The following is a 65,999-nucleotide window of genomic DNA, read 5'->3' as shown; positions in this document are numbered from 1 at the left end:
AAGCTATCGCAGTTCGTATCACCATGGACATTGTTTTCACTCTGTGCTCTCTTTACATTCCTCCATCTGCATCTGCATCTCTTCTGCAAACCGATCTTCCTAAACCCTGTATTATAATGGGCGACATGAACGGACATAATCCACTTTGGGATAGTGATCACACAAGCAAGAAAAGGCAAGCTCCTAGACGATTTTATTTCCAACTATACTCTATGCCTTTTTAATGATAATTCTAAAACATATTTACATCCTGGTACAGGCACATACTCTTCTCTTGAATTGTCTGTCACGGATTACAACCTGCTAAATGAATTTGAGTGGTCAGTCTACGATGACCTCTGTGGAAGTGACCAATTTCCAACCATTCTTAATGCTACTACCCCATCTGATGTTCCTCCATCCTGACCAAATACAATGCTTTTCTGATGAGCTCATCAAAATAGCTGAAAAATGTGTTCCAAAGTCCTCTGGAATTCCACACATATGTAAACAATGGTTTACTGATGACTTCAAGCGAGCTCGGAAGGCGAGGAAAAAGGCAGAGCGTTATTTCCGCCGCCATCCTATGGTCCATAATTTAAATAAATTTAAAATTTGAATGCAAAACCATGGCGTACATTTAAAGAAAGTAAACGCCAATCTTGGCGAACTTATGTCTCAAAAATAAATTCAAGAATGCCCATGCCCAAGGTGTGGAACATGATTCAAAGAATCAAAGATAAGGGCACTAAATCCGGTATACATCATCTCAAAAATGGGGACTATTTACTAACTCATCAATCTGATATTACAAATAAACTTGGTGAAACTTTAACTAAACACTCTTCCTCAGCTAACTATGTACCTCAATTCCAAAAGTATCAAAAACAGCAAGAAAAGAAACCTATTAATTTTTATTCAGAAAACGGGAGAGGATTGTAATGAACTATTCTCTATTCATGAACTCCATACTGCCCTTGGACACGCTCACGATACTACTACAGGAGCTGATAACATACAATATCAGCTCCTGAAGCACTTACCGGAATCATCTTTAGAAACACTATTGAATATTTTTTATGTAATTTGGACGTCAGGGAAGTTTCCTCCTTCGTGGCGTGATGCTATAGTTCTCCCGATACCCATACCCGGTCGAGATCATACTGACCCATCAAATTACCGACCAATATCATTGACAAGCTGCGTTTGCAAAACCATGGAACACATGATACATAATCAACTAGTTTGGTACTTAGAAACCAATAATCTCCTTACTAACATACAATGTGGTTTCAGGAAATACAGAAGTACGATCGATCATTTGCTTCGCTTAGAATCATTTGTTAAAAATGCAATAATAAATAAACATCATGCCGTGTCTTTTCCCGATCTCGAAAAATCATATGACACGACATGGAAACATGGTATTTTAAAAGATTTTCGTGAGTTTGGATTGCGAGGCCGTTTGCCTCAATTCATATCCGAGTTTTTAACCGACAGGCAATTTCAAGTCCACGTGGGTTCAACCCTGTCTGATCATTATAATCAGGATCAGGGTGTCCCACAAGGAAGTATTTAGACTGTCACATTATTTAGCATTAAAATCAATGGCTTATCGAAATTATTAAATGATTCAATTGATGGATCACTTTTTGTAGATGATTTCAATATTTCCTGTCGTGGCGAAAAAATATGCATACAATTGAAAGGCACCTGCAACTATGTTTAACAAAATCCAAAAAATATTCTTTGAAAAATGGATTTAAGTTGTCAAAATCTAAAACAAATTGTATTCATTTTTGTAGAAAATATAAACCGCACAAAGATCCAGAACTAATTTTAGATAACACTCCTATTAAGGTTGTAAAAGAAGCCAAGTTCCTGGGTATTATTTGTTATCACCATTTTGAATTATCTGCCTCACATTAAATATTTGAAGAATAAATGTCTGAAAGCCCTTGACTTGCTAAAAGTTGTCTGAAACAATAAGTGGGTAGGAGATCAGAAAGCCCTCCTTCAACGGTACAGAGCACCTATCCGCTCCAAACTAGATTATGTCTCTATCATTTATGGTTGGGCTTGTAAAAGCATTTTAAAAATTCTAGATCCTATTCACCATCAAGGATTTGCCTTGGAACCTTCCGAACTTCCCCGATACTAAGTCTGTATGTGGAGGCTGATGAGCCGTCCCTTCATCAACGTCGCATCAAATCATCTTTGTAATATATATCTAAATTACGTTCTTCGAAATCCAATCCAGCTTATGACTGTGTTTTTAATCCACTTTCTGAAAATCTCTACCAAACGAAATCATCTCTTATTCCACCTCTTGGAATAAGAATACAATCTCACCTTTCTGCTGCAAAATGAAATCTTGAAAACATTGCCCCCACTCAGATTTTCTCTTCTACACCATGGTCGTTAGTACATCCAGAGATGGACCTAACATTAACTAAACTAAAGAAATCTGACACAAAGCAACTAATCAACAACAATATAATAAATTACGAAGCACATATGATACTTACAAATCTATATTTACAGATGGATCCAAAGATGGTGAAGCCGTTGCCAGCGCCACTGTCATTGGATCCAGGACTATCTCATCCCGATTACCAGATAACTGTTCAATTTTTACAGCAGAAGCAAATGCTATTTTAATAGCACTTAAATACATCAACAGCCAATCTAAACATAAACAGTTCATATTTTTTCAGATTCTCTTTCTTGCCTCCAGGCTATTAAAAACATGTCATCCACGCATCCCCTTATAATAGAAATTGTTGAATTGTTGAATGATCTTGCTACTGGCCAATGCGACACCGTTTTCTGTTGGTTACCCAGCCAAGTTGGAATCACTGGGAACACAATGGCCGATGCTGCTGCAAAAGCAGCACTCAGCAAATCTATGACACAACTTTGTATCCCATTCACTGATATGAAACCTCTCATCAGATGTTACATCCGAGATCTGATGCAAAAGAAGTGGGACACCCAGGTAGGTATCAATAAATTACATGAAATTAAACCAAATATCGGTTACACCTACTTGGGCTGTCAGTCCAGATTTGAAGAGTTCATAATGCGACGATGTCGCACTGGCCATAGCAGATATGTACATGATTATTGACTGAAAGGTGAGGATCCTCCATTTTGTATCCCTTGTGATGGGAGATTTCCTGCTTGACTGTATTGATTTTGCCATCACAAGTGATAAATATTTCAAATCATCATCTCTTAAGGATCTTTTTAATAGTAGTAGTTGTCAATTAATTAAAGGATTTTTAAAAGAAATATAACTTATTGATAATTTTTTAACTGTGTAGATTGTTTTTATTATGATAAAATATTGGTAGTGTTTATTCTGTAACTTTTATAATTAGTGGTTGTATCATCAAGGGGGGTTGAAGTAGTGTAAAATTATTGTCCCCCTGAGAGGATACGTAAGACCACATGCCGAAAGTACGTCTATTCGAACCACTTTTTTTAACGTAGTATATTCATTCCTTTTAACTGATGGCTAAATCGCGTACAATCGCCAGCCACTGAAGGGATGGTGTAAATCCTGCTGGGGTCCATGCAGGTAGCAAAGGTACTGTAAGTCCCCATGGGCCCTAGTAGTATGGTGATCTACCTTCAGAGGATTGCGATCTCTAGCCCGTTTTCATCATGTTATTGTTATGTATAGTGCTATTATGTTTCATAATTCCATACTAGTTTTATATCTGTCTCTGTAATAAGTCTAGTTATTTTACTGTCCATTGTTGGCAGGTTTTTATATAAGTTTCAAAATAATTATCATGTATTACCCTTGATAGTCACGATATGGCTGCAATATTGCCGATGTGACTTAAGATTAAACTCTTTCACTCACATTTAACTCAGTCAGTTATTTTCCGGCTTTAAACGAAACATCTGTGACACACACTTCAACCTTTTCAACATGCAATTTACCCTTTTACACCATTTACATTTTTTGTTATAGCATTGCTAGTTATGATTTACATGTTGTTACTTGTATATTTTGTGAATATTGTTAATTTTATGGGCTCTTTACACCCTACTAAAGTTCATTTCACACTCTGTTCACATCCACGTGCTTGGCCATGCACTTACTAAACGCGGATGATTAACCAGGACAAACCAAAGAAAGTAGAGAGTTAAATGAAGCACTGATAAAAGAACGAAAGTGACTTATCCTCACAAGTGGTAGCCCACAATCAGAGAGCCCCCCATGTCGTGTGACAGCCAACACGAGCACAAGAGCACTCAGATTTATTTAGGAATTATCACTGACAGAAAACTTCACAGCATACTAGTGAATAAAGTCGGTCCTCGGTCAAATGAAGATGGGTGGTGTCACAAGTTCTGTTCTTAAGGACACTGTCAGTGACGGGTGGCACTGAAAACAGAACATTTAATATCACAGCGTCAAACCTTGGCGACGTGACCCTTGTGTTTTCCTGTGGCAGAAACAGTCGTCATGTGTCCTGTGTCCTGTGAGGGCGTACAGTGAGTGAGTGAGTGAGTTTGGTTTAACGCCGCTTTTAACAATATTCCAGTTATATCGCGGCGTGTCAGCTTAATGTGGGAGGAAAGCCCGAAGTGATGCAGGTCTCAGACGTTTACCACTTCGGTGAAACCCACGAGCACGGGTATTGTGCTGACAAACCTAGAAACATAATTTGGGCGAACCGGGATTCGAACCCACAATCATAGGTTTCTGGCGTGCCCAAGGGACGCAACTCTGCACAGCGAATCGCGGCGACTTAGACGACTGGGCCACCCGTGCTCCCGAGGGCGTACAGACGCTGAGTAAGATTGGTGACAACACCTTGCCATACAAGAATGAACGTATTACCAACAGTGGCGACTCGAGTTTAACAAATGAAAAATGTGCCTGTTATGGATGCATGTCATCATATCCCACTTGCGGAGTTTGATTCATAGGAAATGGATCCCTGAATTGTCTGGTCTGGACTCGATTATTTACAGACCCCGTGACATAGCTCGAATATTGCTGCGTGCGGTGTTAAATCACAAACAAATAATCATATTATTAGACCATAAGGGATAAGGATTGTTTTTTTTAATTATAACATTTGAATGAGCGGACTTTGTGAACGCGGAAGTCGGAAATATAACTGCTAAATTACGGCCTAAATAATCAAATCTGGGCCAATGCTTGACACGCTGTCAGACTACAATGACACCAGCTTAGCCGGATCAAACATATCACATAACCAGGAAATTCGTAGTGGGAATTTTATCGCATAATGCACACAAGGAAAGAATACAACGGAATACGAACAAATTGTGCAAAGGCGATTATATGTTGAATGAGGCATGTTCAATAAAATTATTATTTGTATTATTAAGGTCGGTTAGATTAGAACGTAACAGGTCAGGTCACACGCACAAAGGAGACTGCTGGTTTATGGTTGAAAAAATGTCATGAAAATCACAGTAATGCATAGCAAAAGACCAGTACACAACACTACTCAACAGATTTATTGTGACGTCTATGCATCCAGAGTTCAAGTTCGCCCTACGTGTCTTGCAAAGCAGGTAAAAGAACAAAAAGAAAAATATAAGAAAAAACTGCTGTGATGTGTAATCATATAAAATAACAATATGAAAACCTATGCAGCACATATTGTCTTGGGTGTTTTGATCCAATTTGATAAGGAAATATGAAAAAAATAACAAGCAATATAATATAATATAATCTATTTCGACCCAACCATGCTAGTCCAGTGGTCATGCATTTTAATGGAGTGAATACTACACGCGTACGTCAAAATGTGAAAAGCGCGCAGCATTATTGCTAACAAACAGCCTTCAATGACACAAAACCCATTCATCGAATTGCCTATGAACGCTCATACCTTTCAACAGAATACTTGTAACTCAGAAATTAATATTAACATACTTTGGATAGTAACTGATGAAAACATTCATTCGACGAAGAAAAATAAATTTTCGAGAGGCATAACTCTTGTACCTTGCCTCGGGACATGTCACTTATTCCTTGAGTTTCATCTACATTAATGTATAGAGGCACTGTGTGTGGTGCCAGCAAACCAATGATCCAAAGTTTAGGACAACAACGATGTCAAGGGACATTATCGATTAAAGATCGGGACGCACACCTGTTACAGAATTGGCTTCACCAGAAATGGGCTTCACACATTGTACCCATACCGGAAATCATACCCGTGTCTTCGGCGTGACGAGCGAACACTTTAACCACTAGACTACCCGACCGCCCCCGTAACAGAAGAGGTGTGTTCGCCACGTCTTAGGTATCACGGTCCTTCAACATGACATCACTAGTACCTTCCTGGTCGGTTTGGATGATAGCGGGCCTTTTCTTTTTCCAACGTACAACGATTACAACGATTACAACGATTACAAGGATTACAGCGATTACAGCGATTACAGCGACAGTAATTAGGATCCAAACTGGAAATACTTCTGTGTCCGGTCCATCTGACGTAGGAGGAACTGTGGACTGTGTGGTTGATGTCTTGATGTCAGTCAGAGCACCTGCAGGGCAGTAAGAGGAAACAAACATCATCGACTCACTTAGGATGAATGTAATTCGTGACGATGTAGCAGCCAGTCAAGATATATGTCACTTGGAATGTCTAGTTAGGATGTAATTATACATAATGTAAGCACATAATGCACTAGGTAAACAATATGGAGCACATGACATTACATTGGAACGATGCATTATGAAACTAACAAAATACGAAAGACAATACAAAGTTGCAGACACTTATCGTTCTTGCCTCGTGTACTATTTCTTCCTACCTTCGACCAGCTGGCGAATTCCCTCACAGGACACGTTCCAACTGCTACTACTACAGGTGTAGATGAGACTGACCACCCCGAAATGTGAGCTTGTTACATTGAACTGTTTGGTCAATACATCATCTGAGATATTAGTAAATGTACGCTTGATGAGAGTGGTGTTGACACCCGTCGTCAACTCAACCAGAGAAGACTCGGAGCAGTAGCTGTTAGAGAGGTTCACTGTCAGTGTTACAGCATCTCCCTCATTGAGTGAGCTGGTGTTTGTGTCGCTGGTGTTTGTGTCGCTGGTAATGCAACACGTTGGTCTCTCTGAAAATACATAGTGAACAACAATGGCAAAATATGAAGTAGTAAAACTACCAACTTGACCTCTTTACTCTTTAATTTTGTCCGTATCTACTAAGTCTCAAAGATGGGTATTTCCTCAGCTATGCCTGAGTGGCTAGTTGGTGATTCATTGGGATGTAACAAATCACAAGTTAAGAACCTGATAATCATTCGTAATTTTAATGTACACGAAGTCTGTATGTGATTTTTTCTGGTATCTGTGATGCTTTGTTTATATACAAGCGAGAGTGGGTACTTTAAGTTTTAATTATTTATTTTGCGCTGGTTATGTATTTGAAGTAATACTTGCGACTGTTCTCTTGCAACTCGGATCAGACAAACTAATGAGCCTGGACTAGGATCATGGTTAAGTTGAGACACCAAAATATAAAATAAACTGTTTATACTTACTAAAAACAGTCACATGACAAGTCTCCTTTTTTGGATCATTTACACATTTCCAATCACCCCCATGAGGCTTTAGTGTCCGATGTATAGTGAGAATACTGGAAGATGTGTTGACGACTGATGCGTTGAAGTTACGAGACGGATAGCACTTTCCATCTATCAGATTACACGTTGCTGCAGTAGTTACACTGGGTGTTACGTAGGAGTGGGCGTTTGATCTACCTTCAATGTAACAGGTAAGGTTGACCGACGAGCCCAATTCAACCATTTCTGGACAGTGAAAACTGGGTGTACCTTTATGAAAAAATGTCCGAATTAGACTCACATTTATTTGAGATATTATATCATGTAATAATCTGATCCGTGCAGCAGGATGTCACTGATTTCATGCAGGCAAAGATGGACTTTCCAAATACAAACTCCATGACCCAATTCAGCTATTTCGAATAATTCATTTTATGGTCTCTACTTTCGTCCCTTAAATAAATGAAAGTATGGATATATAACAAAGGAAGGGACGGATAAAATTTAATCATACGAATATAACCTACAGTATACGGTTACCATCAACAGGATGATAAAGATGGTAGAGTGCAGGTATCCACCAAATCGGTTGCTCTTCTGGAGAACTGTCATCTGTAAACACGTACATGAAGATCATTTTGTTACACATAAAAAGATAAATAGGAACTGACTGTAGAATATGATTCATACATTATTTGTTTGTGCCTGCCGTTGCATTGGCAGAAGTTGTTAAGTTGTCTTCGTGGGAACGTCAGATATTGGGTACTGTTACGATTAATATATATTATTTGTTTGTGCTTGCCTTTGCATTGGCAGAAGTAGTTAAGTTGTCATCGTGGTAATGTCAGATATTGGGTACTGTTACGATTAATATATATTATTTGTTTGTGCTTGCCTTTGCATTGGCTGAAGTTGTTAAGTTGTCTTCGTGGGAACGTCAGATATTGGGTACTGTTACGATTAATATATATTATTTGTTTATGCTTGCAGTTGCATTGGCAGAAGTTGTTAAGTTGTCATCGTGGGAACGTCAGATATGGTTTAGTGGTCTGATTCATACACTATTTGTTACTGCTTGCAATTGCATTGGCAGAAGTAGTTAAGTTGTCATCGTGGGAACGTCAGATATTGGGTACTGTTACGATTAATATATATTATTCGTTTGTGCTTGCAGTTGCATTGGCAGAAGTAGTTTAGTTGTCATCGTGGTAACGGCATGTATGGTGTAGTGGTAGACGTAACTGTTAGTGATATGGTAGTCATATTCATAAAACAACGGCATTGGATGTATGGCTGCGGTGGAAGTCAAACTAGCAATGATAGTAGTAGTTGCAGATTAGTGTAGGCGGTGTTTAGAGACAGTGGGGGTAGTTGTAGAAGGCTGGCGGTACCAATAGAAGAGAGACAAGAACGCGATTCCAGACCTTTTGACCTGACTTGTGTTTATCTAATGATCAAGCGCGGTTTGGATACGTTTGAAATCAACGAATTCCTGCCGACTTCCAACACTTTTCTGGACTCTTTCAAGACATTCAACAGAGACAATATTCAGAACATTTCCTGAGTGCACGCAGCTAACATTAATTCAAGAGCCTGAGACTGTCACGTATTTGACCCATTGCCTTTTTTATTGTAACTGTGTGTTGGAATATAATGGTTTGATTATTTAGAGATCTTGTGTAATGATTTACTGATTTCACTATTTGGTTCCATGGTTCTGGCATTAGCCTCTTCGTCTTAATTTGAAAATAACTTCGTAACAGCAGATTTTGGGAAGTTGTTTTTGCTTATGGTGGTACTTGTAATGGTTGAGATGTTGCGATGGCAGTGGTACTGGTAGTAGCTTGATGACACAGATAGTTGTAGTAACTTGTTTAGTCATATACTATCATAGCTGTTATTGTTGCATAACACCAGTGACAAATGCTCTGATATGGTTGAAGTAGATTTGCCTGCTCGTATCAGTTGTTCAAATTTTCTGCGACATTTGTTGGGGTTACTTCCTGTTGGTATTGTGAAACGTTTCCCTTCAAAATTGCATTTCATTTGAAAGAACTGCATACCAGTATCAACCTTATCAGCTACGATTGTAATGACATGACAAGAGGGTTGTACCGATAATAATCACTGAGTATAATGATTGTTGTAGAAAAAGGCCACAAAGGAATTAGAAACAGCAGCAGTAGTAGTAGTAGTAGTTGTAGCATCAGTAGTTGTAATAGTAGTAGTAGTCGTTGCAGAAGAAGTAAGTAGTAACATGATTAGTAACATGAGTAGAGGAGAAATTAGTAGTAGTAGTAGTAGTAGTTTTAGCATGAGGAGAAGCAGAAGTTGTAGTAGTAGTAGTAGTAGTAGTGGTAGTAGTTAGTGAGTGAGTGAGTTGGGTTTAACGCCGCTTTTTATCAGTATTCCAGGTATATCACGGCGTGTCAGCTTAATGTGGGAGGAAAGCCAAAATTGATGCAGGTCTCAGACGTTTACCACTTCGATGAAACCCACGAGCACGGGTATGGTGCTGACAAACCTAGAAACATAATCGGGGCGAACCGGGATTCGAAAGTAGTAGTAGTAGTAGTAGTAGTAGTAGTAGCAGAAATGGTAGTAGCAGTAGAAGTAGTAAAGGGGGTAGAGGAAGAAGTAACAACAAGTGTAGCAGAAGAAGAATTATTATTATTATTAGTGAGTGAGTGAGTGAATATGGTTTTACGCCACTTTTAGCAACATTCCGGCAATATCACGGCGAGGGTCCCCAGAAATGAGCTTCACACATTGCACCCATGTGGGGATTCGAACCCGGTTCTTCGGCGTGACGAGCGAACGCTTTAGCTGCTAGACTTCCCCACTGCACTTTTTATTATTAATATTCGTCGTCGTCGTCTTCGACGTAGTAGTAGTAGTAGTAGTAGTAGTAGTAGTAGTAGTAGTAGTAGTAGTAGTAGTAAAAAAGAAGTAGAAGACAATGTAGTAAAATTAAGGTCGTAGTAGGGCAGTGAATGAGTGGAGTGAATGTTGATTTACGTTGCAGTCAGCGATATTCCAGCAATATCACGAGGGCGTCAGTCAAGCCAGTAGTTAAACGTAATGTGCGTAGTTCACACGCAAACACAGAAACTCACACAGAAACTCGCCCGAAGTCGATATATGGCAAGAAGAGTTGCTAAAAGTTACAAATACCAGAGACTTGAAATATTTAGGCTTCTATTCTGTTCAGAGTTATTCCGCGTGTAAACAGTAGTCACCGAGGTCTTGAGTTTAAATAATACAGCTAACTTCAGCAGGAGAGAGACGGCTGATGTGTGACGTGATTTCATTTCACCCTTCATACTAGATGCTAAACAGACAGACCACACGACAAGCATAGGCCGTTGCCTGTCTATAATGTCATCAGGAGTACGTGTACAGTCAGTAAATAAAGGAACAGAACAGCTTTAGTATCAATAGTTACACTTGTACATACCACATCAATACTAGATATAACTATTTCAAACTTATCGAAACATATACATACATCAGACTTCAAAGGTGACTCCATCAAGGCTCTTCAGCTGACTGCAAACTTCAGGTACAATTTGAATTGCTACACTTAATCTTTGATCGATAGATCGTGGTAATAGAATATATTTCCTCTTGTGCTGATTTGTATGTTATCAGCAAGCCCAATTGATAGTTTAGCTGAATTCATGGTAGGGGTATCTTGTATTGGTAGTGCTATGTTTTGTCCTTCCAGTTGAGTTGCTGTGGACCTACAGATCTTAAAAATTGTTTATATGTTAATGATTTTTCATATGTCTGGGACTACCAAAATGAGGTTGCTGTGGACCTACTCTATCTGGGAATGCCAACACGTTGCTGTGAACCTAAACTATCTGGGAATCCCACAGATTGCTGTGGACCTACTCTATCTGGGAATCCCACAGATTGCTGTGGACCTACTCTATCTGGGAATCCCCACAGGTTGCTGTGGACCTACTCTATCTGGAAATCCCCAGAGGTTGATGTGGACCTACTCTATCTGGAAATGCACACAGGTTGCTGTGGACCTACTCTATCTGCGAATCCCACATGTTGCTCTGGACCTACTCTATCTGGGAATCCCCACAGGTTGCTGTAGACCTACTCTATCTGGGGATGCCCACAGGTTGCTGTGGACCTACTCTATCTGAAAAATACCCACAGGTTGCTGTGGACCTACTCTATCTGGGAATCCCCACAGGTTGCTGTAGATCTACTCTATCTGGGGATGCCCACAGGTTGCTCTGGACCTACTCTATCTGGGAATCCCCACATGTTGTTGTGGACCTACTCTATCTGGAAATACCCACAGGTTGCTGTGGACCTACTCTATCTGGAAATACCCACAGGTTGCTGTGGACCTACTCTATCTGGGGCTGCCCACAGGTTGCTCTGGACCTACTTTATCTGGAAATACCCACAGGTTGCTGTGGACCTACTCTATCTGGAAATACCCACAGGTTGCTGTGGACCTACTCTATCTGGAAATACCCACAGGTTGCTGTGGACCTACTCTATCTGGAAATACCCACAGGTTGCTGTGGACCTACTCTATCTGGGAATCCCCACAGGTTGCTGTGGACCTACTCTATCTGGAAATCCCCAGAGGTTGATGTGGACCTACTCTATCTGGAAATGCACACAGGTTGCTGTGGACCTACTCTATCTGCGAATCCCACATGTTGCTCTGGACCTACTCTATCTGGGAATCCCCACAGGTTGCTGTAGACCTACTCTATCTGGGGATGCCCACAGGTTGCTGTGGACCTACTCTATCTGAAAAATACCCACAGGTTGCTGTGGACCTACTCTATCTGGGAATCCCCACAGGTTGCTGTAGATCTACTCTATCTGGGGATGCCCACAGGCTGCTCTGGACCTACTCTATCTGGGAATCCCCACATGTTGTTGTGGACCTACTCTATCTGGAAATACCCACAGGTTGCTGTGGACCTACTCTATCTGGAAATACCCACAGGTTGCTGTGGACCTACTCTATCTGGGGCTGCCCACAGGTTGCTCTGGACCTACTTTATCTGGAAATACCCACAGGTTGCTGTGGACCTACTCTATCTGGAAATACCCACAGGTTGCTGTGGACCTACTCTATCTGGAAATACCCACAGGTTGCTGTGGACCTACTCTATCTGGAAATACCCACAGGTTGCTGTGGACCTACTCTATCTGGGAATCCCCACAGGTTGCTGTAGACCTACTCTATCTGGGGATGCCCACAGGTTGCTCTGGACCTACTTTATCTGGGAAACCCAAAAGGTTGCTGTGGATCTACTCTATCTGGGAATCCCCTCAGGCTGCTGTTGGCCTACTCTATCTGGAAATCCCCAGAGGTTGATGTGGACCTACTCTATCTGGAAATGCACACAGGTTGCTGTGGACCTACTCTATCTGGGAATCTCTACAGGTTGATGTGGACCTACTCTATCTGGAAATGCACACAGGTTGCAGTGGACCTACTCTATCTGGGAACCCCACATGTTGCTGTGGACCTACTCTATCTGTGAATCCCCACAGGCTGCTGTGGACCTACTCTATCTAGGAATCCCCACAGGTTGCTGTGGACCTACTCTATCTGGGACTCCCCAAAGGTTGCCGTGGACCTACTCTATCTGGGACTCCCCAAAGGTTGCTGTGGACCTACTCTATCTGGGAATCCCCACAGGTTGCTGTAGACCTACTCTATCTGGGAATCCCCACAGGTTGCTGTGGACCTACTCTATCTGGGAATCCCCACAGGTTGCTGTGGACCTACTCAATCTGGAAATACCCACAGGTTGCTGTGGACCTACTCTATCTGGGAATCCCCACAGGTTGCTGTGGACCTACTCTATCTGGGAATCCCCACAGGTTGCTGTGGACCTACTCTATCTAGGAATCCCACATGTTGCTGTGGACCTTCTCTATCTTGGAATCCCCACAGGTTGCTATGGGCCTACTCTATCTGGGAATCCCCACAGGTTGCTGTGGACCTACTCTATCTGGGAATCCCCACATGTTGCTGTGGACCTACTCTATCTGGGAATCCCCACATGTTGCTGTGGACCTACTCTATCTGGGAATCCCCACAGGTTGCTGTGGACCTACTCCATCTGGAAATCCCCACAGGTTGCTGTGGACCTACTCTATCTGGGAATCCCCACAGGTTGCTGTGGATCTACTCTATCTGGGAATCCCCACAGGTTGCAGTGGACCTACTCTATCTAGGAATCCCACATGTTGCTGTGGACCTACTCTATCTTGGAATCCCCACAGGTTGCTATGGGCCTACTCTATCTGGGAATCCCCACAGGTTGCTGTGGACCTACTCTATCTGGGAATCCCCACAGGTTGCTGTGGACCTACTCTATCTGGGAATCCCCACAGGTTGCAGTGGACCTACTCTATCTAGGAATCCCACATGTTGCTGTGGACCTACTCTATCTTGGAATCCCCACAGGTTGCTATGGGCCTACTCTATCTGGGAATCCCCACAGGTTGCTGTGGACCTACTCTATCTGGGACTCCCCAAAGGTTGCTGTGGACCTACTCTATCTGGGAATCCCCACAGGCTTCGGGGTTAGATTTGGAATCATTGAATTGCAAACAAGGTAAAGTTTAACATTTTTGGATAGGAGGATATGTGACGCACTACATCCAATGACATAATCCTCTTTCGGTTTAGACGAGCCAAATAGAAACATTTCCTTGGGTATTACATTTCCTCTCCCATACATCCCGTTACAATGCCGATTGAATACTGTTTGCATTTGTCTGTTACACTTGTGTCCAACTCTGGTCTGTGGCTCCAGTCGGAAGTATGAATCAATCCGTTGTCTCAACAATGCTGTGGTTTCGGAAGTTTCTGTAAAACTCGAAAAGAGGCGCATGAATTTGTACTTAAATCCAGTAATATCCCGTAAGTTTTGAATAGATGACTTATTGAGTTGAACTGCAAGGCATTTAACATAATTACTTTGTAATATTGATGATTGATATTATGACGTCGGCAATGAATTTGAGGAAAACGTAATTGAGGAAGTTATCATTCCCCGGCTTACAAACTAGCACGCATACATGTTTTTAACCGATAACATTTGTGAAAAAGATTCAAAGCCATTTCACACGGTGAAGGATTTCCTTGAATAAAGCAATAACTCCGTGTAAGGTCAGTCTATACGTTGTTAAAACAGAACGCAGAAATACAACTATGTTTGAATTTATGCAGTATTATATGGATTTAAACAAATATCTGAGAAACGTTATTGAAACAATCTGTTGTTCCCCTGGCCGGGCCTTTGCATTGAAGGAGTCAACAAGGACCGGTCGGCTCGGAGTCAGTGTAGTGTCAGTCTGTGTTGGCCGGGCCTTTGCATTGAAGGGGTCAACAAGGACCGGTCGTCTTGGAGTCAGTACAGTGTCAGTCTGTGTTGGACGGGCCTTTGCATTGAAGGGGTCAACAAGGACCGGTTCGCTCGGAGTCAGTGTAGTGTCAGTCTGTGTTGGCCGGGCCTTTGCATTGAAGGGGTCAACAAGGACCGGTCGGCTCGGAGTCAGTACAGTGTCAGTCTGTGTTGGACGGGCCTTTGCATTGAAGGGGTCAACAAGGACCGGTCGGCTCGGAGTCAGTGTAGTGTCAGTCTGTGTTGGCCGGGCCTTTGCATTGAAGGAGTCAACAAGGACCGGTCGGCTCGGAGTCAGTGTAGTGTCAGTCTGTGTTGGACGGGGTATTTGTGTAATCTGTGGTATGGTATATATGTGGGCAACCAGTATCCAGTCGCTATGTGACGCTCTAGTGACTTCACCACGGAGGCTGAAAACATTTATTATAATACTAGACTACATATACAGTAAACTACGGTTATAACGAACACGCTTATAACGAACTAACGGATATAACGGACTAACTTTTTAGTCCCGACTATATGCTGTAGTTATGCTGTATATATGCTTATAACGAATTACGGTTATAACGAACTAAAATTAGTAGTCCCTTTGAGTTCGTTATAACCGTAGTTTACTGTACTATAATAATAATTAGACCATACCGCCTTTAATCCGTAGCAACTGGCTGTTGTTGTAGTGTTTTGTTTTATCATCAAAGTGCATAAGGCAACGATTTAGGCAGGTGCACGTTCCAATGAAACTATCGCAGTACTATTACAATACTTTAGAATGTATTGTAATAGAATCACAATAACGTTTCCAGTTATCGCAATGCCATTGCAATAGTGAAATGCGCTCACTTGTCACATCGATTTGAAACATATTATAACAGAGATTAACTTCATGATTTTATTGATATGAAAAGAATGATACAATACATGCATAGTGCTGTTGAGTTGAACTGTGGTAAACAGCTTGTGTACATAACACTGCTTCATAGGAATATGTGTATACACAGAATTTCAACGTTTCAGCATTTCAGTTCAGTTCATTTAAGGCCAAGATTATATATAATCCCCAACCACGTCATAGAATATCAACGTTGTCAATGAATGCGTGAACAATAATTGCAATTGATGTCCGATTATCAGTATTTCAGTTCAATTCCTTTAAGGCCAAGATTACATATAATCCTCAACCACGTCATAGAATATCAACGTTGTCAATGAATGCGTGAACAATAATTGCAATTGATGTCCGAGTATCAGTATTTCAGTTCAGTTCCTTTAAGGCCAAGATTACATATAATCCTCAACCACGTCATGGAATATCAGCGTTGTCAATGAATGCGTGAACAATAATTGCAATTGATGTCCGAGTATCAGTATTTCAGTTCAGTTCCTTTAAGGCCAAGATTACATATAATCCTCAACCACGTCATAGAATATCAACGTTGTCAATGAATGCGTGAACAATAATTGCAATTGATGTCCGAGTATCAGTATTTCAGTTCAGTTCCTTTAAGGCCAAGATTACATATAATCCTCAACCACGTCATAGAATATCAACGTTGTCAATGAATGCGTGAACAATAATTGCAATTGATGTCCGAGTATCAGTATTTCAGTTCAATTCCTTTAAGGCCAAGATTACATATAATCCTCAACCACGTCATAGAATATCAGCGTTGTCAATGAATGCGTGAACAATAATTGCAATTGATGTCCGAGTATCAGTATTTCAGTTCAGTTCCTTTAAGGCCAAGATTACATATAATCCTCAACCATGTCATAGAAGGTGGCAGTGTAGTCCTTTCTTCTCTTCAAGGATGCGTAGCCAATTTCTGATGAAAGGTCAGCATGACAGTATACATCATCTAATAAAAAACAAAGCAACTAATGTCCTTATCTGTAATATCATTTGAATAATATTTACTTTTTTGATGTTCTATATTTATGGTCCGAAAGGAATGATGTTTCTCGAACTGTTAATCACAGATAGCACATCTACAACATATTGATATTATGGCAGAATGATCAAGTGCACCACGACATATTAGTATCTCATTTGACAACTTAAGCCCAAGCATGATGGAAATTGTAATTGCAGTCCCGGTATCCGTCAAAGTATTTGGTTTCAGTTTTCAGGCCACGATAATATATAATCCTCAGCCACGTCATAGATGGTGTCAGTGTAGTCCTTTCTTCTCTTTAAGGACGCGTAGCCATTTCCTGATGATAGGACAGCATTACAATACGCATCATCTGATAAAAAAAACAGAAGCAAATAATGTCCTTATCTGTATTTTAAAATCATTTGTATTTTATTATCATTTATGTTGTTGGGGCTTTCGAAAGACAGGGACACCGGTGGCCCAGTCGTCTAAGGCGCCGCGATTCGCTGTGCAGAGTTGCATCTCTTGGGCACGCCAGAATCTCTGATTGTGGATTCGAATCCCGTGCTCGTGGGTTTCACCGAAGTGACAAACGTCTGAGACCTGCATCACTTCGGGCTTTCCTGTCACACATTAAGCTGACACGCCGTGGTAAAACTGGAATACTGTGAAAAGCAGCGTTAAATCCAACTCACGCACTTTCGAAATACATGGTCTGGTCCGAAAGTAATGATGTTTCTTGAACTGCTAATCACAGATAGCACATCTACAACATATTGATATTATGGCAGAATGTTCAAGTGCACCACGACATATACTTATCTCATTTGACAACTTAAACCCAAGCATGATGCAAATATTATTTTCAAAGGCTGTTTTGGATGCTTACCTCCAGGCCCTGAACCAACTGAAGATACTGGTGCTGGTTTATCTGGATCGTCACTACAAGAACATAATAATAAATCATTTCAGTCTGAATAGGATTAAGAAATAACAAAACTTAACATCGGAGAGATTCGTACTGAAGCAGTAATAAAAAGCATGATGCTACTTACATAAGTATTCAAAGAAAATAGTGTACCAACCTTTTGTCATTTTCATTAGTGCGTCCACCTTTAGAATTAATAAAAATACATTGTGTTAAGTATAAACTGCATATGGTATGAAATTAATTTTTTTGATCACTATAAAAGTCACTAGTACTGGTCGTGGCTTTATCGTCTTATTTCACAACACACAGTTGGCCATAAGTAGCTTTCCATTACACTAATAACATCGTGGTAATGTTTCCAGATGTCGTGTATCACACTTCTGAATGTCGCAATCACGGGTCTAGTTTGCAACAAAGCACAGTAACAAAAACAATTTTTAGTGACAATAAAATGTCTCAGAAATTAAATATTTAATGATTATATTTTATTGTGATAAGTTATTCTATTACCAGTACAAGAGGACAATAAAACAATTTAGATTCAGGTGATACCACCACCAGGGTCAATGTCTAGAATCCAGACATATCCGAAAAAAAGATAAGAGTTATGAACTTCATGTAGACATATTTTTGGTTTCATGTTTAAATCAAAAAGTAGAAAATACCAGTACATATGCAGACAAATCGGTAGTACTTTGCAGCAAAAGCATGACAAATTTGTGTATCATTCTCTAAACATGAACACATTTGTCTTGAAAATTAGTATTTGAAAACGAAATCATTAATGATGTCGACCAACATAAACTTCTAGGAGTGAGTGAGTGAGTACGGTTTTACGCCGCTTTTAGCAATATTCCAGCAATATCACGGCGGGGGTCACCAGAAATGGGCTTCACACATTGTACCCATGTCGGGAATCGAACCCGGGTCTTCGGCGTGACGAGCGAACGTTTTAACCACTAGGCTACCCGACCGCCCTAAACTTCTAGGAGTAATGATGTAATGGTAGACAGGCATTTCACATGGAGTATTATTAAAAAAGCTAAAATGATTTCCTTTATGAGAAGATTGAAGTTTATACTGAAAACATGATATTTTGTAAATACGGATCACGTCCCTTTTGTGGCAAGTTTTAATGATAATAATTCTTCTCCTCCATCGAATAAATTAATATGGCGTTAGTACTATATAACATGCACAATACTAAGATATGAGTTGAATATTGATCGAATTACTAAACGGTCGTAGCTGCCTCTTTGTTTACATATCTGAAAGCATCGCGGAATTTTAAAGGATTTCATTTGTTCAAAGCTAGAAGTAACACAAAGCTATAATGTGTAAAGGATGTAGGCATGAATAAACGTATCGTCCAGAAAGCAGTGTTGTATCAGGGTTCGGTTTAACGGGGTTTTGTGTTACAATGGTTCAACTGTCTTTCTGGATTGAACCCTGTACCAATCAACCATTGGTGTTGCTAAACTAGTCATTTTGAGTGAGTGAGTGAGTGAGTGAGTATGGTTGTACGCCGTTTTTAGCAATATTCCAGCAATATCACGGCGGGGGACACCAGAAATGGGCTTCACCCATTGTACCCATGTCGGGAATCGAACCCGGGTCTTCGGCGTGACGAGCGAACGCTTTAACCACTAGGCTACCCGACCGCCCTCAGTCATTTTTAAGTGATACACGGGTAAATGAATGCCATGAGGCAGAGAGCATATATATGTACATGTAGGGACAACAGAATTAATAAGATAACAAAAGGTGGAAAATAACAAAGGGTAGAAACTTACAAGGCTCTCTGCCTCATGACATTCATTCATCTGATGAAGGAGTAAGCATATACTCTGAAACGTTGTGTTCCTCATAATAAAAAAGATGAGATCCATATATTCTCTTCTTTAGTAATACCTTTATTGCAGTTCAGTTGTCCAAGGCAAGGTACCATGCATGTAATATATTGGAAGCTATACAGTTCCACACAGCATTCATTTGGAGGCAGAGATGCTGGTGTATCAGGGTCTGGATTAAAGAAGGGGGATGTTCACTGGTGGAGGTAGAAGGAGTAAACGGTCTACCTGAACTAGGGCAGTATCTGCAGATGCACCAGAAGCCCAGGCAGAGGCTGATGACCATGAACATGGTTCCCATACCGAGGACAAGGGAGGACAACTGGAGGCCGGCTGAGGGACATTCTGCATGTTCTGGAACATCAAGACATGTAGCAATACTGTTCGGGCAGTTCTGATTGAGCGCTTTCAACATAAAGGCCGCCTCCGTGGTCTAGTCTGCCCATAGAGCGGAAGGTCGGTGTTCGATACCCGGCCGCGTCATACCAAGAGACGCTAAAATATGGTACTTGTTGTTACCCTGCCTGGTGCTCGTCATTAAGAGGCTAAAACAAGGACTGGTCGGCTGGGCATAGTGAGTGAGTTTGCACTATTACACACACACACACACACACACACACACACACACACACACACACACACACACACACACACACACAAACAAAAAACCCATTTCACCTAACATTTAGAGATCAGCAGGCATCAGGCCTACACTTGAACCCTTTCCTCAATTAACAAAAATATGCTGGCACATTGCTATTACGGTATCACTAAACTAAACTGGGGCATATTGTGAATTAAAGTAGAGGCTATTAACATACTCACTGCGACCCTGTTGTTGAACACCTTCACATGACAAACTCTGGGTGTGACTGCCACAGGTAAAGAGAAGCTTGGTCTGGGTTCCTGTCGTGTTGAAGGCCCTTTCAGTGATGTCTGCTGTGGTGTGTAGAGGGGGTGTGGAATACGAATCCATCACGGTCAGCAGCTCGAGCTGCATGTCCTCAGAGCAGAAGAAGCCTGTGATGTTCACTTTCAGCTCCCGTCCCACAGTCAGACTGCTGCTTTCCTGGACACTTACCATGTTGAAGGACGGGAACTCTGCGGACAACAACCCAAGCTGTCAGATCATTCAACTACTGAGCGAAGAACAAATGATGTTGGAAATCTGATTTTCCCAAGAATTTAAATTTTATAATAAATTTATTTTTTTAGATACATGTATAATGTATGAACTAAATCTAACCAAATATAACTGCGATTTTTTGTGGGAGTGTCAAATTAATTTAAAACAGTTCCGCTTTTGTAAGACGAAGGGTGTTCCACTACTCGTTGCAAGTTGTGGGGTAGCCCAGTGGTCATAGTGTTCATGCTGAAGATACGGGTTCGATTCGCCCCTTGGGTATAATATGCAGAGACCATTTCTGGTATCCTCGCTGTAGTGTTGTTGCAATATTGCAAACGTGGCGCAAAATCATACTCAATCACCCAACTGCTAATTATTAACTTTTTGCATATTTTATACGCGTAAACGAATTAGATAAAACTCAAATCTCAAATGAACAGTTTGTTCGTTCCTTTTCTCTCAAGCAAACAATATAATGTAAACTCAGTGATAAATAAATACATTCAATAAAGTAATGATAACAACTTCAACATGGACCACCACACTGATAGCTGGGCTAAGACTAAGGTAAGCGTTAGGTTGTCAGGATGCCCGTGTCTATCTGTTCGCGGGGCGGTCGGGTAACCTAGTGGTTAAAGCGTTCGCTTGTCACGCTGAAGACCCGGGTTCGATTTCCGACATTGATACAATGTGTGAAGTCCATTTCTGGTGTCCCCCGCCGTGATAGTGCTGGAGTATTGCTAAAAGTGGCGTAAAATCATACTCACTCACTCACACACTCACTCATCTGTTCGCTCTTACTGGCAACTGTCATGCGACAAGTAGAAGGGCGCGGGTCATCTGCGTCTGCAACACAAGCCCAGTCGCCTCCATGTGACTGCAGCACGCTGGGTATGGTGAGGACACTGCTTGTAGTATTGATGACAGATGCTGTGAAGTCCCCCTGTGATACACATCTTCCATCTGCGAGATCACACGAGGCAGCAGGATTTCCACTGGGTGTTAGGTAGGAATGGACATTTAAGTTGTCTGCTTTATTACAGGTCAGATTGACAGGCATACCCAACTGACTTATTTCAGGGCAAAAGACGTGTTCTGTACCTGTGAAAAAATGTTTTTGTAGCGTTTCAAGACAATACAGACAAGACAAGTGGTGATGAATGTGTTAATGGTATGTTTATAATTCAAATGTGTCAAGATCATTGTACAGCTTGTGTATACCGTATACCATGTTCACCAATTATTATACACTTAATGAATCATTGAGGAAGGCAAATGAGCACACTCAACGATAACACCACCACACTCAGAGAGATGAATGAAAGATTTGTTTGTTTATTGTTGACGGCGGTGTGTAAATAATCGAGTCTGGACCAGAAAACCCAGTGATTGACATCATAAGCATCAATTAATGCAGAAGACCAGACAGAAAAAGATGACCAAGACTGATCCCCATACCGAGGACAAGGGAGCACACCTGGAGGCCGGCTGAGGACCATTCTGGAACACCATGACATGTACCAATATCCAGTGATTGACATCATGAGCATCAATCCAAGCAATTGACATGCATCAACCAAGTCAGCAAGCCTGACCACGTGAGTCGCCTCTTACGACAAGCATAGTCGCTTCAGAGGGCAAGGAAGGGTGTCTGAATACCCATTCTCTATGAATGAATGAATGAATGAATGAATGAATGAATGAATGAATGTGCTTTATGCCAACGTATTCGAAATCAGTGATATCAACAAAAGAATGCACTGTATGACAACACCATCACAATCAGTGAGATGAAAGAAAATACGTACTGTATGACACCACCATCACTAGAAGCATCAGTATCAAGGCGTTGTCGCCATGAGTGTTGCCGCGTCTAGAAACCATCACCTGTAACACATCAGAAGTGTCAGTACTTTGGTTTCTGGTCACCATGTTCACTAATCACATACTACAATACCACCTCCATAGTCTAGTGGTAGAGCGCCCGGAGTGCGGAAGGTCGGAGGTTCGATCCCTGGCCGCGTCATACCAATAGACGTTAAAAGATGGTACTTGTTGTTACCCTGTTGGCACTAAGGGGCTAAAACAAGGAGTGGTCGTCTCGGAGTCAATACACTGTATGGTAGTGAAGTTAGAGAAGTCCATCCATCTAATATTCTCACTGTTTCTAAAGGATAGTTTGGTGCGGTCGGGTAGCCTAGTGGTTAAAGCGTTCGCTCGTCACGCCGAAGACCCGGGTTCGATTCCCGACATAGGTAAAAAGTGTGAAACCCTTTTCTGGTGTCCCCCGCCGTGATATTGCTTGAATATTGCTCAAAGAATATTGGTTTGGGATTAACTAAGATAGAGCAGGGTATTTTCTTGGTATGTTCAAACAGATATGTCATAGATAATTTGGTATATTACTCCGAGTTGTTTTATAATAGAAATATTAACTATGTCAAGTGTATGAAAATCACCTGTCATCTGTGCATGATGATACGCACCGTACATCACTTTGTAAATTTCGAATTGTTCGAATCACAGTTTCATGATTGTTTCAATACTGATAATTTTATTCTGACCTAGGAAAGCACGTTTTACAACCTTGCTACTGTATATTTTCACCAGAAAATGTACATGGTATTCAGTACAAATTAACTGTCTTGCGAAATAATCGTTCTTGAAAATGATTTGCATGCATTACTGAGGTGCTTATTATGATTAATCCGAACTTTAGGCGCTCCAGAATAATATTGCCAGTTACGCATATAATAAAAGACATAAGCACGCACGCACGCACGCACGCACACACGCACGCATCCATGGCCTAATGACTTGAAAAAACTTAATTTGCATTCAAAGCTCTATTCTAGATATTTGTGTTCAAGAAAGCTTACCCTCTGAGCTGGAACCGTTTCGTCAACGATCCTAAAGAGCACACTATAATTATGTGTGATTATCGGCGCTATGTAAATACATATATTGTTAACAGACAGGGTAATTAATTTTAATATTCCTAAGTTAATTTACGTTAGATACATCATATTGCACGTTATTACATTTCTACAAATAATTCTTATAAGTATTACTTTAACATTTGACAGAAACTGAAAACATCAAGGAAAAAAGGAAACTTACTTCTTTGTTCTTTGGATACAGGTGTCAGTTTTGCTGTGGAATACACTCAATTCCTTCGTCGGATGCAACACCTGATAAGATGTTGCTCTCAAGATTGGGGAAACGCAATCGTCGGCTTCAGATTGACAAGACGTTATGCCTGTACGGCGCTATTCATGAATATTTTAACAAGATTACAAGATTGCTTGTCACTAATCAACTCTCTGTTTCCTCATTTGGGAAATTAAAAAGGAAATAATTTTAATATGGCTTAATACGACTTAAGTTCAGTAATCCTTCAGGAATTGAAATTGCGGTCACTTCTATCAGTACCTTTCTACCATGAAATGGGCTTCACACATTGTACATGTGAGGAATCGAACCTGGACTTTCAGCGTGACGAGCGAACTCTTCAACCACAAGACTATCACACCGCCCCTAACTTCATGTGGTGTCCTCATTACTTACATTATGCTTCACTCATATGTAAGGTCAAGCCATTTGTAAAAGTATAATAACTGATAGTCTATTGTCAAATAATCCATGAGCTGTAGGATATTTAGTACTTGATGTATAACATGTAAGTTAAATAAAGCGTTATTCAGAAATCCATTATAAATCAATTCTGGCTTTATGTGACGAAATACATTAATACGTTAAAACATAAGGACATTGATAGTCGAAAGTGAAAACAACCTCGCGGCAATCCTGTATTAATGATAATCCTTGCTTCATCCGGATGACAACAGTTCAACACGCGAATACAAAAAATACAACAAAAATCGTATGATCCTTGGCGTACGATTTAATCTCTCAACATACCAGCATTCGTCAACTTCGCCCAGGGAGTTTCAATGGATAGAGAAGAGTTTCCTTGTAGTTCTTCATCTGTTGAGTCCACGGATGCAGACTCTTCCATACTTGAAAGACTACTCCTTCCAGACCAGTCCGAGTCACCCTCATCAGCCATTGTAAACCTACACATAAACGAGTACTGTAATATTTTCTTGTTTAACGCCGCACGGAGGAATAATTCAAATATTTATATGAAGTTATGTTGATAAGGGTCTTAACCAGACAAGCCAGTGATTGACATTATTAGTGACACTCCACACCATCGCACGATGATGGGCAATCAACCATGTTTTGTTTGTTGTTGTTTAACGCCGCGCTCAGCAATATTCACGCTATATGACAGCGGTCTGTATGAATAATTGAGTCAGGACCAGACAATCCAGTGACTGATGTGACTTCAGCTCTTCTGCGAAGTACACGCCACCCTTACTACAACTCTTCTGCCAAGTACACGTCACCTTTACTACAGCTCTTCTGCCAAGTACACGTCATTTTAACTACAGCTCTTCTGCGAAGTACAGGTTCTCTTTACTACAGCACATCTGCCAAGTACACGTCACCTTTACTCCAACTCTTCTGCCAAGTACGCGTCAACTTTTCTACGGCTCTTCTGCCAAGTACACGTCATCTTAACTACAGCTCTTCTGCGAAGTACAGGTTCTCTTTTCTACAGCACATCTGCCAAGTACACATCACCTTTACTACAGCTCTTCTGCAAAGAACACGCCACCTTTACTACGGCTCTTCTGCCAAGTACACATCACCTTTACTACAGCTCTTCTGCAAAGAACACGCCACCTTTACTACGGCTCTTCTGCCAAGTACACGTCACCTTTACTACAGCTCTTCAGCAAGAACATATACCTTTACTACAGCTCTTCTGCCAAGTACACGTCACCTATACTACAGCTCTTCTACCCAGTACACGTCATCTTTACTTCACCTCTTCTGCCAATTTCACGTCATCTTTACTACAGCTCTTCTGCCAAGAAATGTAATCTTTACTTCAGCTCTTCTGCTAAGTACACGTCACCTTTACTACAGCTCTTCTGCAAAGTACAGATTCTCTTTACTACATTCTTTCTGCCAAGTACACGTCACTTTTACTACAGCTCCTCTGCCAAGTACACGTCACCTTTACTACAGCTCTTCTGCCAAGTACACGTCATCTTAACTACAGCTCTTCTACCAAATACCCGTCACCTTTATTACAGCTCTTCTGCCAAGTATACGACACCTTTACTACAGCTCTTCTACCAAGTACACGTCACCTTTACTACAGCTCTTCTGCCAAGTATACGACACCTTTACTACAGCTCTTCTGTCAAGTTCACATCATCTTTACTGCAGCTCTTCTGCCAAGTACATGTCACCTTTACTGCAGCTCTTCTGCCAAGTGCAGTTAATCTTTACTACAGCTCTTCTGCCAAGTACAGGTTATCTTTACTACAGTTCTTCTGCCCAATACATTATCATCAAAGTAATCAACACAACCTTATTCATTCTTTCCTGCTGCTCAGCACAACAAAACCATAATACACATGCAACGGATAAGAAATTTCACATGAGATGAGTTTTGTCTATGTCATCTGCGCACTGTCCTTAAACAAACATTTGGACAAAAAAGTTGAAATTAATGGTTTCGAAAATGTGTAGGTTTTCAAAGCAGTGTCGGAAAAATAAATTAAACAATACATTTGATGAAGAGAGCCACGCCATTTACTTGGCGCTTCATGATCTGTGATGTTTCGTTACGAATGAACGTGTCTGGAGTGGAGAGTTTCTTATAGAGCCTGTAGCACATGAGGGAGTCAGATTTCAGTTTCAGTTATTTCAGTTATTTCACGACAGGTCGGAGTGATTTTGGAGGAATGCTTCTTGGTCTTGGACGTTCACAACATTGTAGAATTCTGTACGGATTTCTTATTGGAGCATGCAGTATAGTATATAAAACCTTTCCATAAGCACCAGCCAAAGAAAATCCAGTGTGCGATTCAGACTGAATCATGACCATGAATCATTATCAAATTGTGATGATACGAGGTGTTCGCGAAACAAATTGCAAACTTAAGTCAATTGTTTAACTGAAAAATTAGGAATTAGGCACAATTTGGATTCCTACTTCTTTCCCAAATATCTGTCCCCTAACATGTCCATGCATGTTATCAAAGAGGAACAACAGCATTTCACATATTGTTTTCTCAGTAAACTTCAGATGGCTTTTACTATCGTTTTTTGGCAAATTGACCTGAATCTCTGAAGGTAGATATTATGTAACTGTATCTGTACAACGTTTTATAACAAAAGCTCCATGGATCAACGAACAAAGTTCTTCCTTAAGTTTGTCAGGTTGATAGTTGTGTACACAGTAAAATACCTACTGATGCTGTTACATACACTTAAACCTGTTTGTTTTATAATAGTCCGATATATAGAACTGTTAGATAGGCAGCTAAGTTGTAGTTGCTATCTGTTGTAGGGATAGTAATATTTAGGAAAATGTGTACTATCTGGATGACGTCACTATTCATTCTATCATGACATTGATGAATGCTTGATTCTCATTGGTTAAAAAGAGGTTTCCTTTTTGCTACGGAAACCCCTTTCAAATAAATTAAGCCTTTTCGCAAAAAAACGTGCGTATGAATACATAGATAGCCTACATATTGATTCATAGAAAATGGCTGCCGATCTATCACCCCCATATAAACTGTAAAACATATCTATATTTCCTCTAATACACGCTGGGTCTCTAATACCAGCCAGATCTCTAATACACGCCGAGTCAAGGGCTCTCACGAAATTCATAGACGGCGTAGTGTCAAATAGAGGAAATACGGTAGTTTGATATCGTATTGTTGGGGCGTTCTAGGCTACAACCCTGACTGCTTTGATGATGACATTAAAAGATTTAACGAAGGCATATCTTTTGCATACAAATGAAATGTTAATGAAACTGTTAGAGACATTTTCTATGGTGACCAGAATAGGAACAATTTAAGCTATTTCCTCATTGAAACAACCGACAATGAAAGTAAAATAAAACATTATAAAAATTGTTTGAAAAAACTTTATTCATGACAACATGTTGTTTACAAACCTTTTTCTGATCCATATTCGTTGCCATCTCCGTCAACCACCACCGTTAGAATTTGTCAGGAGGGGATTTGAAAACACTCACCTTCGTAAGTCCACGAAAACAATGTCCCAACTGAAATGACAGCTTATCAAACTTGATGAAATTCTTTTCAGAACACGCACAATTAAGAAAATCATACACGATCCACTTTTTCTGGGACACAAATGTCTAAGTTCTGTCACTATTTGGCTTTGGATCCGTGAAAATATATATAAGGTTTATGTGCAGTCGCAGAAGCAGTAACTATTTTTTTATCAGACTAGTGCTCCACGTTGATGATCCAACACCATCTTCTACAGTATTCTTCTTCTGCTGTGATGAATGTGGAGTCATTGGATCGAAATGATCTTGTGTTTTGGCGCCCTTAGATTTGAGGTAATCTGCTATGCTTGTATTTTGGAATCCTAGTGCTTTATCCAGGGGAGTCCTGCCTTTGAATCCTCGGATGTTAATGTCAACACCTCTCTCAAGTAGAAACTCTATTACAGCTGTACTACCTTCACATGCAGAGTGAAGGAGACTGTCACCATTTTCTGATCGGGTGGTGACAGATGCTCCTTGTGCTATCAACAGAGTGATAATGTTTGCTCTGCTTGACTTGCAGGCTTCATGCAAGGATCCAGCATCTACCCGTGCTCCTTTGTCAACCAATTGCTTGACTATTTTGAAATATTGCCATTCACATGCACTGAAGAGAGGTGAATGGCCTGATACGTCCTTTCTGTTCATATCAGAGACAGATGATATAATCTCTTTTGTTGCCTTGGCAAGTCCGTTTTCACAGAAATAGTGTAGAACTGTCCTGCCTAAGAAGTCCGAGGCATTGATGTCTGGCTTTAGAACTAGCAGTTGCATCACAAATGCCTCATGTTTTTTATCAGCAGCAATCATGACTGGGGTTCGGCCGTTTTCGTTCCTGACGTTAATTTCAAATGCAATGCGTTTGTCTACCAAATATTTCAGGGCATCTATGGCTCCGGCGTCGTACATGCCAAATACTATGTCCTTTATAACTGAAAGTGGCACATGTCTCATTTTTATCATAATTAGTTTCAAAACATGGTAGCTTCCATTGCTTGTTGCCAGATAAGGGAACGTTTTTTTCAGGCTGGCATCTTTCAGAGCAACAACAGCTGGCATGTTCGACTTGTTCTTTTTCAAAACAGATTCAATTAGCTGTTTTGCAAAGGGGGCCCATGTGCATGCTGAGTGAGATAGCGCCATATATATATTGCCTTTGCAAATTTCCGATGCAAATCTGATCACAAGATACTTTGAAAGATTTTCTGGGATGAACAGTACCTGCGATGTTGTTTCGGACGTCTGCTGAGACTGCAACCGCAACATCATACGTATGTACACCATGCTGCCGTTCTCAATAACAAACCTTGGATTGTGTTCCCATAAAGTTGAGGCTACAAGGACATACATATGTTGTCCAATGAATGTGCAGACAGTGCCGTTTTTATTCAAACATGTCCCATCTAGTCCTTTGGCTGTGTCAGACAGTGTATAACCGAGATCGCCGGTCTCATTCGATGTATCCCACTCGCCATGGTGCTCAAGAAGCTTCTGGAAGAGATGCCTAATGGGTTGTTGCTTCATAAGAAGTGTAACTGTTTCTATTTCCAGTGAAGTTGGAAGTTGAAATATTGAAGCTGGTTTAGAATCTCGATTGGATTTGTACTGTTTGAAAAACAATTCGCAAAGTTTTGGAAAGCCAGGATATTTCCATTCACAAATTTGCCTTCGCCTCATCTCATCGACATTGATGTCATACTTGGTTTCAAAAGAACCCACAATATTTTCCTTTTCCTGTAGTGTTCTTGTGATTTTTGATATATCAACCGTCACAGCTGTGACGTGTAGACCCTGTATGTAGTCGAACAGTGCTTGAACAACGACTTTGTTACCAACAATAAGGAGTATGCACATTGTAATCTGTGCTAACATTGTGTGCAGGGAAAACTCCCATTTCTTCCACTTTTTCTGTTCAAAGGTGTAATAACCCCATATGCCATCTAACAGGATGACACGCTCACGTCGTGTTGGTGTTATCTTCAGGAGATCGTCAGGTTTGATTATATGGAGCACCTCTTTCCTCTGGTTATGCAAATTGTTCAGAACTCTCTGAGCCACTGTTGACTTCCCATCCCCTGGTTGCCCTGTGATGATTACCACATTCGATCCATTTTCAAAAGCTTGCATCACCTCTGTGACACTTCTAGTTTCCACAGTTGTTTTAACACAGAGCTCCATATCCTGTTCTGTTTTGCCTGAAGAGAATGTATAGGAAAATTTGAGATCGGTTCTGTTGATGAATATTTATACCAATTAGCAAGAACAGGGTCTTCCTTGGTAACGTGAACTTGCAACATGCTCACACACACACACACACACACACACACACACACAGGGAAGGGCAAACTAATGAAAAAGGAATTACAATTGAAGAATATTACACAAACTCTGATATATGTTTAATACATCATGACATAGCGCTTGATTTTTTTATGGTTTTTAACCTGGCCTTAAATATGATGAATATAGCTACGTGTATGTACGTGTTTTACTGACCCGTGAAGATCCGGGGTAGAATAGGTCATGCTTGCCGTAAGAGGCGACTAACGGGATCGGGTGGTCAGGCTCGCTGACCTGGCTGATGCATATCAACGTATCCCAATTGCATGGATCGATGCTCATGATGTTAATTACTTGATTGTCTGGATCAGACTCGATTACTTATAGACCGCCGTCATATGGCTGGAATATTGCTGAGTGCGGGGTTAAACAACAAACAAACAAAACGTGTGTTGCCGATTGTACTAGTTCGGACTTATGCCAGTTTTGTTGTGCTCGACAACTGAGATACCATCCTGCAGTTTTACATGAATACTTTAATTAGACGCTGAGCTGGCCAGTCCTTTCATTATCCTTTAAAAAGTCTATTTGTGATCCAACCAGAGACTTTTCGCTCTGCTAACAGACTAATGTTTGGGAATTGACTCATGAATTAAATATCCTTCAATAGTCTTTGATTATTTCAAGATGGTAAATATGACAATTAAGATTGATAGAAATTGATAATCATGTTGAATGTGAGAAAGAAAGATGACACAGTTGCCTTATGCTTTAAGATGAATTAACACTTACTTCTGATGATTTGTATTGGTGATTTCACTTCAACTTTTTCAACTTCACCAACTTTTTTATCATCAATAATATTTTTGTTTCCAACATTTATATTCTTGGGAGCGGCTGGAAAGATCATCTTCACGTCTGTTTTCTGAAAAACTAAAAGAAGAAAAACACAATTATTACTGATTGAACTATAAACTCAAATTATCATCCAATAAGGTTACATGTGAAAAACATTTTTTTATTCAAGTAATAAATAAACATTACATATCCCTGCTTGCTCGGTTCGATGTGGAACCCGAGTCTTCTGCAAACATCATTCCCAGTTAAACCCCTATGATATTTAGCTCCGGGGGTGCGTCGGAGCTCTGTGACGTCATGGCGTTATCAAAACATATGTATCCTGCTGCATGTCTGTTACAATGAGATCATGTGGAACAGTGTGCAGAACTATGACCAAAACGTTGGTTGGTTTCTAGTTTTATGCCGCACTCAGCAATACTTCAGCCCTATAACAGCGGTATGTCAGTAAATGAGTCTGGACCAGACAATCCAGCGATTGATATCATGAGCATCGATCCACGCAATTGGGATCAATGACATGCTTCAACCAAGTCAGCGAGCCTGGCGCGCCGTTAGTCGCCTCTTTCGACCAGTATAGTCGCCTTTTACGGCAAGCATGGGTTGCTGAAGACCTAATCTACCCCGGATCCTCACAAAAAGAGTGTAGCAACCCGAGAACGATTATTATTACTTGCCCGTGTAGAGATCACCCGTTTAATAAACATACAGCTGTGTTACACATTGTGTAATACCAAAACGCTTGCTTATGTACTCTCGGAACATGTTTCACGAACAAATATTGACAGCTCTCAACATCCCTTGGCTTATTCATCGACATTGCGTGTGGAGATGATAGATCGCTGAGAGGAGCTTATGCACACTCGATGACCCCAGGCACCTTGTTGCTAGGCTGACGTCACATGGCATTGTTTCGCCGATGGATCTTGCAACAAAATTCCACAAATTACGTCATCGGGTATTGTGACGTGATTGTAAACTTTGAGTCAGGCCCCGTTCCACAAGGCGATCGTATTGTAGCGCAACGAAAGTCGTCACTCTAAGTTAAAGTATGTTAGTTGCGATAACCTTAGCGCTACGATAATTTTGTGGAACGGACGCCTGAATTCTAAAGGTGGACCGCTGTATGGTATTAAATTCATACGTTTCAACTTTTGACGTATTAAAGTATTATTCTGTTAAACTCAATTGGATTATGCCATGGATCGTGTAGGTGTCAGCCTATTCACACTCAACAGTATAATTCTATATAAATTGCAAGTAATAAATAAAATCCAACACTAGCTCCCGTGTAAAACCAATTTTACTTTCGCTCGTCAGATACCAGAACTATTCACTCGTTACATAAAATCGGTATTACACGTTTAGTGTTCTATATATCCTTTTGCATCATTACTGCAAAAGATAAAACTGTAATATCATCCAATTGCAATGGTGATACAACGTTACTGGGATAATAAAAGGAGTACCTTCACCTAGAGAGATGTAAATCCACTATTTTATTTGCGACATCATGGTCTATAGCTTCGTTAGACACCTTTTTCATATTCAAAGAGTGAGTACAATAACATACAAGCTGAAGAACATCCTCTAAATATCATGTATGACTATTTGGGAATCGATATTTCGACTCGGCATACGTTTGGAGAAGATAATTTGCTCCAGTAATTACTGGGAACAAAAAGATTTGATTTCAAGAACCCTCCCATAGGTATCAAAAGAGGGGCCCTTAATCAGTATCAGATGCAAACGTACACTGAGCTTGAACGTGCGGCGACACAGCTGCTTCTGCGTTTCCTAGTCCCGATGTGCTTGGTCCTGGAAAAGAGGAACTGTTTGAAGATGGCGCTTCGTTGTATGTCACTTTTATTTCATCAAGGTGAGTGAGTGAGTGAGTGAGTTGCGTGTAAGCCTAATATGTGAGAAATGTCTGATTTGTTTGTTTGTTTGTTTGTTGTTTAACCCCGCACTCAGCAATATGACGGCGTCTGTAAATAATCGAGTCCGGACCAGACAGTCCAGTGATTGACATCATGAGCATCGGCCCACGCAATTGGGATCGATGACATGCATCAACCATTTCAGCGATCCTGACCACCCGATCCAGTTAGTCGGATCCAGTTAGACCTATTCTACCCCGGATCTTCCCTGGTCGAGGAGGAATGTCTGAAGTGATGCAGGTCTCAGGCGTATCATGCTGAAAACTAATCGAGGCGAACCTGGATTCCAATACACAAACCTAGGTTGCTGGCGTGCCCTAAGGACGAAACTGTGCACAACGAATTGCGGTGTCCACGCCGACTGGGCCACCAGTGCCCACAAAGTCAGCAAGGGATTCTAAGATTAAGCAATTGAACATTCCATGTTATTAATTGTAGTTAATATCGTCGTCCAGATATATATTGTTTTTATCCGCAATTGTTTGTTTTGTAATATTTTTTGTTTGTTGTTTAAAGCCGCACTTAGTAATATCCAAGCTATATGACGGCGGTTTGTATATAATTGAGTCTGGACCAGACAATCCAGTGATCGACTTCACGAGCATCGATCCACGCAATAAAGATACGATGACATGCGGCAACCACGTCAGCGAGCCTGACCACGCGATCCCGATAGTCGCCTCTTACTTATTTATCTTACTCTTTATAAATATTTAGTTCATTTCTCATAGCACCCAACATTGATAAACTGATATTCCTCAGGTTTTGTGGCCGCACAGTGACCCAGATATATCCTTCGGAAGTCGAGAGCGATAATAGAGTCCGTAGCTAACCTTGTTCTTGGGCGTTCTGATCCCCATTTACCACAGGGCCCTTCCGACAATTTCTGCATAACCCCTCAGTAGGGTGAGCTGCAACTGTGTGAAAAACCTGTGTTAGTAATGTTTTGACTATCGCAATCTTGATGTGACACAGCAAGGATGATAAGGGATAATGTTTGATTGCAACCCATTTTCGAATCCTGCATCGCCGATGGGCGAAAGGAAATGTTGTTGTTGTTTGTTTGTTGTTTTACGCCGCACTCAGCAATATTGCAGCTATATGACGGCGGTCTGTAAAACATCGAGTCTGGACCAGACAATCCAGCGATTGATATCCACGCAATTGGGATCGATGACATCAACCAAGTCAGCGAGCCTGACCACCCGATCCCGTTAGTCGCCTCTTACGACAAGCATAGTCGCCTTTTACGGCAAGCATGGGTTGCTGAAGACCTATTCTACCCCGGAATGTTCACGGGTCGAAAGAAAATGAATTGCTGTACCTTAGCTCACTGAGCAAGTCGTGCTCCTGATATGCTCACATAATTTAAAACAATGAGTGAGTGAGTTGGCTTTAACGCCGCTTTTAACAGTATCCAGGGATGTGAGCAGGTTTCCCGAAAAAACAGGAAAAGCCTAGGGGGGTCTAAACATTTGATTGCATTTTAAGCAATTTCGTGCAGTTTGGACAACATTCACACCAAGAAATGTAATAAGTCAATGGCAAAAGTCAATAAGTCAAATAAACAAGATGGCAGATGCAGTAAAATTTCGAAGTTAAATCAGTACTTTTAAAAAAATCGGGCATAGCTTCCGCGCACCTGGCTACCCGCCAGGTCTGGGAGCAATACTGCCATAAACTTCAACCCCCATCCCCCAGACACAAGGACAACTGTCACAAGCATGCAATGTCTGACCCTTTCCCCATGTTGAAGCATATTGAAAAAAACTTACCTTGTACTTACTTACCTTTTGTTGAAAAAAACAAAACTCCATTGCAAATATAAGACATTTATACAACATATATCCCCATGTTATGGGTTTTTGGAAGCTGAAGAAACATTCACAGTTTTCTCGCTAATCACATGAACAACTGTAAAACATCTAATTCACTTACAGGCTAAAAGACAACTTTATCTTAAAAACAAGCCATCTGTGTGACGCCACACCCCACGTTATAGTGCAAGTATTCGTGATAGAAAACGTATGATGTCCGAAAACCTATGCTGGTGCAGTGAAAGCTCAGATCGAAAACAGGACAATCCGCGACGATTGTCCGGTTTTCGATCATATTTTTCGGAGTGTTTTTTTAAAAATCTTTGATTATACTTTTACGCGGAAGATGATTTTTCGCGAGGACTACTGTTTTAAAAAACGCGATTTTCCGCGTTTCCGCGGAGATTTCACATCCCTGAGTATCCCAGTTATATCACGGCGTGTCAGCTTAATGTGGGAGGAAAGCCCGAAGCGATACAGGTTTCAGACGTTTACCACTTCGGTGAAACCCACGAGCACGGATATGGTGCCGACAAACCTAGAAACATAATCGGGGCGAACCGGGATTCCAGTCGACAATCATAGGTTTCTGGCGTGCCCAAGAGACGCGAATCGCGGCACCCCAGACGACTGCGCCACGTGTGCCCCCGTTTGAAACAGAATCAACACAAAACGATGAACATACCGAGATCTTGTGTTCTTTTCATCAGCTGCATTCCATCTTTGCCTTCCAGCATTCTCATTGGGTTTTCTCCTGACAAAAATGAATCCGTGAACATGAAAGCATGTTTTGACATAGCTGTAGATATCAGTGAGTACATATTACTAGCAAGTCGAAGTATCAAGATATCAAACAATTAGTGTTGTTCGAACGTCCAGATAATTTGTAATGTCATGGTTTACTGTTTGTTTGTTTGTTGTCTAACGCCGCACTCAGCAATATTCCAGCTATATGACGGTCTGTATATAATCGAGTCTGGACCAGAGAATCCAGTGATTGACATCATGAGCATTTATCTACTTAATTGGGATACGATGATATGTATCAACCAAGTTAGCGAGCCTAACAATCCGGCTCAGTTATAATACAAAACAAATACAAGAAATAGTTATGATCCTTGCTTCACCCGGATGACAACAGTTCAACCCGCGAATACAAAAAATACAACAAATAGTTATGATCCTTGCCGTGTGAATTAATCTCAACATACCAGCATTCAACAACTGTGCCCAGGGGGGTTTAATGGATATAGAACAGTTTCCATTTAGTTCTTCATCTGTTGAGTCCACGGATGCAGACTCTTCCATACTTGAAAGACTATTTCTGCCAGACCAGTCCGAGTCATCCTCATCAGCCATTGTAAACCTACACATAAACGAGTACTTTTATATTTTCTTGTTTAACGCCGCACGGAGGAATGATCCAAATATTTATATAAAGTTATGTTGATAAGGGTCTTAACCAGACAACCTCTTGATTGATATTATTAGTGACACTCCACACCATCGCACGATGACATGCAATCAACCATGCCTTGTTTGTTTGTGTGTTTGTTTGTTGTTGTTTAACGCCGCACTCAGCAATATTCCAGCTATATGACAGCGGTCTTTATGAAGAATCGAGTCTGGACAAGACAATCCAGTGACTGATGTCATGAGCAACGATCCACGCAATTGAGATACGATGACATGCATCAAGGGATAAGGGATAATGTTTGATTGCAACCCATTTTCGAATCCTGCATCGCCGATGGGCGAAAGGAAATGTTGTTGTTGTTTGTTTGTTGTTTTACGCCGCACTCAGCAATATTGCAGCTATATGACGGAGAGATTGAGATACGATGACATGCATCAACCAAGTCAGCGAGCCTGACGACCCGACCCCGTTAGTCGCCTCTTACGACAAGCATAGTCGCCTTTTACGGTAAACATGGGTTGCTGAAGACCTATACTACCCCGGATCTTCACGGGTCTTTTAAGGAAGTGATTTATAAAGGCGCTATATGTGTATTGATTGGATCATTTATTTAGAATAGGTCAACCTGGCATCCTTGTGAGATGTGACCAGTTTGACAGACACGAAATATAGCTGGAATATTGCTTTGTGTGACAACCACAGACACATTAACAAATGTCTAAGGTTATTTGTATAGAATCTATAAAAAACATCATAGCAACGATAGGAGAGCCTGCCACGTCTTACGTGAATGGAATCATAATAGGTACATACCGTTCCATCTGTATCCTTTAAAAATAATAAACACAATTATGAATTGTTTACATCACAAATATACCGAGTAAGCAAGAGAGGCAACTCTAGCCTCGTTCTTCTTCATCGATCAATTGAACGGTCTTTGTTCGTCTTTTCCTTGGTAGTGGAGCAAATATATTCCAACTACCCATAGATTATAGCATATTCTCCGCTGTTTATCAGACAATACAGTATAAAATATTGGTTTCTCGTAACAACCGTGTTGTAATATCGGAGGACACAATAGATACAGACAGTGGAATACCTACCTTTATACAGAATTGTGTAAAGATAATGAATAATGTAAGTATCTTACATGCATACTATAATTAAGAATACTCACTTTCTCTGCAAACACCTGAGTGTAGAGCAGATTCAATACAGGTGAGAAATGCGTCAGCGCTATAAATATTTCCTGGTGGAAATTCCGCTCGGTGATGTCCCTCCTAATAATAGCACGTCACCTTGACAACACATTCGCTGTGCAGAGTTGCGCCCATTCATGATCACCATTCCCACGGTTCGTTGTATTCCCAGGTGCGCTGTCATTATGACAACGGTATCGGCCTGATACCGCAAAATTCTCAATTTGTGAAATACCGACACTGCGAATGGGAAAATGGGTAAAAGGGCAAGGTTGGGGACGATCATACGATTGGGAAAATGGGTAAACGGGCAAGGTTAGGAACGATCATGCGAATGGAAAAATGAGTAAACGGGCAAGGTTAGGATCAATCATGCAAATGGGAAAATGGGTAAACGGGCAAGGTTAGGATCAATCATGCCAATGGGAAAATGGGTAAATGGGCAAGGTTAGGATCAATCATGCGAATGGGAAAATGGGTAAAAGGGCAAGGTTAGGATCAACCATGCCAATGGGAAAATGGGTAACCGGGCAAGTTAGGATCGATCATGCGAATGGGAAAATGGGTAAACGGGCAAGGTTAGGGACGATCATACGAATGGGAAAATGGGTAAACGGGCAAGGTTAGGATCAATCATGCGAATGGGAAAATGGGTAAAAGGGCAAGCTTAGGATCAATCATGCCAATGGGAAAATGGTTAAACGGCAAGGTTAGGATCAACCATGCCAATGGGAAAATTGGTAATCGGGCAATTTAGGATCGATCATGCGAATGGGAAAATGGGTAAACGGGCAAGGTTAGGGACGATCATACGAATGGGAAAATGGGTAAACGGGCAAGGTTAGGATCAACCATGCCAATGGGAAAATGGGTAATCGGGCAAGTTAAAATCGATCATGCCAATGGGAAAATGGGTAAACAGGCAAGTTAGGATCGATCACGTGAGTGGGAAAATGGGTTAATAGGCGAGTTTGGGACGAATCGTGCGAATGGGAAAATGGGTAATCGGGCAAGGTTAGGATCAGTCATGCCAATGGGAAAATGGGTAAATGGGCAAGGTTAGGATCAATCATGCGAATGGGAAAATGGGTAAACGGGCAAGGTTAGGATCAATCATGCCAATGGGAAAATGGGTAAACGGGCAAGGTTAGGATCAATCATGCCAATGGGAAAATGGGTAAACGGGCAAGTTAGGTTTTATCATGCGAATAGGAAAATGGGTAAACGGGCAAGGTTAGGGACGATCATGCGAATGGGAAAATAGGTAAACGGGCAAGGTTGGGATCAATCATGCCAATGGGAAAATGGGTAATCGGGCTAGTTAGGATCGATCATGCGAATGAGAAAATGGGTAAACGGGCAAGGTTGGGATCAATCATGCCCATGGGAAAATGGGTAATTGGGCAAGTTAGGATCGATCGCCTGACTCGGAAAATGGGTTAATAGGCGAGTTTGGGACCGATCGTGCGAATGGGAAAATGGGTAAACAGGCAAGGTAAGGATCAGTCATGCCAATGGGAATATGGGTAAACGGGCAAGGTTAGGATCAATCATGCCAATGGGAAAATGGGTAAACGGGCAAGGTTAGGATCAATCATGCCAATGGGAAAATGGGTAAACGGGCAAGGTTAGGATCAATCATGCGAATGAGAAAATGGGTAAACGGGCAAGGTTGGGATCAATCATGCCCATGGGAAAATGGGTATTCGGGCAAGTTAGGATCGATCGCCTGACTGGGAAAATGGGTTAATAGGCGAGTTTGGGACCAATCGTGCGAATGAGAAAATGGGTAAACAGGCAAGGTAAGGATCAGTCATGCCAATGGGAATATGGATAAACGGGCAAGGTTAGGATCAATCATGCCAATTGGAAAATGGCTAAACGGGCAAGGTTAGGATCAATCATGCCAATGGGAAAATGGGTAAACGGGCAAGTTAGGTTTTATCATGCGAATGGGAAAATGGGTAAACGGGCAAGGTTAGGGACGATCTTGCGAATGAGAAAATGGGTAAACGGGCAAGGTTGGGATGAATCATGCCAATGGGAGAATGGGTAATCGGGCAAGTTAGGATCGATCATGCCAATGGGAAAATGGGTAAACGGGCAAGGGTAGGGACGATCATGCGAATGGGAAAATGGGTAAATGGGCAAGGTTGGGATCAATCATGCCAATGGGAAAATGGGTAATCGGGAAAGTTAGGATCGATCATGCGAATGAGAAAATGGGTAAACGGGCAAGGTTAGGATCAATCATGCCAATGGGAAAATGAGTAATCGGGCAAGTTAGGATCAATCATGCCAATGGGAAAATGGGTAAACGGGCAAGGTTAGGATCAATCATGCCAATGGGAAAATGGGTAAATGGGCAAGGTTAGGATCAATCATTGCAATGGGAAAATGGGTAAACGGGCAAGTTAGGATCGATCGTGTGAGTGGGAAAATGGGTTAATAGGCGAGATTGGGACCGATCGTGCGAATGGGAAAATGGGTAAACAGGCAAGGTTAGGATCAATCATGCCAATGGGAAAATGGGTAAACGGGCAAGGTTAGGATCAATCATGCCAATGGAAAAACGGGCAAACGGGCAAGTTAGGTTTGATCATGCCAATGGGAAAATGGATAAACGGGCAAGGTTAGGATCAATCATGCCAATGGGAAAATGGGTAAACGGGCAAGGTTAGGGACGATCATGCGAATGAGAAAACGGGTCAATGGGCAAGGTTGGGATCAATCATGCCAATGGGAAAATGGGTAATCGGGCAAGTTAGGATCGATCATACCAATGGGAAAATTGGTAAACGGGCAAGGTTAGGGACGATCATGCAAATGGGAAAATGGTTAATAGGGCAAGGTTAGGACCAATCATGCCAATGGGAAAATGGGTAATCGGGCTAGTTAGGATCGATCATGCGAATGAGAAAATGGGTAAACGGGCAAGGTTAGGAACGATCATGCCAATGGGAAAATTCGGTAAACGGGCAAGTTAGGATCGATCATGCCAATGGGAAAATGGGTAAACGGGCAAGGTTAGGGACGATCATGCGAATGGGAAAATGGGTAATCGGGCAAGTTAGGATCGATCATGCGAATGAGAAAATGGGTAAACGGGCAAGGTTGGGATCAATCATGCCAATGGGAAAATGGGTAAACGGGCTAGTTAGGATCGATCATGCGAATGAGAAAATGGGTAAACGGGCAAGGTTGGGATCAATCATGCCAATGGGAAAATGGGTAAACGGGCAAGTTAGGATCGATCGCGTGAGTGGGAAAATGGGTTAATAGGCGAGTTTGGGACCGATCGTGCGAATGGGAAAATGGGTAATCGGGCAAGGTTAGGATCAGTCATGCCAATGGGAAAATGGGTAAACGGGCAAGGTTAGGATCAATCATGCCAGTGGGAAAATGGCTAAAAGGGCAAGTTAGGTTTTATCATGCGAATGGGAAAATGGATAAACGGGCAAGGTTAGGGACGATCATGCGAATGGGAAAATGGGTAAACGGGCAAGGTTGGGATCAATCATGCCAATGGGAAAATGGGTAAACGGGCAAGGTTAGGGACGATCATGCGAATGGGAAAATGGGTAAATGGGCAAGGTTAGGATCAATCATGCAAATGGGAAAATGGGTAATCGGGCAAGTTAGGATCGATCATGCGAATGAGAAAATGGGTAAACGGGCAAGGTTGGGATCAATCATGCCAATGGGAAAATGGGTAAACGAGCAAGGTTAGGATCAATTATGGCAATGGGAAAATCGGTAAACGGGCAAGTTAGGATCGATCGTGTGAGTGGGAAAATGGGTTAATAGGCGAGATTGGGACCGATCGTGCGAATGGGAAAATGGGTAATCGGGCAAGGTTAGGATCAATCATGCCAATGGGAAAATGGGTAAACGGGCAAGGTTAGGATCAATCATGCCAATGGAAAAACGGGCAAACGGGCAAGTTAGGTTTGATCATGCCCATGGGAAAATGGGTAATTGGGCAAGTTAGGATCGATCGCCTGACTGGGAAAATGGGTTAATAGGCGAGTTTGGAACCGATCGTGCGAATGGGAAAATGGGTAAACAGACAAGGTTAGGATCAGTCATGCCAATGGGAATATGGGTAAACGGGCAAGGTTAGGATCAATCATGCCAATGGGAAAATTGGTAAACGGGCAAGGTTAGGATCAATCATGCCAATGGGAAAATGGTTAATAGGGCAAGGTTAGGATCAATCATGCGAATGGGAAAATGGGTAAACGGGCAAGGTTAGGGACGATCTTGCGAATGAGAAAATGGGTAAACGGGCAAGGTTGGGATGAATCATGCCAATGGGAGAATGGGTAATCGGGCAAGTTAGGATCGATCATGCCAATGGGAAAATGGGTAAACGGGCAAGGGTAGGGACGATCATGCGAATGGGAAAATGGGTAAATGGGCAAGGTTGGGATCAATCATGCCAATGTGAAAATTGGTAATCGGGCAAGTTAGGATCAATCATGCCAATGGGAAAATGGGTAAACGGGCAAGGTTAGGATCAATCATGCCAATGGGAAAATGGGTAAACGAGCAAGGTTAGGATCAATCATGGCAATGGGAAAATCGGTAAACGGGCAAGTTAGGATCGATCGTGTGAGTGGGAAAATGGGTTAATAGGCGAGATTGGGACCGATCGTGCGAATGGGAAAATGGGTAATTGGGCAAGGTTGGGATCAATCATGCCAATGGGAAAATGGGTAAACGGGCAAGGTTAGGATCAATCATGCCAATGGAAAAACGGGCAAACGGGCAAGTTAGGTTTGATCATGCCTATGGGAAAATGGATAAACGGGAGAGGTTAGGATCAATCATGCCAATGGGAAAATGGGTAAACGGGCAAGGTTAGGGACGATCATGCGAATGAGAAAACAGGTAAATGGGCAAGGTTGGGATCAATCATGCCAATGGGAAAATGGGTAATCGGGCAAGTTAGGATCGATCATACCAATGGGAAAATTGGTAAACGGGCAAGGTTAGGGACGATCATGCAAATGGGAAAATGGTTAATAGGGCAAGGTTAGGACCAATCATGCCAATGGGAAAATGGGTAATCGGGCTAGTTAGGATCGATCATGCGAATGAGAAAATGGGTAAACGGGCAAGGTTAGGAACGATCATGCCAATGGGAAAATTCGGTAAACGGGCAAGTTAGGATCGATCATGCCAATGGGAAAATGGCTAAACGGGCAAGGTTAGGGACGATCATGCGAATGGGAAAATGGGTAATCGGGCAAGTTAGGATCGATCATGCGAATGAGAAAATGGGTAAACGGGCAAGGTTGGGATGAATCATGCCAATGGGAAAATGGGTAAACGGGCTAGTTAGGATCGATCATGCGAATGAGAAAATGGGTAAACGGGCAAGGTTGGGATCAATCATGCCAATGGGAAAATGGGTAATCGGGCAAGTTAGGATCGATCGCGTGAGTGGGAAAATGGGTTAATAGGCGAGTTTGGGACCGATCGTGCGAATGGGAAAATGGGTAATCGGGCAAGGTTAGGATCAGTCATGCCAATGGGAAAATGGGTAAACGGGCAAGGTTAGGATCACTCATGCCAGTGGGAAAATGGGTAGACGGGCAAGTTAGGTTTTATCATGCGAATGGGAAAATGGATAAACGGGCAAGGTTAGGGACGATCATGCGAATGGGAAAATGGGTAATCGGGCAAGGTTGGGATCAATCATGCCAATGGGAAAATGGGTAAACGGGCAAGGTTAGGGACGATCATGCGAATGAGAAAACAGGTAAATGGGCAAGGTTGGGATCAATCATGCCAATGGGAAAATGGGTAATCGGGCAAGTTAGGATCGATCATACCAATGGGAAAATTGGTAAACGGGCAAGGTTAGGGACGATCATGCAAATGGGAAAATGGTTAATAGGGCAAGGTTAGGACCAATCATGCCAATGGGAAAATGGGTAATCGGGCTAGTTAGGATCGATCATGCGAATGAGAAAATGGGTAAACGGGCAAGGTTAGGAACGATCATGCCAATGGGAAAATTCGGTAAACGGGCAAGTTAGGATCGATCATGCCAATGGGAAAATGGCTAAACGGGCAAGGTTAGGGACGATCATGCGAATGGGAAAATGGGTAATCGGGCAAGTTAGGATCGATCATGCGAATGAGAAAATGGGTAAACGGGCAAGGTTGGGATGAATCATGCCAATGGGAAAATGGGTAAACGGGCTAGTTAGGATCGATCATGCGAATGAGAAAATGGGTAAACGGGCAAGGTTGGGATCAATCATGCCAATGGGAAAATGGGTAATCGGGCAAGTTAGGATCGATCGCGTGAGTGGGAAAATGGGTTAATAGGCGAGTTTGGGACCGATCGTGCGAATGGGAAAATGGGTAATCGGGCAAGGTTAGGATCAGTCATGCCAATGGGAAAATGGGTAAACGGGCAAGGTTAGGATCACTCATGCCAGTGGGAAAATGGGTAGACGGGCAAGTTAGGTTTTATCATGCGAATGGGAAAATGGATAAACGGGCAAGGTTAGGGACGATCATGCGAATGGGAAAATGGGTAATCGGGCAAGGTTGGGATCAATCATGCCAATGGGAAAATGGGTAAACGGGCAAGGTTAGGGACGATCATGCGAATGGGAAAATGGGTAAATGGGCAAGGTTAGGATCAATCATGCAAATGGGAAAATGGGTAATCGGGCAAGTTAGGATCGATCATGCGAATGAGAAAATGGGTAAACGGGCAAGGTTGGGATCAATCATGCCAATGGGAAAATGGGTAATCGGGCAAGTTAGGATCACTCATGCCAATGGGAAAATGGGTAAACGGGCAAGGTTAGGATCAATCATGCCAATGTGAAAATTGGTAATCGGGCAAGTTAGGATCGATCATGCGAATGAGAAAATGGGTAAAGGGGAAGGTTGGGATCAATCATGCCAATGGGAAAATGGGTAATCGGGCAAGTTAGGATCAATCATGCCAATGGGAAAATGGGTAAACGGGCAAGGTTAGGATCAATCATGCCAATGGGAAAATGGGTAAACGAGCAAGGTTAGGATCAATCGTGGCAATGGGAAAATCGGTAAACGGGCAAGTTAGGATCGATTGTGTGAGTGGGAAAATGGGTTAATAGGCGAGATTGGGACCGATCGTGCGAATAGGAAAATGGGTAATCGGGCAAGGTTAGGATCAGTCATGCCAATGGGAAAATGGGTAAATGGGCAAGGTTAGGATCAATCATGCCTATGGGAAAATGGATAAACGGGCAAGGTTAGGATCAATCATGCGAATGGGAAAATGGGTAAACGGGCAAGGTAAGGATCAATCATGCCAATGGAAAAACGGGTAAACGGGCAAGTTAGGTTTGATCATGCCAATGGGAAAATGGTTAAACGGGAAGGTTAGGGACGATCATGCGAATGAGAAAATGGGTAAACGGGCAAGGTTGGGATCAATCATGCCAATGGGAAAATGGGTAATCGGGCAAGTTAGGATCGATCATGCCAATGGGAAAGTGGGTAATAGGGCAAGGTTAGGGACGATCATGCAAATGGGAAAATGGTTAATAGGGCAAGGTTAGGATCAATCATGCCAATGGGAAAATGGGTAATCGGGCTAGTTAGGATCGATCATGCGAATGAGAAAATGGGTAAACTGGCAAGGTTAGGAACGATCATGCCAATGGGAAAATTCGGTAAACGGGCAAGTTAGGATCGATCATGCCAATGGGAAAATGGGTAAACGGGCAAGGTTAGGGACGATCATGCGAATGGGAAAATGGGTAATCGGGCAAGTTAGGATCGATCATGCGAATGAGAAAATGGGTAAATGGGCAAGGTTGGGATCAATCATGCCAATGGGAAAATGGGTAATCGGGCTAGTTAGGATCGATCATGCGAATGAGAAAATGGGTAAACGGGCAAGGTTGGGATCAATCATGCCAATGGGAAAATTGGTAAACGGGCAAGTTAGGATCGATCGCGTGAGTGGGAAAATGGGTTAATAGGCGAGTTTGGGACCGATCGTGCGAATGGGAAAATGGGTAATCGGGCAAGGTTAGGATCAGTCATGCCAATGGGAAAATGGGTAAACGGGCAAGGTTAGGATCAATCATGCCAATGGGAAAATGGGTAAACGGGCAAGGTTAGGATCAATCATGCCAATGGGAAAATGGGTAAACGGGCAAGTTAGGTTTTATCATGGGAATGGGAAAATGGGTAAACGGGCAAGGTTAGGGACGATCATGCGAATTGGAAAATGGGTAAACGGGCAAGGTTGGGATCAATCATGCCAATGGGAAAATGGGTAAACGGGCAAGGTTAGGGACGATCATGCGAATGGGAAAATGGGTAAATGGGCAAGGTTAGGATCAATCATGCAAATGGGAAAATGAGTAATCGGGCAAGTTAGGATCGATCATGCGAATGAGAAAATGGGTAAACGGGCAAGGTTGGGATCAATCATGCCAATGGGAAAATGGGTAATCGGGCAAGTTAGGATCATTCATGCCAATGGGAAAATGGGTAAACGGGCAAGGTTAGGATCAATCAAGACAATGGGAAAATGGATAAATGGGCAAGGTTAGGATCAATCATGCCAATGGGAGAATGGGTAAACGGGCAAGTTAGGATCGATTGTGTAAGTGGGAAAATGGGTTAATAGGCGAGATTGGGACCGATCGTGCGAATGGGAAAATGGGTAATCGGGCAAGGTTAGGATCAATCATGCCAATGGGAAAATGGGTAAATAGGCAAGGTTAGGATCAATCATGCGAATGGGAAAATGGGTAAATGGGCAAGGTTAGGATCAATCATGGCAATGGGAAATGGGTAAACAGGCAAGGTTAGGATCAATCATGCCAATGGGAAAATGGGTAATCGGGCAAGTTAGGATCATTCATGCCAATGGGAAAATGGGTAAACGGGCAAGGTTAGGATCAATCAAGACAATGGGAAAATGGATAAATGGGCAAGGTTAGGATCAATCATGCCAATGGGAGAATGGGTAAACGGGCAAGTTAGGATCGATTGTGTAAGTGGGAAAATGGGTTAATAGGCGAGATTGGGACCGATCGTGCGAATGGGAAAATGGGTAATCGGGCAAGGTTAGGATCAATCATGCCAATGGGAAAATGGGTAAATAGGCAAGGTTAGGATCAATCATGCGAATGGGAAAATGGGTAAATGGGCAAGGTTAGGATCAATCATGGCAATGGGAAATGGGTAAACAGGCAAGGTTAGGATCAATCATGCAAATGGGAAAATGGGTAAATGGGCAAGGTTAGGATCAATCATGCCAATGGGAAAATGGGTAAACGGGCAAGGTTAGGATCAATCATGCCAATGGGAAAATGGGTAATCGGGCAAAGTTAGGATCAATCATGCCAATGGGAAAATGGGTAAACTAAACAGGCAAGGTTAGGATCAATCATGCAATTGGGAAAATGGGTTAATAGGTGAGGTTGGGACCGATCGTGCGAATGTATTCACTCGACTATTGTGAAGAGAGAGAAAAGTAAAAGAGGAAAAGTTTCATGTTTTACAGTAAAGTGGCAACAACTTGCTTGCCAGCCCCATATCTCTGCTGGTTGGTTGAACCGATGTGGTCAAAGTCTAGGACCTGCTTCAATATTAAACGATCACGTCGTGACATAATTTGTATGTCAAGCGACAATCCAGGCTCTAACTTTTATTTGTTTGTTTGTTGTTTAACGCCTCTCTCAAAAAGATTCCAGCAATATGACAGCGGTCTATAAATAATCAGTGATTGACATCACGAGCATCGATCCACGCTATTTATCTGCCCGGAGCAAAGGATGTGTGTGGTTGTTTTAGACCTATTCTATCTGGGAATGCCCACTGGTTGCTACGGGCCTACTCTATCTGGGAATCCCCAAAGGTTGCTGTGGACCCACTCTATCTGGGAATCCTCAAAGGTTGCCGTGGACCTACTCTATCTGGGAATCCCCAAAGGTTGCCGTGGACCTACTCTATCTGGGAATCCCTACAGGTTGCTGTGGACCTACTCTATCTAGGAATCCACACAAGTTGCTGTAGACCTACTCTATCTGGGAATCCCTACAGGTTGCTGTGGACCTACTCTATCTGGGAATCCCGACAGGTTGCTGTGGACTTACTCTATCTAGGAATCCCCACAGGTTGCTGTGGACCTACTCTATCTAGGAATCCACACAAGTTGCTGTGGACCTACTCTATCTGGGAATCCCACAGGTTGCTGTGGACCTACTCTATCTAGGAATCCCCACAGGTTGCTGTGGACCTACTCTATCAAGGAATCCCCACAGGTTGCTGTGGACCTACTCTATCTAGGAATCCCCACAGGTTGCTGTGGACCTACTCTGTCTGGGAATCCCCTCAGGTTGCTGTGGACCTACTCTGTCTGGGAATCCCCTCAGGTTGCTGTGGACCTACACTGTCTGGGAATCCCCTCAGGTTGCTGTGGACCTACTCTGTCTGGGAATCCCTACAGGTTGCTGTGGACCTACTCTGTCTGGGAATCCCCTCAGGTTGCTGTGGACCTACTCTGTCTGGGAATCCCCTCAGGTTGCTGTGGACCTACTCTATCTGGGAATCCCCACAGGTTGCTGTGGACCTACTCTGTCTGGGAATCCCCTCAGGTTGCTGTGGACCTACTCTGTCTGGGAATCCCCTCAGGTTGCTGTGGACCTACTCTGTCTGGGAATCCCCTCAGGTTGCTGTGGACCTACTCTGTCTGGGAATCCCCTCAGGTTGCTGTGGACCTACTCTGTCTGGGAATCCCCTCAGGTTGCTGTGGACCTACTCTATCTAGGAATCACAACAGGTTGCTGTGGACCTACTCTATCTAGGAATCCCCACAGGTTGCTTTGGACCTACTCTATCTGGGAATCCACACAAGTTGCTGGGTTAGAATTGGAATCATTGATGCGAAGTTTGCATTGTAGCTGTCTTTGAATTGCAACAAGTGGTAAGTTAAAATTCTTAGATTGGAGGACATGTGACGCACTTCACCCAATGACATAACATTTCCTTCGATATTGGATAGTGCAAACCCTCTCCCATACATCCTGTTACAATGCCGATTGAATACGTTTTGCATTTGTCTATTACAACCTCTGGTCTGTGGCTCCAGTCGGAAGTGTGAATCAATCCGTTGTCTCAACAATGCTGTGGTTTCGGAAGTTTCTGCACCGCTCGAAGAGAGGCGCATGAACGTGTACTTAAATCCAGTAATATCCCGTAAGTTTTGAATAGATGACTTATTGAGTTGAAACTGCAAGGCATTTAACATAATTACTTTGTAATATTGATGCTTGATATTATGACGTCGGCAATGAATTTGAGGAAAACGTGATTGAGGAAGTTATCATCCCCCGGCTTACAAACTAGCACGCATACATGTTTTTAACCCATAACATTTGTGAAAAAGATTCAAAGCCATTTCACACGGTGAATGAATTCCTTGAATAAAGCAATAACTCCGTGGAAGGTCAGTCTATACGTAGTTAAAACAGAACGCAGAAATACAACTATGTTTGAATTTATGCAGTATTATATGGATTTAAACAAATATCTGAGAAACGTTATTGAAACAATCTGTTGTTCCCCTGGCCGGGCCTTTGCATTGAAGGAGTCAACAAGGACCAGTCGGCTCGGAGTCAGTGTAGTGTCAATCTGTGTTGGCCGGGGTATTTGTGTAATCTGTGATGTGGTATATCTGTGGGCAACCAGTATCCAGTCGCTATGCAGAGTTGCGTCCCTTGGGCACGCCAGAAACCTATGATTGTGGGTTCGAATCCCGGTTCGCCCCGATTATGTTTCTAGGTTTGTCAGCACCGAACCCGTGCTCGTGGGTTTCACCGAAGTGATAAACGTCTGAGACCTGCATCACTTCGGGCTTTCCTCCCACATTAAGATGACACGCCGCGATATAACTGGAATACTGTTAAAAGCGGCGTTAAACCCAACTCACTCACTCACTCACTCACTCTAGTGACTACACCACGGAGGCTGAAAACAATTATAATAATACTAGACTACATATACTATAATAATAATAAGACCATACCGCCTTTAATCCGTAGCAACTGGGGGTTGTCGAAGTGTTTTGTTTTGTCATCAAAGTGCATAAGGCAACGATTTAGGCAGGTGCACGTTCCAATGAAACTGTCGCAGTACTATGCAATACTTTAAAATGTATTGTGATAGAATCACAATAAAGTTTCCAGTTATCGCAATGTCATTGCAATAGTGAAATGCGCCCACTTGTCACATCTATTTGAAACATATTATAACCGAGATTAACTTCATGATTTTATTGATAGGAATAAATGACACAATACATGCATAGTGCTGTTGAGTTGAACTTCGGCAAACAGTTTGTGTACATAACACTGCTACATAGAAATGTGAGTAAGCACACAATTTTAAGGTTGTCAATGAATGTGTGAACAATAATTGTAATTGCAGTCCCGGTATCCGTCATAGTATTTGGTTTCAGTTTTCAGGCCACGATATTATATAATCCTCAGCCACGTCATAGATGGTGGCAGTGTAGTCCTTTCTTCTCTTTAAGGACGCGTAGCCATTTCCTGATGATAGGACAGCATTACAATACGCATCATCTGATAAAAAAAACAGAAGCAAATAATGTCCTTATCTGTATTTTAATATCATTTGTATTTTATTATCATTTATGTTGTTGGGGCGTTCGAAAGACAGGGACACTGGTGGCCCAGTCGTCTAAGGCGCCGCGATTCGCTGTGCAGAGTTGCATCTCTTGGGCATGCCAGAAACCTATGATTGTGGATTCGAATCCCGTGCTCGTGGGTTTCACCGAAGTGACAAACGTCTGAGTCCTGCATCACGTCGGGCTTTCCTGTCACACATTAAGCTGACACGCCGTGGTAAAACTGGAATACTATTAAAAGCAGCGTTAAAGGTCAGAAAGGAATGATGTTTCTTGAACTGCTAATCACAGATAGCACATCTAAAACATATTGATATTATGGCAGAATGTTCAAGTGCACCACGACATATACTTATCTCATTTGACAACTTAAACCCCCAGCATGATGCAAATATTATTTTCAAAGGCTATTTTGGATGCTTACCTCCAGGCCCTGAACCAACTGAAGATACTGGTGCTGGTTTATCTGGGTCGTCACTACAAGAACATAATAATAAATCATTTCAGTCTGAATAGGATTAAGAAATAACAAAACTTAACATCGGAGAGATTCGTACTGAAGCAGTAATAAAAAGCATGATGCTACTTACATAAGTATTCAAAGAAAATAGTGTACCAACCTTTTGTCATTTTCATTGGTGCATCCACCTTTAGAATTAATAAAAATACATTGTGTTAAGTATATATGGTATGCAATATATTTTTTTTATTTCACTACAAAAGTCACTAGTACTGGTCGTGGCTTTATCGTCTTATTTCACAACACACAATAAGTAGCTTCCCTTCACACTAATAACATCGTGGTAATGTTTCCAGATGTCGTGTATCACACTTCTGAATGTTGCACAATTCTGCGTCGGCAATATTAGTTTGCAACAAAGCACAGTAACAAAAACAATTTTTAGTGACAATAAAATGTCTCAGAAATTAAATATTTAATGATTATATTATATTGTGATAAGTTATTCTATTATCTGAACAAGAGGACAATGAAACAATATAGATTCAGGTGATACCACCACCAGGGTCAATGTCTAGAATACAGACATATCCGAAAATAAGATAAGAGTTATGAACTTCATGTAGACATATTTTTGGTTTCATGTTTAAATCCAAAAGTAGAAAATATCAGTAAATATGCAGACAAATCGGTAGTACTTTGCAGCAAAAGCATGACAAATTTGTATATCATTCTCTAAACATGAACACATTTGTCTTGAAAATTAGTACTTGAAAACGAAATCATTAATGATGTCGACCGCCCTAAACTTCTAGGAGTAATGATGTAATGGTAGACAGGCATTTCACATGGAGTATTATCAGGAAAGCTAAAATGATTTCCTTTATGAGAAGATTGAAGTTTATACTGAAAACATGATATTTTGTAAATACGGATCACGTCCCTTTTGTGGCAAGTTTAAATGATAATAATTCTTCTCCTCCATCGAATAAATTAATATGGCGTTAGTACTATATAACATGCACAATACTAAGATATGAGTTGAATATTGATCGAATTACTAAACGGCGTAGCTGCCTCTTTGTTTACATATCTGAAAGCATCGCGGAATTTTAAAGGATTTCATTTGTTCAAAGCTAGAAGTAACACAAAGCTATAATGTGTAAAGGATGTAGGCATGAATAAACGTATCGTCCAGAAAGCAGTGTTGCCTGAGTATGAGGGTTCGGTTTAACGGGGTTTTGTGTTACAGTGGTTCAACTGTCTTTCTGGATTGAACCCTGTACCAATCAACCATTGAGGTTGCTAAACTAGGAATACCTTCAGGTCTTTGTAAGTCATTTTGAAGTGATACACAGGTAAATGAATGCCATGAGGCAGAGAGCATATATATGTACATGTAGGGACAACAGAATTAATAAGATAACAAAAGGTGGAAAATAACAAAGGGTAGAAACTTAAAAGGCTCTCTGTCTCATGGCATTCACTCATCTGATGAAGGAGTAAGCATATACTCTGAAACGTTGTGTTCCTCATAATAAAAAAGATGAGATCCATATATTCTCTTCTTTAGTAATACCTTTATTGCAGTTCAGTTGTCCAAGGCAAGGTGCCATGCATGTAATATATTGGAAGCTATACAGTTCCACACAGCATTCATTTGGAGGCAGGGATGCTGGTGTATCAGGGTCTTGATTAAAGAAGGGGGAGGTTCACTGGTGGAGGTAGAAGGAGTAAACGGTCTACCTGAACTAGGGCAGTATCTGCAGATGCACCAGAAGCCCAGGCAGAGGCTGATGACCATAAACATGGCCCCCATACCGAGGACAAGGGAGGACACGTGGAGGCCGGCTGAGGGACATTCTGCATGTTCTGGAACATCGAGACATGTAGCAATACTGTTCGGGCAGTTCTGATTGAGCACTTTCAACATAAAGGCCGCCTCCGTGGTCTAGTCTGCCCATAGAGCGGAAGGTCGGTGTTCGATACCCGGCCGCGTCTTACCAAGAGACGCTAAAATATGGTACTTGTTGTTACCCTGCCTGGTGCTCGTCATTGAGGGGCTAAAACAAGGACTGGTCGGCTGGGCATAGTGAGTGAGCTTGCAGTATTAAATCAGCATTCGTACGGACTAACAAACGCACACACACACACACACACACACACACACACACACACACACACACACACACACACACACACACACACAAACAAAAAACCCATTTCAGCTAACATTTAGAGATCAGCAGGCATCAGGCCTACACTTGAACCCTTTCCTCAATTAACAAAAATATGCTGGCACATTGCTATTACGGTATCACTAAACTAAACTGGGGCATATTGTGAATTAAAGTAGAGGCTATTAACATACTCACCCCGACCCTGTTGTTGAACACCTTCACATGACACACTCTGGGTGTGACTGCCACAGGTAAAGAGAAGCTTGGTCTGGGTTCCTGTCGTGTTGAAGGCCCTTTCAGTGATGTCTGCTGTGGTGTGTAGAGGGGATGTGGAATACGAATCCATCACGGTCAGCAGCTCGAGCTGCATGTCCTCAGAGCAGAAGAAGCCTGTGATGTTCACTTTCAGCTCCCGTCCCACAGTCAGACTGCTGCTTTCCTGGACACTTACCATGTTGCAGGACGGGAACTCTGCGGACAACAACCCAAGCTGTCAGATCATTCAACTACTGAGCGAAGAACAAATGATGTTGGAAATCTGAATTTCCCAAGAATTTAAATTTTATAATAAATTTATTTTTTTAGATACATGTATAATGTATGAACTAAATCTAACCAAATATAACTGCGAGTTTTTGTGGGAGTGTCAAATTAATTTAAAACAGTTCCGCTATTGTAAGACGAAGGGTGTTCCACTACTCGTTGCAAGTTGTGGGGTAGCCCAGTGGTCATAGTGTTCACGCTGACGATCCGGGTTCGATTCGCCCCTTGGGTATAATATGCAGAGACCATTTCTGGTATCCTCGCTGTAGTGTTGTTGCAATATTGCAAACGTGACGCAAAATCATACTCAATCACCCAACAGCTAATTATTGAGTTTTTGCATATTTTATACACGTAAACTAATTAGGTAAAATTCAAATCTCAAATGAACACTTCGTTTGTTCCTTTTCACTTAAGCAAACAATATAATGAAAACTCAGTGAATAAATACATAAAATTAAGTAATGACAACAACTTCAACATGGACCACCACACCGACGGCTGTTACTGAACAAAGACTAAGGTAACCGTTAGGTTGTCAGGATGCCCGTGTCTATCTGTTCGTGGGGCGGTCGGGTAACCTAGTGGTCAAAGCGCTCGCTCGTCTCGCTGAAGACCCGGGTTCGATTCCCGACATGGGTCCAATGTGTGAAGCCCATTTCTGGTGTCCCCCGCCGTGATAGTGCTGGAGTATTGCTAAAAGTGGCGTAAAACCATACTCACTCACTCACACACTCACTCATCTGTTCGCTCTTACTGGCAACTGTCATGCGACAAGTAGAAGGGCGCGGGTCATCTGCGTCTGCAACACAAGCCCAGTCGCCTCCATGTGACTGCAGCACACTGGGTATTGTGAGGACACTGCTTGTAGTATTGATGACAGATGCTGTGAAGTCCCCCTGTGATACACATCTTCCATCTGCGAGATCACACGAGGCAGCAGGATTTCCACTGGGTGTTGAGTAGGAGTGGACATTTAAGTTGTCTGCTTTATTACAGGTCAGATTGGCAGGCCTACCCAACTGACTTATTTCAGGGCAAAAGACGTGTTCTGTACCTGTGAAGAAATGTTTTTTGTACAATACAGACAAGACAAGTGATGATGAATGTGTGAATGATTTGTTTATAATTCAAATGTGTCAAGATAATTGTACAGCTTGTGTATATTGTATACAATGTTCACCAATTATGATACACTTAATGAATCATTAAGGAAGGCGGATGAGCACATTGCTCGGTCTGTAAATAATCGAGTCTGGACCAGAAAATCCAGTGATTGACATCATGAGCATCGATCCATGCAGAAGACCAGACAGAGGCTGATGACCAAGAACATGATCCCCATACCGGGGACAAGGGAGGACACCTGGAGGCCGGCTGAGGACCATTCTGGAACACCATGACATGTACCAATATCCAGTGATTGACATCATGAGCATCAATCGACGCAACTGACATGCATCAACCAAGTCAGCAAGCCTGACCACCTGAGTCGCCTCTTACAACATAGTCGCTTCCTCAGGCAAGGATGGGTGTCTGAATACCTTTTACCATTCTCTATGAATGAATGAATGAATGAATGAAAGAAGGTATTTTATGCCAACGTATTCGAAATCAGTGATATCAACAAAAGAATGCACTATATGAAAACACCATCACAATCAGTGAGATGAAAGAAAATACGTACTGTATGACACCACCATCACTAGAAGCATCAGTATCAGGGCGTGGTCGCCATGAGTGTTGCCGCGTCTAGAAACCATCATCTGTAACACATCAGCAGTGTCAGTACTTTAGCTTCTAGTCACCGTGTTCACTAATCACATACTACAATACCACCTCCATAGTCTAGTGGTAGAGCGCCCGGAGTGCGGAAGGTCGGAGGTTCGATCCCCGCCACGTCATACCAATAGACGTTAAAGATGGTACTTGTTGTTACCCTGTCGGCACTAAGGGGCTAAAACAAGGACTGGTCGTCTCAGAGTCAATATACTGTATGGTAGTGAAGTTAGAGAAGTCCATCCATCTAATATTCTCACTGTTTCTAAAGGATAGTTTGGTGCGGTCGGGTAGCCTAGTGGTTAAAGCGTTCGCTCGTCACGCCGAAGACCGGGGTTCGATTCCCGACATGGGTAAAATGGGTTAAACCCTTTTCTGGTGTCCCCCGGAATATTGCTCAAAGCGGCGTAACACCATAATCAGTCACTCACTAAAGGGTAGTTTACATCCAGGTAGAAGTGTACCGAATACTGTTGCGACAGGCGAGTTCGGCCGTTGTTCTCTCAAAGTTACCAAAAATGTCAATATTATTAATTGTCTGCTATTGTATCATGTGGATATATTGTTGGACTTATAAAGTGAGAACCTTACTGTTTATTCTTGGTTTGGGATTAACTAAGATAGAGCACTGGGTTTTCTTGGTATGTTCAAACAGATATGTCATAGATAATTTGGTTTATTACTCCGAGTTGTTTTATAATAGAAATATTAAATATGTCTAGTGTATGAAAATCACCTGTCATCTGTGCATGTTGATACGTACCGTACATCACTTTGTAAATTTCGAATTGTTGGAATCATAGTTTCATGATTGTTTGAATACTGATAATTTTATTCTGAGCTAGGAAACAACCTTGCTACTGTACATTTTCACCAGAAAATGCACATGGTGTGCAGTACAAATTAAGTTTCTTGCGAAATAATCGTTCTTTGGGTTGAAAACGATTTGTATGTATTACCGAGGTGCTTATTATGATTAATCTGAACTTTAGGCGCTCCAGAATAATATTGTCAGTTACGCATATAATATAATACATACGCACGCACGCACGCACGCTCGCACGCATCCATGGCCTAATGACTTAACTTGCATTCAAAGCACAAATCTAAATATTTGTATTCAAGAAAGCTTACCCTCTGAGCTAGGGCTATTTCGTCAACGATCCTAAAGAGCTCACTATATGTGTGATTATCGGCGCTATATACATATATTGTTAACAGACAGGGTAATTAATTTTAATATTCCAAAGTTAACTTACGTTTGATATATTATGTTGAACGTTATTACATTTCTACAAATAGCTCTTCAAACATTTGACAGAAATTGAAAACATTAAAGAACGAAGGCTACTTACTTCTTTGTTCTTTGGAGACAAGTGTCAGTTTTGCCTTCGTCGGATGCAACACATGATCAGATGTGGCTCTCAAGATTGGGGAAACGCAATCGTCGACTTTTTTAACAAGATTGCTTGTCACTAATCCACTCTCTGTTTCCTCATTTTGGGTAATTAACTCTAACATTTGACAGAAACTGAAAACATAAAGGAAAAAAGGAAACTTACTTCTTTGTTCTTTGGAGACAGGTGTCAGTTTTGCTGTGGAATACACTCAATTCCTTCGTCGGATGCAACACCTGATAAGATGTTGCTCTCAAGATTGGGGAAACGCAATCGTCGGCTTCAGATTGAGAGGACGTTATGCCTGTACGGCGCTATTCATGAATATTTTAACAAGATTGCTTGTCTCTAATCTACTCTCTGTTTCCTCATTTGGGTAATTAAAAATGAACCCATTTTAATATGGCCTAATGCGACTAAAGTTCAGTAATCTTTCAGAAATTGAAATTGTCGCCACTTCTATGAGTACCTTTCAACCATGATGCTATTTAAACATAAAACACTGATACTAATCATAATCATAATCATGAAAAGTTTATGACCCCACCATAAACGAGCATTGGATCAATGTCCATCCAAATGGTTCATGCAACTTAAGCAGCTTTTTGTAATACATTACTGGATACTTCCGGGTACCCATTCCTTGTGTCTTACCGTATTTGGAAGAGTTCTGGAAACACGTTAACTATATTCTGTGTTGCGATGAGGAATTCTGTACTTCTAAGAAATGGCAGTGTACATACAACTGGATTGTCTGTTCCAGACTGGGCTATTTACAGATCGCCGTCATATAGCTGGAATGTACACGAAACACGTTAAATATATTCTGTGTTGCGATGAGGAATTCTGTACTTCCAAGAAATGGCAGTGTACACATGTGCAACCAATAATGTGTTTCAGTGGGAGAAAGACCCGTGAAGATTCCGGGGTAGTATAGGTCTTCAAGAACCCATGCTTGCCGTAAAAGGTGACTATGCTTGTCGTAAGAGGCGACTAACTAGGTCGGGTGGTCAGGCTCGCTGACTTGGTTGTTGCATGTCATCGTATCCCAATTGCGTGGATCGATGCTCATGATGTTAATCACTGTTCCAGACTTGATTATTTACAGACCGCCGTCATATAGCTTGAATATTGCTGAGTGCGGCGTTAAGCAATTTGTGGCGCAATGTACAGACAATATGACAGAGGGATCCTTTTTTCTTCAATATATTATGTATGACCTTAGAGACAGTGTACACACAAGGAAGAATGTATTATGTTTGTCCCCGAGCGACAGTGTACACACAAGAAAGAAAGTATTATGTATGTCCCTGAGCGACAGTGTACACACAAGGGAGAATGTATTATGTATGTCCCTTAGAGACAGTGTACACACAAGAAAGAAAGTATTATGCATGTCCCCAAGCGACAGTGTACACACAAGGAAGAATGTATTATGTATGTCCCTTAGAGACAGTGTACACACAAGGGAGAATGTATTATGTATGCCCCTTAGAGACAGTGTACACACAAGGGAGAATGTATTATGTATGTCCCTTAGAGACAGTGTACACACAAGGAAGAATGTATTATGTATGACCCTGAGCGACAGTGTACACACAAGGGAGAATGTATTATGTATATCCCTAAGCGACAGTGTACACACAAGAGAGAATGTATTATGTATGTCACTTAGAGACAGTGTACACACAAGGGAGAATGTATTATGTATGTCCCTTAGAGACAGTGTACACACAAGGGAGAATGTATTATGTATGTCACTTAGAGACAGTGTACACACAAGGAAGAATGTATTATGTATATCCCTAAGCGACAGTGTACACACAAGGGAGAATGTATTATGTATGTCACTTAGAGACAGTGTACACACAAGGGAGAATGTATTATGTATGTCCCTTAGAGACAGTGTACACACAAGGGAGAATGTATTATGTATCCCTTTAGAGACAGTGTACACACAAGGGAGAATGTATTATGTATGCCCCTTAGAGACAGTGTACACACAAGGAAGAATGTATTATGTATGACCCTTAGAGACAGTGTACGCACAAGGGAGAATGTATTATGTATGTCCCTTAGAGACAGTGTACACACAAGGGAGAATGTATTATGTATGTCCCTTAGAGACAGTGTACACACAAGAGAGAATGTATTATGTATGACCCTTAGAGACAGTGTACACACAAGGGAGAATGTATTATGTATGACCCTTAGAGACAGTGTACACACAAGGGAGAATGTATTATGTATGTCCCTTAGAGACAGTGTACACACAAGGAAGAATGTATTATGTATGTCCCTTAGAGACAGTGTACACACAAGGGAGAATGTATTATGTATGTCCCCGAGCGACAGTGTACACACAAGGGAGAATGTATTATGTATGTCCCTTAGAGACAGTGTACACACAAGGGAGAATGTATTATGTATGTCCCTTAGAGACAGTGTACACACAAGGAAGAATGTATTATGTATGTCCCTTAGAGACAGTGTACACACAAGGGAAAATGTATTATGTATGTCCCCGAGCGACAGTGTACACACAAGGGAGAATGTATTATGTATGTCCCTTAGAGACAGTGTACACACAAGGGAGAATGTATTATGTATCCCTTTAGAGACAGTGTACACACAAGGAAGAATGTATTATGTATGTCCCTTAGAGACAGTGTACACACAAGGGAGAATGTATTATGTATGTCCCTGAGAGACAGTGTACACACAAGGGAGAATGTATTATGTATGTCTCTTAGAGACAGTGTACACACAAGTGATAATGTATTATGTATGTCCCTTAGCGACAGTGTACACACAAGGAAGAATGTATTATGTATGCCCCTTAGAGACAGTGTACACACAAGGGAGAATGTATTATGTATGTCCCTTAGAGACAGTGTACACACAAGGGAGAATGTATTATGTATGTCACTTAGAGGCAGTGTACAGACACGGGAGAATGTACTATGTATGTCCCTTAGAGACAGTGTACACACAAGGGAGAATGTATTATGTATGTCCCTGAGAGACAGTGTACACACAAGGGAGAATGTATTATGTATGTCTCTTAGAGACAGTGTACACACAAGTGATAATGTATTATGTATGTCCCTTAGCGACAGTGTACACACAAGGAAGAATGTATTATGTATGCCCCTTAGAGACAGTGTACACACAAGGGAGAATGTATTATGTATGTCCCTTAGAGACAGTGTACACACAAGGGAGAATGTATTATGTATGTCACTTAGAGGCAGTGTACAGACACGGGAGAATGTACTATGTATGTCCCTTAGAGACAGTGTACACACAAGGGAGAATGTATTATGTATGACCCTTAGAGACAGTGTACACACAAGGGAGAATGTATTATGTATGTCCCTTAGCGACAGTGTACACACAAGGGAGAATGTATTATGTATCTTACTTAGAGGCAGTGTACAGACACGGGAGAATGTATTATATATGTCCCTTAGAGACAGTGTACACACAAGAGAGAATGTTTTATGTATGTCCCTGAGCGACAGTGTACACACAAGGGAGAATGTATTATGTATGACCCTGAGCGACAGTGTACACACAAGGAAGAATGTATTATGTATGCCCCTTAGAGACAGTGTACACACAAGGGAGAATGTATTATGTATGTCCCTTAGAGACAGTGTACAGACACGGGAGAATGTATTATGTATGTCCCTGAGCGATAGTGTACACACAAGGGAGAATGCATTATGTATGTCCCTTAGCGACAGTGTACACACAAGAGAGACTGGGCTATTTACAGATCGCCGTCATAAAGCTGGAATGTACACGAAGCACGTTAAATTTATTCTGTGTTGCGATGAGGAATTGTGTACTTCCAAGAAATGGCAGTGTACACATGTGCAACCAATAATGTGTTTCAGTGGGAGAAAGACCCGTGAAGATCCGGGGTAGAATAGGTCTTCAGCAACCCATGCTTGCCGTAAAAGGTGACTATGCTTGTCGTAAAAAGCGACTAACGAAGAAGGTTCCAAAAGGGCTGCTGGTAAAGATACCAAACGTTTTGAGATGCGGGAATGTAACTCTAGGCTATCAACCAGAGCAGACACCAGCGACATCCTTCTGAGTTCAAGGCCAACAGATTCCGTTAGATGCGTGTGAGTGAGTGAGTTGGATTTTAAGCCGCTTTTAGCAATATTCCAACAACATCACGGCGCAGGCCCCTGAAATAGGCTTCACACATTGTACATGTTGGGAATCGAACGCGGACCTTCAGCGTGACGAGCGAACGCTTTAGCTACAAGACTATCCCACCGCCCCTAACTTCATGTGGTGTCCGCAGTAATTACATTATACTTCAGTCATATCTAAGGTCAAGCCATTTGTAATAAGGTAATAATTGACTATCTATTGTCAAATAATCCATGAGCTATAGGATATTTAGTACTTGATGAATAAGATGAAAGTTTTATATAGCGTTATTCAGAAATCCGTAATAAATTAATTCTGGCTTTTTGTGTCGAAATACGTTAGAACATAAGGACATGATAGTCGAAAGTGAAAACAAAATCTCGCGGCAATCCTGTATTAATGATCAATTTTATATAAAACAGCTAAAGCCTTTGCTCATGAGGTCCAAATCTCATTTGACTACGAGAATATCCGTGCCATTGTATAGCATAAAAGGCAACTGAAACAAATGGGTTCCCTTTCATTGTGATCGGCAGCTATGTTTGTTTGTTGTTTTACGCTGCACTCAGCAATTTTCCAGCGAAATGACGGCGGTCGAGTCTCGACCAGACAATACAATGATTGACATCATGAGCATCGATCCACGCAATTGGGATACGATGTTGTTTGACGCAATCGAACCACACGCATCCTGCGCTCAGGGCAAATAACTAGCGTGGGCCGATGCTCATGATGTGAAACGGGACTTGTAACAAACTCTTTTTCTGAAATTTGACAGCCACCGAGGGTGACTTTCCTCGTCTGCTACACGAAGACAATTGACAAAATAGATCAATATTCTTCCATTGACTTCTATTTCGAAAATAAAATACATTGTTTGAAAAAAAACTGCTTGAACAAAAGTTATGCAAGAGACTGTTGAATTTTCTTTGGTCTGCCACAAAAGCATTGTTGCAAGATATTTGAAATACATATAAGTTTTCAATTTTAAAGCAGTGGCTGAAAAAATATACAGTCCCTTTACAAAATCCCAAACTCCCTCCCGGATGGTCGGTCCCAAAATAGCACAAATATAACTATCGTTCCACTTCAGATCACAACAAGATCAACGTGTCGTGCTGGTTACATTGTTTACTTTCTCTTTCTGAGAACAGGCGGTTGACGTAGGTGTTCTGGGAAACGCAGAGTGACATTAGTCGAGATACAGTACACCCAACGCGACAGCGGGACAGATCAGATTGCTGTGTCAGGGTGTCTTCGGGTAAGATGTCTCGTAAAACTATATCAGATATGCATGTCCTTGTTTCGCAGGTTTTATACGTATACATGGCTGAATATCATGTCGAACTTTAACAGGGAAGCCTCTCGCCTATACCACAGCCGGGTGCACTCGGTAATTGTAGATATTTTCGTCCTTGTGTTTCTTGCGATGGAAAGCGCTTGGAGAACACCCAGTGTATAGGTATGCAATGACTGTACAGTCAGTGTCGTCATTTGTGTGAGCGATGATCAAAGTCCGTTTGTAACGTACAAAGATATACACCGACATGAATTGTGGATCAATAGCATGCAGTCAAAGTTTGATGTTTGTTTGTTTGTTGTTTAACGTCGCACTCAGCAATATTCCAGCTATATGACGGCAGTCTGTAAATAATCGAATCTGGACCAGACAATCCAGTGATTGACACATGCAGTCAAAGTAGACTGGTCAAGGGACGTGACGTTAAATCGTTAATGTATATAAGGCATGTGTAGTTTTTGCTCTATAGGCGCGTAAAAGAAAAAAGACACCATCAGGTAAAATGATAGACGTTCATATTAGAGCGTCGGTATATGGCTGAAATGATGCCGATGCGACGTTAAATTTTAACTCACTCACTCATATTACAGTCAAATTAAATATGATTGTTGTGATCTGATTGTAAACAGACCCGGAAATGTGAATAGCATTTCGCTCAGTACACTGTTAATCGTTCAATGCCGAGCTACATTAATATGATCGTTGTGATCTGATTGTTTATACTGTCTGAAATGTGAATAACATAATATTCAATACTGTTTACGTAAGTTTATTTATACATTCCGAGGCGAGATCAAACATGATCGTTATGATCTTAAATAGTCTCGAAACGTGTGTGTCGTGTAAGGCTTATAGTTGACCTCATTCTACCACTTGATATTTCCTAGGTTATTTCGACCTTTCAGTCACAACGCCCTGCTGTGTATGTCAGCGTTATGGTTATCTGTACGTCTCTGTACAGCTGGGGGACAATACCTGTTCACCAGGAAGTATTTCAGAGCAACTCTGTTCAAAGTCGAGTTCAATACATTCTATTGATCCTTCGCTATGAACATTCACGGGAGAATGAATGTGCGTTCTCACATGAGCTAATCAATGCACTTCTACACGACTGAGAGATCGTCAAATGTTTTGTTGATGCAGTTCGATTTACAAACAAGGACGACCACATGTGCCCCGACACGTTTCATCATGAGCGTTATCCATCTGTTATCATCCGCCACGTATCTGTGACCTTGTTTACTACTTTATTTGATTGTTTAACGCCGTACTCAGCAATATTCCGGCCTCTGTGGTCTAGTGGTATAGCGTCCGCCCGGAGAGCGGAAGGTCCGGGGTTCGATCGCCGGCCGCGTCATACCGAAAGACGTTAAAAGATGGTACTTGTTGTTACCCTGTCTTGCGCTCGTCATAAGGAGAACTGTCAGCTCGGTGTCAGTATACTGTGTCTGAGTGGGGTATTCATGTTAAACTGTGGCATGGTATCTCAGTGAGCTAGCACTATAAATCGGCATCAGTCCGGACTAGTACAAGCAGCCACACACACACATGCACGTCGCTATATAAGTGCAATAATCTTGGACGCGACGTCAAATCCCATTTCACCTCACCTCACCTCAGCAACATTTCAGCTATATGACGGCGGGCAGTATAAATCGAGTCTGGACCAGATAATCCAGAGACTGATATCATGAGCATCGATCCACGCAATGGGGATACGATGACATGCATCAACTATGTCGGCGAGCCAGTCCACCTAATCCCTTTAGTGACCTCTTACGACTAGCATTGGTTGCTGAAGACCTATTTTACCCCGTATCTACCACGGGTCTCCCTGAGCTGACATTTCTCGCCGCGAATAGCTGCAAAATTGCTGATGCGGCGTTAAGCACTATTCACTCACTCACTCACTCACTCTCCCTGAGCTGGGTCCTCCTTGCGCCCCCTCCGGATCACCGTCATAAAACATGCATACTGTTTATTGAGACGTTAACACAACTCACTCATTCACATCACGGCGACTAACGGGATCGGGTGGTCAGGCTCGCTGACTTGGTTGAAGCATGTCATCGATCCCAATTGCTTTGATCGATGTTCATGATATCAATCACTGGATTGTCTGGTCCAGACTCATTTATTGACATACCGCTGTCACATAGCTGGAACATTGCTGAGTGCGGCGTAAAACAACAAACCAACCAACCAACCTTCACATCATATCAGGCCCGTGAAGATCCGGGGGAAAAAAGGTCTTCAGCATCCCATGCTTACCGTGAAAGGTGACTATGCTTGTCGTAAGAGGCGACTAACGGGATCGGGTGGTCAGGCTCGCTGACTTGGCTGATGCATGTCATCGATCCCAATTGCGTGGATCGATGCTCATGATATCAATCACTGGATTGTCTGGTCCAGACTCGATTATTTACAGACCCCCTTCATATAGCTGGAATATTGCCGAGTGCGGCGTTAAACAACAAGCCAACTAGATCACATCATATCACTAATTGCAGATATCGGAATCCACCACCATGTCAGGTTCGATAACAAGGGCGACAACTCCATCCCGGGACTGGCAAACAGGAAAGAACAGCACAGAGTGCAACGGATACATGCTTGAGCATCAGCTGGATTGTGACGTCACTTTTGAAGTTGGAGAATCAAAAGAGATAATTCGTGCTCACAGTTATATATTGAAAAGTAGAAGTCAGGCCTTGTACGATTGTTTGTACAATTCTGCTGATGGAAATCCGAGAACACTTCCATTACCTGAGACCACAGTCCCTACTCTGCAATGTGTATTAAGGTAGACGTTTGCATATGGATAATGACATCTGTTGGAAAAAAATTTCATTTGAACATAAGCGGCCATGTTTCCAGCTCAAATCCATTGGGCTTTAGATTAACTTACGGCATCGACCCGTGATGATCCGGGGTAGAATAGGCCTTCAGCAACCCATGCTTGCCGTAAAAGGCGACTATGCTTGTCGTAGGAGGCGACTAACGGGATCGGGTGGTCAGGCTCGCTGACTTGGTTGATGCATGTCATCGTATTTCAATTGCGTGGATCGATGCTTATGATGTCAATCACTGGATTGTCTGGTCCAGACTCGATCAATGACAGACCGCCGTCATATAGCTGCAATACTGCTGACAAGCAAACACACAAAAACACTATATGTGGTTAAAAGAGTTGCCCTATTCGTTTATGAACACGGTGTTCAGAGAAACTCTATCAGACTCCGTTTGTCCAGAAACTCAGCCGTTACGTCAATTACTCCGACGAAGTTGCTAAAGCTGTATAAATAACAGGCTTTCATATCAGTTCATGTCGTGACAAGATTTGACAACATCGCAAAAATGTCCTGATACATTTCTATTGTATACAATGTCTTTTTAGACTGTATGAAATGTCTTGAGCACTAGTTACGTCAGGAAAGGTAACATCCCCATTGCCATGTAGATCATTTTAGACCCGTGAAGATCCGGGGTAGAATAGGTCTTCAGCAACCCACGCTTGCCGTAAAAGGCGACTATGCTTGTTGTGAGAGGTGACTAAACGGGATCGGGAGGTCAGGCTCGCTGACTTGTTTGATGCATGTCATCGTATCCCAATTGCGTGGATCGATGCTCATGATATCAATCACTGGATTGTCTGGTCCAGACTCGATTATTTACAGACCGCCGTCATATAGCTGAAATATTTCTGAGTGCGGTGTTGAACAACAAACCAACCAACCAAGTTACGTCAGGAAAGGTAACATCCCCAATGTCATGTAGATTATTATCTTTCTTTCAGATATTGCTACACAGACACCACCGGTCTCACCATGGAGACGGTGATTGGGGTGTTGCACTTGTCTAAGTTATTCAACATTGGGAGGTTGCGGGACTCATGCACCGCCTTCATCACGTCTCACCTGTCTGACAACAATGTCTGTTACTTCCTGGAACAGGCTCACCACTACCAGGAGGTGGAACTTCGCGGGAGCTGTCTCGAGTTTGCCCTTAGTCATGGAGAGACTGTTATCAAGTCCGACGGTTTCCTAGGCT

The 65,999-nt window shown here is 41.9% G+C and overlaps 5 protein-coding genes across 7 annotated transcripts in view; 1 reads left to right on the top strand and 4 right to left on the bottom strand.

Moving 5' to 3' along the window:
* Nucleotides 1-5,475: 5,475 nt before the first annotated feature.
* Nucleotides 5,476-11,132, bottom strand: LOC124111660. The gene is made up of 5 exons (XM_048388710.1): nucleotides 11,069-11,132; nucleotides 8,088-8,172; nucleotides 7,540-7,830; nucleotides 6,799-7,110; nucleotides 5,476-6,528 (listed from the first exon to the last, which is right to left on the bottom strand). Exons 1-5 carry the CDS (start codon nucleotides 11,090-11,092, stop codon nucleotides 6,281-6,283), a joined length of 960 nt encoding a protein of 319 aa, XP_048244667.1. The 5' UTR covers nucleotides 11,093-11,132; the 3' UTR covers nucleotides 5,476-6,280.
* Nucleotides 11,133-15,863: 4,731 nt separating this feature from the next.
* Nucleotides 15,864-25,053, bottom strand: LOC124123253. 2 transcript variants are annotated; one of them, XM_046486560.2, is made up of 8 exons: nucleotides 24,675-25,053; nucleotides 22,562-22,640; nucleotides 21,555-21,854; nucleotides 20,453-20,728; nucleotides 19,856-19,981; nucleotides 17,932-17,959; nucleotides 17,736-17,788; nucleotides 15,864-17,216 (listed from the first exon to the last, which is right to left on the bottom strand). In XM_046486560.2, exons 1-8 carry the CDS (start codon nucleotides 24,678-24,680, stop codon nucleotides 17,089-17,091), a joined length of 996 nt encoding a protein of 331 aa, XP_046342516.2. In that variant the 5' UTR covers nucleotides 24,681-25,053; the 3' UTR covers nucleotides 15,864-17,088. The 2 variants fall into 2 exon arrangements, with proteins under 2 accessions (XP_046342516.2, XP_048244657.1); XM_048388700.1 differs by lacking the exon at nucleotides 24,675-25,053 and having other exon boundaries at nucleotides 22,562-22,735.
* A 2,709-nt stretch (nucleotides 25,054-27,762) lies between these two features.
* Nucleotides 27,763-37,506, bottom strand: LOC124123251. 2 transcript variants are annotated; one of them, XM_046486556.2, is made up of 7 exons: nucleotides 37,417-37,506; nucleotides 36,034-36,188; nucleotides 35,508-35,576; nucleotides 33,839-33,922; nucleotides 32,821-32,883; nucleotides 31,000-31,140; nucleotides 27,766-30,122 (listed from the first exon to the last, which is right to left on the bottom strand). In XM_046486556.2, the coding sequence occupies exons 2-7, from the start codon at nucleotides 36,179-36,181 to the stop codon at nucleotides 28,090-28,092; spliced, it is 2,538 nt and encodes an 845-aa protein (XP_046342512.2). In that variant the 5' UTR covers nucleotides 36,182-36,188; nucleotides 37,417-37,506; the 3' UTR covers nucleotides 27,766-28,089. The 2 variants fall into 2 exon arrangements, with proteins under 2 accessions (XP_048244656.1, XP_046342512.2); XM_048388699.1 differs by lacking the exon at nucleotides 33,839-33,922 and having other exon boundaries at nucleotides 27,763-30,122.
* Nucleotides 37,507-49,763: 12,257 nt separating this feature from the next.
* Nucleotides 49,764-56,488, bottom strand: LOC124123252. Its single transcript, XM_048388701.1, has 8 exons — nucleotides 56,438-56,488; nucleotides 54,991-55,069; nucleotides 54,061-54,360; nucleotides 52,956-53,231; nucleotides 52,327-52,452; nucleotides 50,741-50,768; nucleotides 50,545-50,597; nucleotides 49,764-50,055 (listed from the first exon to the last, which is right to left on the bottom strand). The coding sequence occupies exons 2-8, from the start codon at nucleotides 55,067-55,069 to the stop codon at nucleotides 49,928-49,930; spliced, it is 990 nt and encodes a 329-aa protein (XP_048244658.1). The 5' UTR covers nucleotides 56,438-56,488; the 3' UTR covers nucleotides 49,764-49,927.
* Nucleotides 56,489-61,811: 5,323 nt separating this feature from the next.
* The window catches only part of LOC124123250 (BTB/POZ domain-containing protein 1-like), a 7,204-nt gene continuing 3,016 nt past the window's right edge, over nucleotides 61,812-65,999 (top strand). Inside the window, exons 1-3 of the mRNA XM_046486555.2 lie at nucleotides 61,812-61,910; nucleotides 64,460-64,752; nucleotides 65,746-65,999. The exon at nucleotides 65,746-65,999 is cut by the window's right edge and continues 3,016 nt beyond it. Coding sequence (XP_046342511.2) covers nucleotides 64,478-64,752; nucleotides 65,746-65,999 — 529 coding nt within the window. The 5' untranslated portion in view covers nucleotides 61,812-61,910; nucleotides 64,460-64,477. The remainder of the gene's footprint in view (nucleotides 61,911-64,459; nucleotides 64,753-65,745) is intronic.

This window comes from Haliotis rufescens, unplaced genomic scaffold (assembly GCF_023055435.1).
Source record: "Haliotis rufescens isolate VD_foot unplaced genomic scaffold, xgHalRufe1.0.p SCAF_77, whole genome shotgun sequence".
NCBI classification, from domain to species: domain Eukaryota; kingdom Metazoa; phylum Mollusca; class Gastropoda; order Lepetellida; family Haliotidae; genus Haliotis; species Haliotis rufescens.
This window is presented reverse-complemented; position numbering and strand designations above follow the sequence as displayed.

What these genes read in the sequence shown, in the direction of transcription:
- LOC124123253 (XM_048388700.1), bottom strand. Translation starts at nt 22,685, where the DNA reads ATGGTGACCAGAAACCAAAGTACTGACACTTCTGATGTGTTACAGGTG. An exon ending in AGTGATGGTGGTGTCATACA is followed by an intron (nt 21,855 to 22,561) that starts GTACGTATTTTC and finishes ATTTTTTCACAG; the next exon opens with GTACAGAACACGTCTTTTGC. An exon ending in AGTTGGTTCAGGGCCTGGAG is followed by an intron (nt 17,217 to 17,735) that starts GTAAGCATCCAA and finishes TTTTTTTATCAG; the next exon opens with ATGATGCGTATTGTAATGCT.
- LOC124111660 (XM_048388710.1), bottom strand. Translation starts at nt 11,092, where the DNA reads ATGGAGTCACCTTTGAAGTCTGAT. An exon ending in AGTCACCTTTGAAGTCTGAT is followed by an intron (nt 8,173 to 11,068) that starts GTATGTATATGT and finishes ACGTGTTTACAG; the next exon opens with ATGACAGTTCTCCAGAAGAG. An exon ending in TTGTCATGTGACTGTTTTTA is followed by an intron (nt 7,111 to 7,539) that starts GTAAGTATAAAC and finishes ATGTATTTTCAG; the next exon opens with AGAGACCAACGTGTTGCATT.
- LOC124123251 (XM_046486556.2), bottom strand. Translation starts at nt 36,181, where the DNA reads ATGGCTGATGAGGATGACTCGGACTGGTCTGGCAGAAATAGTCTTTCA. An exon ending in GGCACAGTTGTTGAATGCTG is followed by an intron (nt 35,577 to 36,033) that starts GTATGTTGAGAT and finishes CATTTTTGTCAG; the next exon opens with GAGAAAACCCAATGAGAATG. An exon ending in ACCAATACAAATCATCAGAA is followed by an intron (nt 30,123 to 30,999) that starts GTAAGTGTTAAT and finishes CATTCTCTTCAG; the next exon opens with GCAAAACAGAACAGGATATG.
- LOC124123252 (XM_048388701.1), bottom strand. Translation starts at nt 55,069, where the DNA reads ATGATGGTTTCTAGACGCGGCAACACTCATGGCGACCACGCCCTGATA. An exon ending in TGTTCAACAACAGGGTCGGG is followed by an intron (nt 52,453 to 52,955) that starts GTGAGTATGTTA and finishes TCGATGTTCCAG; the next exon opens with AACATGCAGAATGTCCCTCA. An exon ending in AGTTGGTTCAGGGCCTGGAG is followed by an intron (nt 50,056 to 50,544) that starts GTAAGCATCCAA and finishes TTTTTTTATCAG; the next exon opens with ATGATGCGTATTGTAATGCT.